At 30.7% G+C, this 72,089-nt stretch overlaps 1 protein-coding gene across 2 annotated transcripts; it reads left to right on the plus strand.

The window, feature by feature from the left end:
- The first annotated feature begins 26,498 nt into the window (after positions 1 to 26,498).
- On the plus strand, positions 26,499 to 29,073 carry LOC124173450 (putative nuclease HARBI1). Of its 2 annotated transcripts, XM_046552917.1 has the most exons (6): positions 26,499 to 26,858; positions 26,942 to 26,998; positions 27,102 to 27,321; positions 27,498 to 27,706; positions 27,807 to 28,098; positions 28,476 to 29,073. In XM_046552917.1, the coding sequence occupies exons 4-6, from the start codon at positions 27,516 to 27,518 to the stop codon at positions 28,494 to 28,496; spliced, it is 504 nt and encodes a 167-aa protein (XP_046408873.1). In that variant the 5' UTR covers positions 26,499 to 26,858; positions 26,942 to 26,998; positions 27,102 to 27,321; positions 27,498 to 27,515; the 3' UTR covers positions 28,497 to 29,073. The 2 variants fall into 2 exon arrangements, with proteins under 2 accessions (XP_046408873.1, XP_046408872.1); XM_046552916.1 differs by lacking the exons at positions 26,499 to 26,858; positions 28,476 to 29,073 and having other exon boundaries at positions 26,876 to 26,998; positions 27,807 to 28,191.
- Positions 29,074 to 72,089: the final 43,016 nt, after the last annotated feature.

The following is a 72,089-nucleotide window of genomic DNA, read 5'->3' on the forward strand; positions in this document are numbered from 1 at the left end:
TTTAATACAAATTCACACAATGCTTATAAGTATTAGTAAAATATATTCACAACATTCAAAATTACAGCAGATATATTTCCATTCATTCGCCTTTTTTTATTTTTTAAAGCCAAACCACTGCTCGTAAAAACCACAATTTCGGTCGGATTTAAAATAAATAAGTCTAAAATTATTTTAACCACAAATTCACACAAGGCCTATAAGTATCAGTATAATATATTCACAACTTCCAAAATTACAGCTGAAATAATTCCATTCATTCATATTGTTTTATCTTTGAATAACATAGCCACTGCTCGTAAAAACCATAATTGTGGTCCGATTTTAAACATATAACTCCTTAAATATTTTAAACACAAATTCGAACAAACCCTATAAGTTTCAGTAAAATATTTTCACAACTTTCAAAAATACAGTAGAAATAATTCCATTCATTTGTATTGCTTTATTGTTGAATAAACCCAGCCACTGTTCATAAAAACCATAATTATGGTTGGGTTTTAACCAGATAACTCTTAAAATATTTTATACACATATAATTCCAATAAGTATCAGTAAAATATTTTCACAACTTTCAAAAATACACTAGAAAAAATTCCATGCATTCGTATTGCTTTATTTTTGGATATCACAGCCACTGCTCGTAAAAACCATAATTATGGTGGGTTTTTATTAACTAAGTCTTAAAATATTTTAAATACAAATTCACACAATGCTTATATGTATCAGTAAAATATATTCAAAACTTAAAAAAAAACAGCAGCAGCTTTCCATTCATTTCCATTCATTCGTCTTTTTTTATTTTTAAGTTGCCTAGCCACTTCTCGTAAAAACCTTAATTATGGTCCGATTTTAACCGAATAACTCTTAAAATACATTAATCACAAATTCACACAATGCTTATACGTATCCAAAAATATTTTCAAAACTTTCAAAAATACACTAGAAATAATTCCATTCATATTTATTGTTTTATATTTGAATAACCCAGCCACTGCTCGTAAAAACCATAATTGTGATGCGATTTTAAACAAATAAATCTTAAAATATTTTGAACACAATTTCGAACAAACCCTATAGGTTTCAGTAAAATATTTTCACAACTTTCAAAAATAAAGCAGAAATAATTCCATTCATTCATATTGTTTTTTTTAATAACCCAGCCACTGCTAGTAAAAACCGTAATTTTTATCCGATTTTAACCAGATAACTCTTAAAATATTTTAAACATTAATTCACACATTGCCTATACTTAACATTAAATATTTTCACAACTTTCAAATATACACTAGAAATAATTACATTCATTTGTATTGCTTTATATTTGAATTACCCAGCCACTGCTCGTAAAAACCATAATTATGGTCCGATTTTAAACAAATAACTCTTAAAATATTTTAACACAAATTCAAACAAACCCTATAAGTTCCAGTATAATATTTTCACAACTTTCAAAAATGCAGCAGAAATGATTCCATTCATTCATATTGTTTTTCTTTTGAATAACCCAGCCACTGCTTGTAAAAACCATAATAATTTTCGATTTTAACCAGATAACTCTTAAAATATTTTATACACAAATTCACACAATGCCTATTCGTATCAGTAAAATATATTCACAACTTTCAAAACACAGCAGAAATATTTCAATTCATTCGTCTTGTTTTATTTTTGAATAACTCAGCCACTGCTCGTAAAAACCATAATTATGGTCGGCTTTTAACAAGATATCTCTTAAAATATTTTAAAGAAAATTCACACAATGTTTATAAGTATTAGTAAAATATTTTCACAACTTTCAAAAATACACTATGCTACTCGAAACGCTCAAGTCGAGTACTAACTACTCGACTCTATTCGATCTTTCGAGTACTCGCAAATCCCTAGAAGATAATGTGTTTTGTTGTTACGATAACGCGGCGCGAAAATTCAAATGGCTGTTGGAAACGCGGTCATATTTAAATTGGTGGTTTGAAGTACTTCTGTTTTCGGAATCGATTTTTCACATTGGCAAGTACTCATTTTCGACTCCGATTCTTGGTCGAGAATCAAGGAATCGAAGAATCGAGGAATCGAACCCACCCATCACAAGAAAATATTTTTCAGAAATTTAAAGTGTTTGTTCGAATTTGTGTTAAAAATGTTTTAAACGTTATCTGTTTAAAATTGGACCATAATTATGGTTTTTACGAGCAGTTGCTTGGCTATTAAAAAATAAAATAGACGAATGAATGGAAATATTTCTGCTGTAGTTTTGAAAGTTGTGAAAATATTTTACTGACACATGTAGGCAATGTGTGAATATGTGTTTAAAATATTTTATAAGTTATCTTGTAAAAATCCGACTATAATTATGGGTTTTACGAGTAGTTGCTTGGTTATTCAAAAAAAGAACTATACGAATGAATGGAACTATTTCTAGTGTATATTTGAAAGTTCTTAAAAAACTTCATGTTAATTATAGGATATGTGTGAGTTTCCGTTTAAAATATTTTAAGTGTTATCTGGCTAAAATCCGAATATGAAAATCCGAATAATCCGATAAGAAGACGAATATATGGAAATACTTCTGGTGTATTTTTGTAAGTTGTGAATATATTTTCTGATACTTATAAGCATTGTGTGAATTTATATTTAAAATATTTTAAGAGACTGCCGATTAAAACCCGACCATAATTATGCTTTTTACGAGCAGTGTCTTGATTATTCAAAAATAAAGCAATACGAATGAATGGAATTATTTCAAGTGTATTTTTGAAAGTTGTGAAAATATTTTACTGAAACTTATTGGCATTGTGTGAATATGTGTTTAAAATATTTTAAGAGTTGTGTGGTTAAAATCCGATAATAATTACGGTTTTTACTAGCAGTGGCTGGGTTATTAAAAAAAAACAATATGAATGAATGGAATTATTTCTGCTGTATTTTTGAAAGTTGTGAAATATTTTACTGAAACTTATAGGGTTTAATTGAATTTGTGTTTAAAATATTTTAAGAGTTATTTGTTTAAAATCGGACAATAATAATGTTTTTTACGAGAAGTGGCTTGGTTATTCAAAAATGAAACAAGACGAATATATGGAAATATTTCTGCTTTTTTTTTGAAAGTTGTTAATATATTCTACTGATACTTATAGGCCCTGTGTGAATTGTGCTTTAAATATTTTTTGAGTTATCTGGTTAAAATCCGACCATAATTATGGTTTTTACGAGTAGTGGCTGTGTTATTCGAAATAAAAACAAGACGAATAAATGGATATATTTCTGCTGTTTTTTTGAAAGTTGTGAAAATGTTTTACAGACACTTATAGGCATTATTTGAATATGTGTTTAAAATATTTTAAGAGGTATCTGTTAAATATCGGACCATAGTTATGTTTTTTTCGAGCAGTGGCTTGGTTATTCAAAAATATAACAATACAAATGAATGGAACTATTTCTAGTGTATTTTTGAAACTTTTGAAAATATTTTACTGACACTTATAGTTATTGTGTGAATATGTGTTTAAAATATTTTAAGAGTTGTGTGGTTAAAATCCCATAATAATTACGGTTTTTACTAGCAGTGGCTAAGCTATTAAAAAAATAACAATGAATGGAATTATTTCTGCTGTATTTTTGAAAGTTTTAAAAATATTTTACTGAAACTTATAGGGTTTGTTCCAATTTGTGTTTAAAATATTTTAAGAGTTATCTGTTCAAAATCGGACCATATTTATGGTATTTACTAGCAGTGGCTTTGTTATTCAAATATGAAACAATACGAATGAATGGAATTATTTCTGCTCTATTTTTGAAAGCTGTGAAAAAATATTACTGATACTTATAGGCCTTGTGTAAATTTGTGTTTAAAATATTTTAAGAGTTATCTGGTTAAGATCCGACCATAATGATGGTTTTTACGAGTAGTGGCCGGGGTATTCGAAAATAAAACAAGACGAATGAATGGATATATTTCTGCTATACTTTTGAAAGGTGTGAATATATTTTACTGATACCTATAGTTATTGTGTAAATTTGTGTTTAAAATATTTTAAGATTAATCTGGTTAAAATCCGACTGTAATTATGGTTTTTACGAGCAGTGGCTGGGTTATACAAAAAAAAAAAAACAATATGAATGAATGGAATTATTTCTGCTGTATTTTTGAAAGATGTGAAAGTATTTTACTGAAACTTAAAGGGTTTGTTCGAATTCGTTTTTAAAATATTTTAAGAGTTATCTGTTTAAAATAGGACCATTATTATAGATTATACTAGCAGTGGATGAGTATTCAAAGATAAAACTACACGATTGAATGGAAATATTTCTGCTGTATTTTTGAAAGTTGGGAAAAAATATTACTGATACTTATAGGCCGTGTGTGAATTTGTGTTTTAAATATTTTAAGAGTTATCTGGTTAAGATCCGACCATATTTATGGTTTTTACGAGTAGTGGCTGGGTTATTCGAAAATAAAACAAGACGAATGAATGGATATATTTCTGCTATATTTTTGAAAGGTGTGAATATATTTTACTGATACCTATAGTTATTGTGTGAATTTGTGTTTAAAATATTTTAAGATTAATCTGGTTAAATACCGACCATAACTATGGTTTTTACGAGTAGAGGGTGTGTTATTCGAAATAAAAACAAGACGAATGAATGGATATATTTCTGCTGTTTTTTTGAAAGTTGTGAAAATGTTTTACTGACACTTATAGGCATTATTTGAATATGTGTTTAAAATATTTTAAGAGTTATCTGGTTAAAATCCGATATTAATTACGGTATATATTAGCAGTGGCTGGCTTTGTAAAAAAAAACAATATGAATGAATGCGATTATTTCTGCTGTATTTTTGAAAGTTATGAAAATATTTTACTGATACTTATAACCATTGTATGAATTAGTGTTTAACTATTTTAAGAGATATCTGTTTAATATCGGACCATAATTATGGTTTTTACTAGCAGTGGCTGGGTTATTCGAAATAAAACAATACGAATGAATGGAATTCTTTCTGCTGTATTTTTGAAAGTTTAGAATATATTTTACTAATAATTATAAGCATTGTGTGTCTTTGTGTTTTAAATATTTTTAGAGTTATCTGGTTAAGATCCGACGATAATTATGGTTTTTACGAGAGGTTGCGGGGTTATTCAAAAATAAAGCAATACGAATAAATGGAACTGCTGAGGTAAGAAAAATAGGAAATCACATCTAGAATTTAAAATGCTAAAATAATTCGTAGAGTTACCGCTGAGGTAAGAAAAATACGAAATGACACCTACAATTCAAAATTCTAAACAAAATTCGTAGATTTACTGCTGAGGTAAGAAAAATACGAAATGACACCTAGAATTTAAAATTGTAGAAGAATTCGTAGTTTCATTACTGAGGTAAGAAAAATACGAAATGACATCTAGCATTCAAAATACTAAAAGAATTCATAGTTTCACTGCTGTGGTATGAAAAATACGAAATGACACCATAAATTCAAAATTCTAAAAGAATTCGTAGTATCACAGCTGAGGTAAGAAAAATAAGGAAAGACCTAAAGACCTAAAGGAAAGAAAGAAAAAGAAGGAAAGACCTAAATTAAGAAAAATACTAAAAACATTAGAATTTATAATGCTAAAATAATTCGTAGAGTTACTGCTGAGGTAAGAAAAATATGAAATGATATCTACGATTTCAAATTCTGAAAGATTTCGTACAGTTACTGCTGAGGTAGGAATAATACGAAATGACATCTAGAATTCCAAATTCTAATAGAATTCTAAGAGTTACTACCGAGGTAAGAAAAAAACGAAATGACATCTAGAATTTATAGTCCTCAAATAATTCGTAGAAGTACTGCTGAGGTTAGAAAAATACTAAATGACACCTAAAAATCAAAATTCTAAAAGAATTTTTAGAATTACTGCTGAGGTAAGAAAAACACGAAATGACATTTAGAATTTAAAGTGCTAAATTAATTCGTTGATTTACTGCTGAGATTAGAAAAATACGAAATAACACCTAAAATTAAAAATTCTAAAAAAATTCGGGGAGTTACTGCTGAGGTAAGAAAAATATGAAATGACATCTAGGATTTCAAATTCTGAAAGATTTCGTACAGTTACTGCTGAGGTAGGAAAAATACGAAATGACACCTAAAATTAAAAATTCTAAAAGATTTCGTAGATTTACTGCTGAGGTAAGAAAAATACGAAATGACATCTAGAATTTCAAATTCTAAAAGAATTCGTAGAGTTGCTGCTGTGGTATGAAAAATACGAAATGACACCTAAATTTCAAAATTCTAAAAGAATTCGTAGAGTTACTGCTGAGGTAAGAAAAATACGAAATGACATCTAGAATTTCAAATTCTAAAAGAATGCGGATAGTTACTGCTGAGGTAAGAAAAATACGAAATCACATCTAGAATTTATAATGCTAATATAATTCGTAGTGTTACTGCTGAGGTAAGAACAAAACGAATTGAAATCTAGAATTCAAAATTCTAAAAGAATTCGTAATTTCACTGTTGAGGTAAGAAATATACGAAATGACACCATAAATTCAAAATTCTAAAAGAATTCGTAGAGTTACCTCTGAGATAAAAAAAAACGAAATGACATCTAGAATTTCAAATTCTAAAAGAATTCGTAGAGTTACTGCTGATGTATGAAAAATACGAAATGACATGTAGAATTCAAAATTCTAAAAGAATTCGTAGTTTCACTGCTGAGGTAAGAAAAATTCGAAATGACACCAAAATACAGAATACTAAAAGAATTCGTAGAGTTATACTGAGGTAAGATAAATACGAAATGACATGTAGAATTCAAAATTCTGAAAGAATTCGTAGAGTTACTGCTGAGGTAAGAAAAATACGAAATGACATCAAGAAGTTAAATTCTTGAAGAATTCGGTGAGTTATATCTGAGGTAAGAAAAATACGAAATGACATCAAGAATTCAAAATTCTAAATGAATTCGTAGATTTACTGCTGAGGTAAGAAATATACGAAATGACATCTAGAATTTAAAATTCTAAAAGTATTCGAACAGTTACTACTGAGGTAAGAAAAATACGAAATGACACCTAGATATTAAAATTCTAAAAGAATTCGTAGAATTTACTGAGGTACGAAAAATACGAAATGACATCTAGAATTCAAATTTCTAAAAGAATTCGTAGAGTTACTTCTGAGGTAAGAAAAATACGAAATTACATCTAGAATATAAAATGCTAAAATAATTCGTAGAGTTACCGCTGAGTTAAGAAAAATACGAATTGACACCTAGAATTCAAAATTCTAAAAGAATTCGTAGTTTCACTGCTGATGTATAGTCCAGGAAATGATGCTCATAAAAGTGAAAAACCTTGCAATTATTTCAAACTTAATCGATTTGCACCAAAATTTGGGATTGGACTAATTATATCCCCTACTTGTAAATCTACATTACGCCGTAGGGCGCTTTTTATTTTTTAGGGGTGAAAACAACCCCCAAATGCTGGAACATAAAAAAATATTTTTAAAGCTAAATACTAGTAAAATTTAGTTTAAATGATTTGTATAATTATTTTTTTATCTTTGGAAAATAATTTTATGGTGTTTTAACCCATAATAATCAACACTTATTTGGGTTTAATGTAAAAAAGAATTTTCAAACTGAATCGATTTGCATAAAAATTTGTGTTTATATTAATCATACCTCCTTTAAAAATTTTTTCAAACCGAATCGTTTTGCATAAATATTTGGGATTAGACTAATCATAATTCTTCAAAATCTCTACGATGCCGGAGGGCGCCTATTATTTTTAGGGGTGAAAACTACCCCTAAAAGCTGAAACTTAAAAAATTATTTTTTAAAGCTAAATATGGGTAAAATTTAATTTAATTTATTTGTATAATATTTTTTTGTTTCGAAAATAATTTTAAGGTGTTTCCACACATAATAATCAGCCCTTGTTGGGGGTTAATGTAATAAAATTATTTACCCTAAAAATAAAAATTATTTATCACATTGTATCTTCTTAAACACTTTCTTACTCCTTTTATTATGTATTCACTTTTTTCTCTCATGATTTTAATCATAGCACAGAAAAGATATAACAATAGGATAAACAGAACAAACTTCGTCATGGTAACATAAAGAAATAAATGTACATTTATGTAGACATTACATGAAACACAATCAAACGGAGACTGTATGGCTTCCAGTCTTCCCACCACATGCATGATTACAGGTCACTGTGAGCGAGAGCACACATACTCACATATGTGTATGTATATATACATCTTATGGGCATGTGTTTTTATTTTGTAGCAAATTTGAGTGTATCGTTAGATTCCAACGTGAAGTACACAATGTTTATGCTGATTATGAGGAATATTATGCTCTGAATTGTGGATTTCGAATTTTTCGAAAATAAATTTGATTGCTATTTCAAACATAATTCCTTTATTTTTAATGATAGAAAGTTCATTTAATTTGTATTTTGTAGGGTTTTTATTGACCTCAAGGTCATGTGCATTAAGTTTTTTTGGAGTCATTAATTTTGAAAGGGGAGGGATTTAAGTGTCTAAATAAGGTGGAGTACCCTTGGAAATAGAGGTTTTAATTATCAATATCTCACCAAATATTATTTAAATAGAAAATAAAAACACACCAAAATATTTGAAAATAAAAAAGCTACAATTTATTACACTTGCATTTTTTTCATATCTCCAGTTTTTTTGGAGTTATTTTGAAAAAAAGAGCATTTTTAACAAAATTGTAGAAAATGACTTTTCACTTATTTTCCAATTTTTTCAAAATTTAGAGTTGTAAATTAAAAAAACTTCTAGGATCAATTAAAAATACTTAAATAAAGAGAAATACAGAAGGGAATTGATCAATTTTGTCAATTATGGTAATAAGGAGTTGATTTTTTCGTACAAAAAAGTAGGGACTGATCTTATTTTTAATCATAACTCGCTCAAATTTCATGATAAAAAATATTTTTTCTCATTATTACAAAGTTATTTAAAAACCCTTTTAAACAGATTACATAATTTATCCTCGAAAATTACATTTTTCCCGCTATTTGGTAATGAATCTTTCAAAATTACATATGACAAACAATAGATAAACATCAACAAGAGTTAGCTGGGTCCGAATTGGTAATAAAGGAAATAAGATTTTTAATTACTTTTTTACAAGCTACAGTTTTATTACTCACATTTTCCTAATAAAATTAATACTTTACATGTTATTTGCCTATAAGCGATTAAAATCGTTGATTTTTTTGTCAAAAAACTGTTACTTTCATCGTGAATAACTCGAAAAATATTAATTTTACGGAAATAATGAAATGTACATTTCATTCTTAGAATTTATTTTTCTATCGATTTATGTGGTCAAAATACAATTAAAATTTTCCAGCCCCGAGATGGGGTGGAAACCACCCCCAGAGTAAAAGCGCCCGTCGGAATGATATAGATTTTGATTCTTGGTATATTCCCTACTTATTATGAAAATTTCAAGAAAATCGATTCAGTTTGAAAAAATTGCAAGCCAAAATGCTTCATTTCCTGGACTAGTAAAAAAAATACGAAATGACACACATAATTCAAAATTCTAAAAGAATTCGTAAAGTTACTTCTGAGGTAAGAAAAAAACAAAATGAAACCTAAAATTCAGAATTCTAAAAGAATTCGTAGAGTTACTGCTGACATATGGGTAAAGCGAAACTCCATCTAGAAATTTAAATGCTAAAATAATTCGTAGTGTCACTGCTGTGGTAAGAAAAATACGAAAAAATTACACCTAAAATTCAAAATTCTAAAAGACAGCCCCGAGATGGGGTGGAAACCACCCCCAGAGTAAAAGCGCCCGTCGGAATGATATAGATTTTGATTCTTGGTATATTCCCTACTTATTATGAAAATTTCAAGAAAATCGATTCAGTTTGAAAAAATTGCAAGCCAAAATGCTTCATTTCCTGGACTAGTAAAAAAAATACGAAATGACACACATAATTCAAAATTCTAAAAGAATTCGTAAAGTTACTTCTGAGGTAAGAAAAAAACAAAATGAAACCTAAAATTCAGAATTCTAAAAGAATTCGTAGAGTTACTGCTGACATATGGGTAAAGCGAAACTCCATCTAGAAATTTAAATGCTAAAATAATTCGTAGTGTCACTGCTGTGGTAAGAAAAATACGAAAAAATTACACCTAAAATTCAAAATTCTAAAAGAATTCCAAAAGTTACTGCTGAGGTAACAAAAGTAATAAATGACATCTAGAATTAAAATTCCCAAAAGAATTCGTAGTTTCACTGCTGAGGTAAGAAAAATACGAAATCACTCCTAAAATTCAAAATTCTAAAAGAATTCGTAGAGTTACTTCTGAGGTAAGAAAAATACGAGATGACATCTAGAATTTAAAATGCTAAAATAATTCGTAGACTTACTGCTGAGGTATGTAAAATACGAAATGACACCGAAAATTCAAAATCTAAAAGAAATCGTAGAGTTACTGCTGAGATATGAGTAAAACAAAATTACATATAGTATTATAATTGCTAAAATAATTCATACTTTCACTGCTATGGTAAGAAAAATACGAAATGACACCTAAAATTCAAAATTCAAAAAGAATTCAAAAATTTCCTGCTGAGGTAAGAAACATACGAAATGACATCTAAAATTGAAAATTCTAATAGAATTCGGAAAGTTATTGCTGAGGTAAGAAAAATACGAAATGACATTTAAATTAAAAATTCTAAAAAAATTCGTAGTTTCACTGCTGAGGTAAGAAAAATACGAAATGACACCTAAATTTCAAAATTCTAAAAGAATTCGTAGAGTTACTGCTGAGGTAAGAAAAAAACGAAATGATATCTAGAATTTGAAATTTAAAAAGAATTCGTAGAGTTACAGATGAGGTAAAAATTGACGATATGACATTTAGAATTCAAATTTCTAAATGAATTCGGAGAGTTACTGCTGAGGTATGAAAAATACAAGAGGACATCTAGAATTCAAAATTCTAAAATATTTCGTAGAGTTACTGCTGAGGTATGAAAAATACGAAATGATACCTAAAATTAAAAATTTTAAATGATTTCGTAGAGTTACTGCTGAGATAAGAAAAAAACAAAATGACGTCTAGAATTTTAAATGGGAAAATAATTCGTAGAGTAACTGCTGAGGTATGTTAAATACGAAATGAAACCTAAAATTCAAAATTCATAAAGAATTCGTACTTATACTGCTGAGTTAAGAAAAATACGAAATGACACCTAAAATTTAAAATTCTAAAAGAATTCGTAAAATTATTTCTGAGGTAAGAAAAAAACGAAATGACATCTGGATTTTCATGTTCTAAAAGAATTCGTTGAATTATTGCTGAGGTATGAGAAATACGAAATGACAGCATAAATTTAAAATTCTAAAAGAATTTGTAGTTTCACTGCTGAGGTAAGAAAAATGCGATGTGATATCTATAATTTAAAATGCTAAAATAATTCGTATAGCTTTGAGGTAGAAAGAATTGGTATAGTTAAAGCTGAGGAAACAAAGTTACGAAATTACATCTAGGATTCAAAATTCCCAAAAAATTCGTAGTTTCACTGCTGAGATTAATAAAAATACGTAATGATATCTAGAATTCAAAATTCTAAAATAATTCGTAGTTTTACTGCTGAGGTAAGAAAAATACGAAATGATTCCTAAAATACAAAATTCTAAAAGAATTCGTAGAGTTACTGCTGAGGAAAGAAAAATACGAAATGACACCTAAAGTTAAAAATTTTAAAGAATTGGTAGAGTTACTGCTGAGGTAATAAAAAAAACGAAATGCCATCTAGAATTTAAAATGCTAAAATAATTCGTAGAGTTACTGCTGAGGTATGTAAAATACGAAATGACACCTAAAATTCAAAATACCCAAAAGAATTCGTAGCTTGACTGCTTAGATAAGAAAAATACGAAATCATATCTAGAATACAAATTTCTAAAACAATTCGTAGTTTCACTGCTGAGGTAAGAAAAATACGAAATGACACTTAAAATTTAAAATTCTAAATAAATTCGTAGAGTTACTGCTGAGGTAAGAAAAATACTAAAAGACATCTGAATTTAAAATTCTAAAAGAATTCGTAGAGTTACTGTTGAGGTAAGAAAAAAACGAAATGACATCTAAAATTCAAAATTCTAAAAGAATTCGTATAATTAAAGCTGAGGTATCAAAAATACGAAATGACACCTATAACTAAAAATTCCAAAAGAATTCCTAGATTTACTGCTGTGGAAAGAACAAAACGAAATGAAATCTAGAATTTAAAATTCTAAAAGAATTAGTAGTTTCACTGCTGAGGTAAGAAAATAACGAAATGACATTTAGAATTTAAAGTGCTAAAATAACTCGTATAGTTAAAGCTGAGGTAACAAAAGGACGAAAGGCATCTAAAATTAAAATTCCCAAAAGAATTCGTATTTTCACTGCTGAGATAAGAAAAATACGAAATGAAATCTAGAATTCAAAATTCTAAAAGAATTCGTAGTTTCACTTCTGAGGTAAGAAAAATACGAAATCACTCCTAAAATTCAAAATTCTAAAAGAATTCGTAGAGTTACTGCTGAAGTATGAAAAATACGTAATGACACCTAAAATTCAAAATTTTAAAAGAATTCGTAGAGTTACTGCTGAGGTAACAAAAAAACGAAATGACATCTCGAATTTAAAATGCAAAAATAATTCGTAGAGTAACTGCTGAGGTATGTAAAATACGAAATAACACCTAAAATTCAAAATTCTAAAAGAATTCGTAGAGTTACTTCTGAGGTAAGATAAAAAGGACATAAATATAGAATTTGAAATGCTAAAATAATTCGTTGTTTCACTGCTGTGGTGAGAAAAATAAGAAATGACACCTAAAATCCAAATTCTAAAAGAAATCGTAGAGTTACTACTGAGAAATGAGTAAAACGAAATTACATCTAGAATTTTAAATGCTAAAATAAATCTTAGTATCTCTGCTGTGGTAAGAAAAAGACGAATGACACCTAAAATTGAAAATTCTAAAAGAATTACAAAAGTTACTGCTGAGTAGGCCGGCCCTTATTTTTCAGAATTGAGAAAAGTTATGTTTTCCTAGTCTCAAAATGATCCAAATGAGGTTCATATTCGCGTGTTAAAATTTGGTTACTTTAAAATAACGGCAACCCGTGCCCCAAGGGCCCTAAGTACTAAGGACCCTCAATTGAGCGACCGATTTTTTGTTTGTTTTGACCTATCTCTAAGCGTTTACGAGATATTGTCCGTCGTAATGCAATCCACCCCCAAGGGCGCTACCCCGCACCGCGGCGCCGCTGAGGTACGGCCCGCACCACTTACTAGAGACATCCCCTCCACCCCCTCCCCTCCCTCGGCACAGACTTTGCTCCTGCTGGCAATATTTGCATGCTAGTGGTACAGAATTGAAAAGTTCCTCTTGTGTCATGATTTATGTTTTTAAAGCATACAATGTCAATCTTAACCCTTCAACGCCGTCATATGTACTGTGCACCGACCCCTTAAACCTTAGTTTGTTGCCACCATACGACCGCGCACAGTTACCGCATGCTTTGTTCAAAAGTGCTCTTTATGTACAAAATTTTATAAGTATTTGATACAATTGTGTTTGTGAATGATAAAGGAATGAAGGAAATGAGCAGTGCTTCCAGGGCCATAACAGTTGATAGAAATATTCTATGAAGAAGAAACGAGGCAGTCAGTTCACATTTGTAGATCAACGTGGAGAGATAGTTAGTTCTTAGTTATAGTGCGCAAAGGATAGAATGTGCTAAGTTTTTTTTAGGATATACGGAGAAAAGTGGTAAAAAAACTAGTTTATCATGAACACACGTGGCGTTCATTTTAAGAATAGGCCAACAAGAAAAAGTATGAAATTAAGACTAAATTCGCACATTGAAGTGGTTGAAAAAGAAAGTGAAGAAATACTTGGCTCAAAGTTACTTACAGTGAGAGAAATACTGTGTGTTTCTATATAACCTGATAGGTTTGAAATGTATCAGACTTAGTGCGAGAAAAACAGAAAGAAATGCGTTTCATCCATGGATCAAAATGAGAATTCCTGTTATTACAGAAAATAAGGTTACTGAAACATTACACAATGAATGGATGAAGGTGCGACGACATAAAGAGAGAGTGGGAGCTACCGTGGAGATTTAGAGAAGAGAATCTTTCGTAACAAAAGTTGATGATTTGTTTGATATTGCAAGGGGCGGTGCCATTGAATTTTTGACGCTCGCAGTTAATCTCTCAGATAAATGTGCGTAGGACGAAGAAGTAAAATTCTTATGCAGTAAAATAGGAGCACGAAATGCAGTTATTGGTGGAATAGATTTCAATATGCTCAAGAAAAAAGAAAAAGTTGTGGTTTCCCGCTCCTAGTGCTGCATCTGCTCCCAACAGTGACTTTCAGATCCTAAAATTACGAAAGTGTTAACCTGGACATAGCGAACGGAGTACAAAAGAGGTTTTCAAACCACTTGTGGTACCTGAATGAGGAGTTCATAGGCCTGTCATTCTTTGACGGATCCTTTTCTGGGTGTGAAAAGGAAAATGTGATACGCCATATGAGGACACGTAAGGGAAAATATGATCCACCAAAGATGGCATTCTATAAACATAAAGACCTGAAAACGGTATCTATATCAAATGTTGTCACTCCTAATTCGAGAAGGCTATTTGATGCATTGGAAATATGAACTGCATTCCTTGATGTGCCCACGCAAGAATGGTATGAACATCCTGATCACAAGAACGATTTGCAAATTATTCGGGGCCTTCAAGAGGTAGATGATTGTGCAGAGAGAGAAGTGAAACTAATTCAAGATTTTAAGTCAGTCACGTAGAAGAAAGAGAGCTTTCAAAATAAATTACTAACAATAAATGTGAATTTTCATCGTGGCACAGCCCCTAACGTGCGCAAATACACTTTAAATGCCAAATACGGGGTGTCAGTGAAAGATTAGAAATACGAAAATGTATTTTGTTTTGGTTAATATATACTGAAATTCATGGACAAGTGAAAATACGAGTAAATTGATCAATTTGATTGGAAGCATTGTCAAGGCAATTAAATTCTTTTTAACGCAAGCACATTTCTTCAAAGACTAGATCTTGCCATCAGGAGCAAATTCTGTGCCTAGGGAGGAAAGGGGGTGGAGGGGAAGTCTCTAGTAAGTGGTGCGGGCCGTACCTCAGCGGCGCCGCGGTGCGGGGTAGCGCCCTTGGGGGTGGATTGCATTACGACGGACAATATCTCGTAAACGCTTAGAGATAGGTCAAAACAAACAAAAAATCGGTCCTACAGGGATTTACTTTCACGTTTTACATAGAATTAGCCCTTTTTCGGCCTCAAAAATCTCAATTGAGGGTCCTTAGTACTTAGGGCCCTTGGGGCACGGGTTGCCGTTATTTTAAAGTAACCAAATTTTAACACGTGAATATGAACCTCATTTGGATCATTTTGAGACTAGGAAAACATAACTTTTCTCAATTCTGTAAAAATAAGGGCCGGCCTACTGCTGAGGAAAGAAAAATAAGAAATGACATCTAGAATTGAAAATTCTAATAGACTTCGGAGATTTACTACTGAGGTAAGAAAAATACGAAATGACATCTAGAATTCAAAATTCTAAAACAATTCGTAGTTTCACTGCTGAGGTAGGAAAAATACTTAATGACACCATAAATTCAAAATTCTATAAGAATTCGTAGTTTCACTGCTGAGTAAAGAAAAATAGTATAAGACACCTAAAATGCAAAATTCTAAAAGAATTCTTAAGGTAACTGCTGAGTTAAGAAAAATACGAAAAGACACTCAGAATTTAAAATTCTAAAATAATTCGTAGTTTCACTGCCGAGGTAAGAAAAATACGAAATGACTCCTAAAATTAAAATTCTAAAAGAATTCGTAGAGTTACTGCTGAGGTAAGAAAAATACGAGATAACATCTAGAATTTAAAATGCTAAAAAAATTCGTTGAGTTACTTCTGAGATATGAAAAATACGAAATGACACCTAAACTTCAAAATTCTAAAAGAATTCAGAGATTTACTGCAAAGGTAAAAAATAACTAAATGACATCTAGAATTTAAAATTCTAAAAGTATTCGTAGAGTTACCGCGGAAGTATGTAAAATACGAAATAACGCCCAAAATTCAAAAATCTAAAAGAATTCAGAGAGTTACTGCTAAGGTTAAAAATTAACGAAATGACACCTAAAATTCAAAATTCTAAAAGAATTCGTAGAGTTACTGCTGAGGTAAGAAAAATACGAAATGACATCTAAAATTCAAATTCTAAAAGAAATCGTAGAGTTACTTCTGAGGTAAGAAAAAACGAAATGACATCTAGAATTTAAAATTCTAAAAGAATTCGTAGAGTTAATACTGAAATAAGAAAAATACGAAATGAAACCTAAACTTTAAAATCTAAAAGGATTTGGAGAGTTACTGCTGAGGTAAGAAAAATACGATATGACATTTAAAATTCAAAATTCTAAAGGAATTCGGAAAGTACTGCAGAGGTAAGAAAAATACGAAATGACATCTAGAATTTAAAATGCTAAAATAATTCGTAGAGTTACTACTGTTGTATGAAAAATAGGAAATGACACCTAAAAATCAAAATTCTTAAAGAATTCGTAGATTTACTGCTGAGGTAAGAACAAAACGAAATGACATCTAGAATTAAAAATTCTAAAAGAATTCGTAGTTTCACGGCTGAGGTAGGACAAATACGAAATGACATCTAGAATTTCAAATTCTAAAAGAATTCGTAGAGTTTCTGCTGAGGTATGAAAAATAGAAATGACACCTAAAATTCAAAATTCTAAAAGAATTCGTATAGTTACTTTTGAGGCAAGAAAAAAACGAAATGACATCTAGAATTCAAAATTCCAAAAGAATTCGTATAGTTAAAGCTAAGGTAACAAAAATACGAAATGACATCTAGAATTCAAAATTACCAAAAGAATTCGTAGTTTCACTTATGTGGTAAGAAAAATACGAAATGACACCTAAAATTCAAAATTCTAAAAGAATTCCAAGATTTACTGCTGAGGTAAGAAAAATACGAAATGACACCATAAATTAAAAATTCTAAAAGAATTCGTAGAGTTAATGCTGAAGTAAGAAAAAAACGAAATGACATCTAGAATTTCAAATTCTAAAAGAATTCGTTGATATAATGCTGAGGTATGAAAAATACGAAATGACACCTAAAATTCAAAATTCTAAAAGAATTCGTAGAGTTAATGCTGAAGTAAGAAAAAAACGAAATGACATCTAGAATTTCAAATTCTAAAAGAATTCGTTGAGATAATGCTGAGGTATGAAAAATACGATATGAATCCTAAAATTCAAAATTCTAAAAGAATTAGTAGAGATACTGCTGAGGTAAGAAATATACGATATGACATTTAAAATTCAAAATTCTAAAGGAATTCGGAAAGTAATGCAGTGGTAAGAAAAATACGAAATCACATTTAGAATTTAAAATTCTAAAAGAATTCCAAGAGTTAGTTCTGAGGTAAGAAAAAACGTAATGACATCAAGTATTTAAAATTCTAAAAGTATTCGTAAAGTTACTACTGAGATAAGAAAAATACGATATGAAACCTAAAATTCAATATTCTAAAAGAATTCGTAGTTTCACTGCTGAGGTAAGAAAAATACGTAATGACACTATAAATTCAAAATTCTAAAAGTATTCGTAGAGTTACTTCTGAGATAAGAAAAATAGGAAATGACATCTAGAATTAAAAATTCTAAAAGAATTCATAGAGTTACTGCTGAGGTAAGAAAAATACGAAATGACATATAGAATTCATAATTCTAAAAGAATTCGGAGAGTTACTGCTGAGGTATAAAAAATACGAAATGACATCTAGAATTCAAAATTCTAAAAGAATTCGGAGAGTTACTGCTAAGGTAACAAAAATACGAAATGACATCTAGAATTCAAAATTCTAAAAGAATTCGTAGAGTTACTGCTGAGGTAAGAAAAATACGTAATGACACCCAAAATATAAATTTCAAAAAGAATTCGGAGAGTTACTGCTAAGGTAAGAAAAATGCGAAATGACACCATAAATTAAAAATTCTAAAAGAATTCCAAGAGTTACTTCTGAGGTAAGAAAAAAACATATAGCATCAAGAATTAAAAATTCTAAAAGAATTCGGAGAGTTACTGCTGAGGTAAGAAAAATACGAAATGACACCTAAAATTCAAAATTCTAAAAGAATGCGTAGAAATACTTTTGAGGCAAGAAAAAAACGAAATGACATCTAGAATTCAAAATTCTAAAAGAATTCGGAGAATTACTGCTGAGGTATGAATAATACGCAATGACACCTAAAATTCAAAATTCTAAAAGAATTCCAAGAGTTACTGCTGAGGTAAGGAAAATACGAAATGACATCTAGAATTCAAAATTCAAAATGAATTCGGAGAGTTATTACTGAGGTAAGAAAAATACAAAATGACATCTTGTATTCCAAATTCTAAAGGAATTCGTTGTTTCACTGCTGAGGTAAGTAAAAAACGAAATGACACAATAAATTTAAAATTCTAAAAGAATTCGTAGATTTACTGCTGAGGTAAGAAAAATACGAAATGACACCTAAAATTCGATATTCTAAAAGAATTCGTAGTGTAACGTAAGACTATTAATTTTCAGAACCCTTTTTATTTCCTTCTATTATCTCCACAATCCTTCACAAAACCTCTCCTTTTTACATCTCACACAACAATCCCCTCTCCCAAAAAAACCCCTCACAACCAAAATAACAACTCCGATCAAACAAAACATCAGACGTTACAGTCTTTCCTCCACCGTTTTAAGAATTTTGTCCATAAATGTTTTAATGCTTCAATCACTGGACAAAATTTTATTGCGATGCCGTTGGAGTACCCCTTGCCAGATGGTGCCACACTCGAATACTTACCGACTTCCAATCTATTTGATGTCGCCCATCGCCCTGCTTAGCGCATCCGCGTTCTTGTGAGCTGACCCCGGCCGATGCACGATCTCAAAATCGTATTGTTGAAGCATCAATGACCATCTCAACAGCCTTGGATTACTTCCTGACGTTCTATCTAGCCATCGTAAAGGATTGTGATCTGACACTACCTTAAAAGGTCTGTGGCCATCTAGATAAACGTGGAGTTTTTTTTACCCCCCAAACTATTGCCGCACATTCTTTTTCGATGGTGCTAAACTTACGTTCGGTTTCATTGAACTTCTTACTCAAGTATACAATTGGGTGTTCATGTCCTTGATTATCTGCTTGACTAATTGTAAGAACTACGCCAATTCCCAAATCCGAAGCATCCATTTGCAACACAAACTCTTTGGAAAAATCTGGTGCACTAAGCACCGGTTCCGCCACCAGCATCTTCTTCAACTTATTGAATGCATGATTGCATTCCTCAGTCCATTCTATCTTGCCTTTCTTGGATTTTCCTTTTAATGCATCTGTTAAAGGTGCTGCTATACGAGAAAAATCAGGAACGTATCTTCGATAATATCCTGCCAATCCCAAGAAACTTCTTACCTCTGTTTTGGACTTCGGTGTCGGGTACTGTCTCACAGCCTGAATCTTCGTGCCTACCGGAGACAGTTTACCTTGTCCTACCATGTGACCAAGATACTTCACTGAATGCTGAGCGAGTCTACATTTTCCTGGTTTTGTTGTTAAATTTGCAGCTTTGATTCTAATCATTACTGCTTCAAGATGTTTCAAATGTTCATCCCAAGTTTCTGAAAATACAGCTACATCATCATTATATGGCACAGCAAATTTCTCTAATCCTCTAAGTACTTCAGTCATTAAACGGCAAAAGTCATGTGGAGCATTTTTCAATCCAAAGGTCATTCGTAATGGTCTAAAAGTTCCAAAACTGGTTATAAATGCAGCGTAAATACTTGCTCGCTCAGTCATGGGAAACTGCCAGTAACCCTTAGTTAAATCAAACAAGGTTATGTACTTAGCTCGAGCTACTCGCTCCACGCATTCCTCTACGTTAGGTACCGGAAAATACTGTGTTTTAATTTTTTTGTTCAATTTTCGATAATCCACACATGGTCTTGGGTCTTTCCCCGGCACTTCCATCAAAATCATTGGAGATGTGTATTCGGAAGGGCTCTCTGTGACTATTCCCATATCCACCATCTTTTTCACCTCCTTCTCCAAAATCTCCGTTTGCCGTGGTGACAAACGATATGGCTTGATTTGCACCTTCTCTGAATCGACTAACTCGATGTCATGCTGTATTATATCTGTAATACCGGGTTTATCCGTAAATATTTCTGCATACATCTTCAACAATTCCCTAAGACTACTAATTTGAGAAAAATTTAAACGATCAGGTAATGAGCTTGCTTTGATCCATTCTAGATCTTTGGGGTTGTTGTCCTGAACAATCCTCGTTTCACTGTCAGGGACTTGTGATAAAAAATTTACTATCACCTCCATCGTTTCTCTTTTATGGTATTTTTTTATCATATTCACGTGGAATACTTGAGATTTTGCCCGTCGCCCAGGCAAACTGATCACGTAGTTTGTGTCGGAGAGCTTCTTCTCGATAACACCAGGACCCATCCATTGTACAGATAATTTGTTCTTCCTTCCCGGCATTAATACCAGAACTGAATCCCCCGTTTCAAAACTTCTGTGAGTTGCATGACGGTCGTAATATATTTTCCTTTTAAGCTTCTCCTCCTCCATTTTCTCCACTGCCAGTTCACGTGTAACTCTGACTTTATTCAACAAATTAAACACATACTCCACCACTGATTGTTCCTCCGGATTCTCTTCCAACCATTTTTCTTGTATCAACGTTAATGGGGTACGTAAGTTTTTTCCGTATACCAATTCGGCTGGTGCAAATCCAAGACTTTCATGTGTAGTGGTCCTCAATGCAAATAAGGCAGCCGGTAGATATTTGTCCCATTCGTTTCCGAAATCTACACTCATAGCTCTTAAAACCTTTTTGAGTGCTCGGTGCATTCTTTCAACCGGATTAGACTCAGGATGTTGAATAGATGAATATACAGTACTAATACCACACTTGTTAAAGAAACTTGTAGTCAGCTCACTGGTAAAAGACGTTCCACGGTCCGACTGAACTTCATGTGGGAAGCCTATTCGACAAAATAAGTCAATTAATACCTTCACAATCGTTGGTGAAGAAATATCCTCAATCGCTATTGCTTCGGGAAATCTCGAAGACACGCATATCGCCGACAAAATATACCTCTTCCCTGAACTAGTTTCTGGTAGTGGTCCACAAGTATCGATGTTAATTCGATAGAAAACTTCTGACATAGATGGAATAATGGTTAAGGGAGCTTTCTTTCTGTCACCTCCCTTCCCAGCCTTTTGACATGCATCGCACGTTCGTATGTAATTTTCCAGGTCAACATACCACTTTGGCCAATAAAAATATCGCGCTAGTTGACTTTTTGATTTTGTAACACCTAAATGGGCTAGCGTTGTCTCATGGCATAGTTGTAAAATCTGAAACCTATACTGCGTTGGTATTACAACTAAATTCTTCATTTCGTTTAACTTATCCTTTCTTCGCAGAACAAGCACTTTGTTTCTAAGAAAAAATCCTTCTTCATTCTTGCTCTCTGCCCCTGCGGGTTTTAATTCCCGAAAACATTCCTGTAGCGATGAGTCATTTTTCTGTGCTTCAATTAATTCATCTTGTCTTATTGAGATCACGCTATTCGCCTCTTTCGGCGTTCTGCCGACTTCAAACCGGCATCCTCCTTCTTGATTTGAGTCTCTATCGCCTATTTCCTCTGAAGATTCCTTATTTTTCCCTTCTTCCATATGTTTTATTCGTTCCGCTTCTAATTCACCTCTTCTCTTTGCCGCTCGAGTCTGCACCGTATTTATCCAATGTTTTTCTGGTTGCTCTAATTGACATTTTTCAATTAGTTCTGCGGTGGTATTTCCCAAAATATATACACCGCGATCCAAATCATTCTGTACTACCACAGCCTTCCCAAATACTCGACCGAACTCTCCAATTACTTCTACTTCTGCTATAGGAAGAAAACGATCGCGTACTTCTAAAGCTTGCTGTATCCAAACAGTTTCTCCTGTATACATGTGTGGGGCAACATATTTCTGAGCCACTACATCGATTGTTGCACCTGTATCTCGTAATATCTTCATTGAATACCCATTTACCATTCCCTCTGTCAAGTATTTGCCAAACATATTTTTATTATTTTCAATTTTTAAAGAACCAACGAATTCTTTTTCTTCGTTATCCTTCGTTTTTTTCTTTGGGCAATTTGCGAGAAAATGTTGAGTGGAACCACACCCGTAGCACTTGGGTTGAAACCTCTTTTCGAAATTAAGTCCCGAAGACGATGATTTAGGCATCTTTTCCATAGCCAAGTCACGCCTTTCTTCATCAGAATTTACAGAAACAGTCTTCGGCTTTGTAAACGGGATCCTTTTATTTTGTTGATCCTTAATGTAATGATCCGTGGTTTTCCGTCCCATGCTTTCTCTAATAATAGCATCAAAACTATCCAACTTCTCAGCCAATACATTCGGATCCTTAAAATTTGGCCATTCGTCTATCAGGAGATCTCGCACCTCTATGGGTACTTTTCTTTTCATCTGATCAGTCACCATCACTCCTTTTAACTCCTCAAAAGAAATTATATCCATCCTTGGAAATAATTAGTCATTTTATATACTACATCACTCCACGCCATACCATTTGATTTGGACTGCTTGTAAAATAACTGTCTAAACATTTCTGAGCTCAATTTGTATTTCTTAAGCAGTAAATTTTTCACAAATTCATAACTATCAGCTTTTTCCCTAGGTTCTCGAGAAATTATATCATTAATCTCGTTTGATAGTAATCCCGTCAAGTAAAATACTAATTGGTGTTCCGGAATACCGGCCCTATCTGCCTTCCTTTCAAAACGTTCAAGATATAAACTAATGTTTTCCCCGTGAGGATCAAATTTATCCATATGCCGAGTTATATCTATTTTCGGCAGTGTCCTCTGAGCGGTCTCCGTCTCCAATCCATCACACTCGCGGTTTAAATTGGTTTGTGAAAATTTTAGTTTCTCCATTTCTAACTGAAAACTTCTCTGTCTTTCAGCGTCTTCCCGTTCCAATCTTCTCTCTTCTGCCTCTCGTTCCCGTTCCAATCTTCTCTCTTCTGCCTCTCGTTCCCGTTCCAATCTTCTCTCTTCCGCTTCCCGTTCTAATCTTCTCTCTTCTGCCTCTCGTTCCCGTTCCAATCTTCTCTCTTCTGCCTCTCGTTCCAATCTTTTCTCTTCAGTCAAAAACTTCAGCATCTCTTTAACAAATTCCTCATCATAATCTTTACTTTTTAGTATCGCTTGTTTGTACTCTACGACTCTAGCTTCCCTCCCCACGTCAGCTCCTACTTCATATGCGATTTTGCACAAAACATCTTTAGGAACTCTAGCCAAATACGACATTGTTTAAGTTTTTCCGCAAATCTATCACCTAAACAACTCACTAAAATGAGGAAGTCAGAAACAGCACCCAGTATGCTCAAACCATCCGGCAAAAAGGGTACTCACCTTTCCCGAAGCTAAAACGCCACACCAGCGAATTAAACTTCCACTTCTTCCGAAAAACACCAAGTCGTCTTTTCTTGCAGCTACAACTTCTCAATGTGCGTCCTTCCTTGAAGCAAATACCATCTCCAGTCCGCTTCCTCGAACCAGCAACCGTTCCAACGCTCAAACCGGCCGCTGCGTCTTCTCAATTTCACTTAGGCTAATTTTTCCAAACCTGTGTCAAGCATCCCATCCTCGTCGCCAGAAAAACGTGGGCTCACACTTACGTCTGTAACGTAAGACTATTAATTTTCAGAACCCTTTTTATTTCCTTCTATTATCTCCACAATCCTTCACAAAACCTCTCCTTTTTACATCTCACACAACAATCCCCTCTCCCCAAACAAACCCCTCACAACCAAAATAACAACTCCGATCAAACAAAACATCAGACGTTACAGTAGAGTTACTGTTGAGGTAAGAAAAAAAACGAAATGAAATCTAGAATTCAAAATTCTAAAAGAATTCGTAGTTTCAATGCTGAGGTAAGAAAAAAAAGAAATGACACCATAAATTCAAAATTCTAAAAGAATTCGTAGAGTTACTTCAGAGGTAAGAAAAAAACGAAATGACATCTAGAATTTCAAATTCTAAAAGAATATGTTGAGATAATGCTGAGGTATAAAAAATACGAAATGACACCTAAATGTCAAAATTCTAAAAGAATTAGTAGAGATACTGCTGAGGTGTGAAAGATACGAAATGACACCTAAAATTCAAAATTCTAAAAGAATTGGTAGAGTTACTGCTGAGGTAAGAAATATACTATATGACATTTAAAATTCAAAATTCTAAAGGAATTCGGAAAGTAATGCAGAGGTAAGAAAAATACGAAATGACATTTAGAAATTAAAATTCTAAAAGAATTCCAAGAGTTACTTCTGAGGTAAGAAAAAACGTAATGACATCTAGTATTTAAAATTCTAAAAGTATTCGTAAAGTTACTACTGAGATAAGAAAAATACGATATGAAACCTAAAATTCAATATTCTAAAAGAATTCGTAAAGTTACTGTTGAGGTAAGAAAAAAACGAAATAAAATCTAGAATTCTAAATTCTAAAAGAATTCGTAGATTTACTTCTGAGATAAGAAAAATAGGAAATGACATCTAGAATTAAAAATTCTAAAAGAATTCATAGAGTTACTGCTGAGGTAAGAAAAATACGAAATGACATATAGAATTCATAATTCTAAAAGAATTCGGAGAGTTACTGCTAAGGTATAAAAAATACGAAATGACATCTAGAATTCAAAATTCTAAAAGGATTCGTAGTTTCACCGCTGAGGTAAGAAAAATACGAATTGACATCATAAACTCAAAATTCTAAAAGAATGTGTAGTTTCACTGCTGAGGTATGAAAAATACGAAAAGACGCATAAAATTCAAAATTCAAAAAGAATTCTTAGAGTTGCTGCTGAAGAAAGAAAAATACGAAATGACATCTAGAATTAAAATGCTAAAATAATTCGTAGAGTTACTGCTGAGGTAAGAAAAATACGATATGACGTTTAGAATTCAAAATTCTAAATGAATTCGGAGAGTTACTGCTGAGGTAAGAAAAATACGAAATGACACCCAAAATTAAAATTTCAAAAAGAATTCGGAGAGTTACTGCTAAGGTAAGAAAAATGCGAAATGACACCATAAATTAAAAATTCTAAAAGAATTCCAAGAGTTACTTCTGAGGTAAGAAAAAAACATATAGCATCAAGAATTAAAAATTCTAAAAGAATTCGTAGTGTTACTGCTGAGGTAAGAAAACTACGAAATGACACCTAAAATTCAAAATTCTAAAAGAATGCGTAGAAATACTTTTGAGGCAAGAAAAAAACGAAATGACATCTAGAATTCAAAATTCTAAAAGAATTCGGAGAATTACTGCTGAGGTATGAATAATACGCAATGACACCTAAAATTCAAAATTTTAAAAGAATTCGTAGAGTTACTGCTGAGGTAAGAAAAATACGAAATGACACCTAAAATTCGATATTCTAAAAGAATTCGTAGAGTTACTGTTGAGGTAAGAAAAAAAACGAAATGAAATCTAGAATTCAAAATTCTAAAAGAATTCGTAGTTTCACTGCTGAGGTAAGAAAAAAAAGAAATGACACCATAAATTCAAAATTCTAAAAGAATTCGTAGAGTTACTTCAGAGGTAAGAAAAAAACGAAATGACATCTAGAATTTCAAATTCTAAAAGAATTTGTTGAGATAATGCTGAGGTATGAATAATACGAAATGACACCTAAAAGTCAAAATTCTAAAAGAATTCGTAGAAATACTGCTGAGGTGTGAAAGATACGAAATGACATCTAGAATTCAAAATTCTAAAAGAATTCATAGTTTCACTGCTGAGGTAAGAAAAATACGAAATGACACCATAAATTTAAAATTCTAAAAGAATTCCAAGAGTTACTTCTGAGGTAAAAAAAACGAAATGACATCTAGGGCCGTATTTTAAGACGTTCCTAGAGGAACATCTCTTCCTGTATGACGCGTTACTAGGGGGAAATCAACCTCCAAGCGTTTTTTAAACGTACCTCCTTCTTTGTGGGATCAACTCCATCTACAAGCATACCGATTCTCTCCCTACTATTTTGAGCATGGATTAGACCACCCTACTAAATTGTAGGAACTGTTTCAAGGCCTGATATGGCGGAATGCGTCGTTAACCTCCGGACTTTGGCATTTTTTTCCAGACACATTTTGCAGTATACGATCAAAATTTCATGAAAATTACGCTTTTTTAACCTGACGATGTTTATTTATTTCATCGTATATGCCTGTTATAAGGAAACGTATAGAACGAAAGAAAGAAGTTAAGTCCATATTATGGTATTATATAATAATATTTTAATAATATTAATGTGGTAAATAGCAATGAAGTAAACAACTTACAACAATTGCATGAAAATGGACGCTGAATTTGCCAGGTACGCGATGGAAGAGCCGTATATTTATGTTGGAAGAATGCACCTAAGGGATAGGCAGAATCCCATTGAGTTTTATTCAGAAGCGAAATTCCTCCAGAGGTATCGCTTCTCGAAGAGAAGTATCAGAAGAAGTATCAGACGTTTTATTACCTTATGTGAGGAGTGAGCGTTTAAGCAACCGTGGTTTGCCGATTCCGGATATTTTGAAGCTGCTAATTGCCTTGAGGTTTTACGCCACCGGGTCATTCCAGGTATGTGGTATCTTTTACGTAATATTTATAAATGTGTTTTTGTCGCGTTGATCATGTAATACATATTCAAATCCCTTTTGCAGTTAGTTTGCGGCGATCTGGCCGGGGTTACTCAGGGGACGGTGTCCAAAATTATTAAGGTATGCTTTCTCCTTAGTTTGGTACTTGTATGAGCGTAAACTTTCCATTTGTAGGGGGAGAGTTATAAGGTGTTTCATGACAAATATTTGGTAATCATTACAGAGCATCAGTAATGACCTGGTGGCAGTATTACCTCGGTACATGAAGTTGCCAAGCTCAGATGAAGATACTGCTCGATGCAAGAGATCTTTTTACGAAAAAGGTCAATTTCCTGGAGTGGTGGGTTGTATCGACTGCACCCATGTTCCGATTGTGAGTCCGGGGGGGGGAGTTTGGCGAGTTGTACAGAAACCGGAAGGGGTGGTTTTCCCTAAATGTGCAGGTATGTATATTTTATTTACCAATTTATCGTCATCATGTTGCACCAAGTTGTTAGATTTCTCGATGTTACACTACTATTTATTCAAGTTTCTTCTGCACTACTATTTAGAATGCAATTTCATTGTTTTTATGTCAACAAGTGCTAAAGTAGAATCTTATAATTTCATTTTAACTTAGGTCGTTGCCGGTCCAAATATGGAAATAATGGATATAGTTTGCAGATGGCAAGGTTCAGCTCATGATGCTAGAATTTTCCACAATAGTCGCCTTAAGCTGAAATTTGAGACCAATGAGGTGAAGGGCATCCTTCTTGGAGATAGTGGGTATCCTCTATTGCCATATCTTTTCACACCAGTTTTAAGACCAGAGTCTGCTTCTGAGAGGAGGTAAATAAAGAGAGAATTTGTGATTCACGTTGTAATTTTGACAAAAGTTATAGCACCTCAATGCCTTAAGTATGGTGTTTTATGAAAACTAACCTTTCAGGTACAACATCTCCCACATTAGGACAAGGTGCACCGTGGAGCATACATTTGGGGTGTGGAAACGTAGATTTCCATGCCTCAGTATGAAGCTCCGCGTGAAGTTATTTACTGCACAGAAGGTCATTTTGGCTTGTGCAGTTCTTCACAATGTGGCTATGCAGAATCATGATCCTATGCCTGATCGTATGCCAGCTATGCCCAGGTTGGAAGTCCCTGTACAAAGACTCCAACCTGTTCACGGTCGCCCAAATGCCATCCCGGCGGCATTCATAGAGAGGCATTTTGGTGATGAGGTAATTATATTTGAAAAAATTAATATGATATGGAAATAAACAGTTCCACTAGTATTTGTAGGTATTTGGCTTAGTTTATGTGATACCAACGAAGGAAATAATATTCAAAACTGAGAATGTGTATAAAACTGGTTATAAAGATTTTAATTTTAAGTTTCAAAAATTTTTATTTACTATGAAAGAGATAGAATAAGATTCCATTTGATTTTTTATTATATTCAGAGTTCTGAATTCTTGTAAATACACCAATTTAATCTTCACATTTAACAGCAATGTTCCATTTACTTAGATTATTAAATATGTGGAGCCCTTAAAATTGTAAGGTATGCATGATATGCACCAATGAAGTCATACAATGTCATTTTCCTTTTAAATAGGTCAATGTTCTAGAACATTAGAGCGTGGCATAGGATATGATTCTACATAAACACAATGGGAAGAACTTCATGACCCATGAATTCTTGTGGCATGTAAATAACTTCATGTGGTGTGGCACCTTGTCCAAGGAAGCAGACCAAAGGTATAGAGGATACTAACTAACTCCGAGGATGTCATTTGTCTCATTGGGGTTCGTAAGTCATTTACTTTTGAAAATTTGGCATCATGAGCTTTAATCTGCCATTTGTAAATATATTCATTATTTCTGTTATTTGTTAAAACATCTATGAACAATTCGCCTACTGAGGAGCATGGTTGCAGTACAATCCACAACTCCAGGACTGCTTGCATTGCGCAGTATCTTATGCTGAACTTGACAACTTCATCTCAAGGCAATTTTTGGTTTGAAAATATCCGGATGAGGCAAACTGCGGTTGCTGAGGAATTCTGCTTCTGAATAAATGGGATTCTACCTATCCCTTAAATGTATTCTTCCAACACAAATGTAAGGCTCTTCCATAACGTACCTTCATTGTATTCTTGAATTGAAATGGATGTTTATGTTATTAATAAAATTGTTATTCTGATATAAAACTATGTAGGTTGTTCCTTCATTTCTCTCTCTGCTTAAGAATACCCTCTAACTTTGCAATGGATAAATACAGATAGGAAAATACAGCGAGTGACAACAGCTAGAATTATCTCTTTTCATGGATATAATCCTGATTTCAGACCTTTATCTGTTTGACAATTATTTTTTTATCATAATTTATTATACTGAAATTGATCTCACAGGCAAAACCAAGGACCATGTTATGCCCTTTAACATTTTCCATTTCATATATGCAAGGAAATACATTCAATGGAATGGAAAAATAGTCATGAATTACACAAGTGATCAGATTAATTATGAAAAAAATGGTATTGACAATTTAATTTCAGGAAGTTAATTAAATCCAATAGTTATGTCTTAAATTTAGCATCATTTAAAACAACCTTAGCAAAATTACTTTTCGTTAAAAATTGGAATGGTTGTCAGTCCCATTATGAATGTCTGATGTGTGACTGATCGAAGGGAAGATCTACAGAGAAAGGTGATGGAAGGTTTTCCAACTTTCCATAATTACATATTCTATGTAGGCAAACATGTTTTATAACATGGAGCAGGTAATCAATAATGTATATCAGGAACTGATGTCAGCAATAGAGCACTAGAACATTGGAGAATAGTCATGAGTTACATCAACCTTCATACTGATTGATTGATTTGATTGATTTATTAAGTCACCGTAAGCATTTGCATTATGCATGGCTTTGTCAAGGATGTTACATGTATTACACAATATGAATGGAAAAACAATGCTCAAATAACAAAACAATATAAAAAACATAAATACATACAGTTTACATTTTTTTTTAACACATTTCAATTACAGACTTAAATTTTTTACATTAAAAAGTCATCCACACTATAGAATAATTCCCTTAAAAGCAGTTTTTTCACGGCACACTTAAATTTAAAGGAACTTTTGATATTTTTTACATAGCTTGGCAATTTATTATACACAAGTATTCCCTGATGGTCTATGCCTTTAATTGTTTTATTTACTCGGTGCTGACTTACATGGATTTCATTTTGGCTTCTTGTATTATGACTATGAATGTCACAATTTTTAATAAACATGTCTTGGTTTTTTTTTAATAAGTGAGACTGTTTCAAGAATATATATACAAGGGAGTGGTAAGATTTCCAGTTTTTCAAAAATAGGTTTGCTGGGAGCTCTATTATTGGAATTAGTTATTATGCGAATAATCTTTTTTTGCATTTTAAATAATTTTGGTAGGAAGATAGAGGAGCCCCAAAATGGAATACCATAATTAAGAAGTGACTGCACATAGCCAAAATATATCGTTCTCAATACCTGAATACAAGTGATTTCCTTGAGTACACGGAATGCATAACAGATTTGTGCCATTTTTTGAGTTAATTTATTGATGTGTTCTTCCCATGAAAGATTAGAGTCAATCCAGATACCTAAAAACTTTGTTACCCTAAGTTCTTTTATAGGGTAACTGTTAATTATTGGATTAAAATTTATTATCTTCTTCTTAAGATTGAAATTTAAGGCTGCTATTCTGGATAAGCGTTGCAAAAAATAGCATATGCTATTCTGCTGGTCATTATTGCAACGACCCCGTATTCTGAATGACGTGTAGTAATAATTTTGTTCGGAATAGCATCATGCTATTCCTTGCGCGTGCTATTTGGAAGCTCCGCCCCTTCCCGTATGAAAAACTTTCTGAACAGTTTGCGCAACCAATGGGGGAGAAGATATTTTATATATTTTTCTGTATTTTATGGAATATTGACTTGCAATTACAAATAATTGCTTCATTTGCATTTAAAAATTATATTAAACCGTGGATTTATATAATACGCTTTGAAAATCTCGTTTAGGAAATCAGCTGATTGTTGTTGTTTTGATAATATCACAATGGCTTCAGACAGGTGGGTTAGGTCATAATTTTACTGTTATAATGATGATTTATCGGGCATAAATATTGAATCATTTACCTATATCCGATCGGTCCTTTATCGTGAGATATATGTTATGCGAAATAATCATTGAAACCTAAATATGTTTGATTTTCTTCGTAATTGTCTTAGGCTTCGAAGTCTGTCTGTTCGTTGCATGTCAAAATAAATATGTACCAACTTTTATTGCTTTGATCGTGACGATATAGCTTTACTGTATGAACCAGAAGCTTTCGTTTCTAATACTAGCTTTATATTATATGACTCCCTAATTTCAGTATTCATTCTCTGTTTAGGAAATGAAGTAGGTGGCAAAGTCACCGCTGTGCTTTCATGTAATATGATGGAATAGTATCAATATTTCAGCTGCAGATTTGGAAAAAGCAGAGGGATGTGATGGTGAATTTGAGGATGGATGGAACAACTGTGAAAAAGTGAATCGTGTGGAAAGTGCTGTTGTGTCACTTATTATTGTTTTCGTATCAGCTGATTTTAATATGCTCACTGAAATTTTTGATAGACCCTGAACTGTGCCGATATACTGAAACTTAATTGTGTGAATAACTTACTTGCCTATAGAGGAAACAATTTGTATTGAATTCCACATGATATATATTGCATTAATGATGTACATGGATATTCCATTAAACGTTTGTGGCGAATCATATTTGTTCGGAAACTTTATTGGTGTTCGGAGAAATCCTTTGTTTTCAAGCAAGTAATTCAAGTCGACTGCCCGTGTTATAAGTTAGTAAATTTTAAGTTTTAATTGTAGAAGGTAGAGAATAGTGGGGAAAATAATTTCGACTCGTTGCATGTTTTTGTATATACTGTCCAATTGAGGAAATGAACGGCTGATCAAAGTATATGGTAATATATGGTTTTCATTGAAAGCTATAACTGTTATTATATTTGGCGAGTTAGTGTGTTCACACAAGCTTGAAAATTTTCAAGAATCGACCTGATAGCCTACATTGAGGATATTTTTAGTAGCAAGTCAAGTGATGAAATAAAATTATGAGTTGTAAATATGAATAAAACGCGGAAAATTTGGGCTAATCGTGGTAATTCTTTGCATTAATTGTTATTGTTTTCGTACTGTCGATGAAGCAAGCTTGAGCTTCATATATTAAGCTCGAATGTTAATTTCTAACCAATTCACTTAACTAGTGAAATATTCATCACTTATGCTACTATTATTTAATTAAAATAAAGCTGATAACATTTTATTTTTGGCTATTATTCCATTTTTCAACGCTTGATTATGTTACTTTAACCTCAGAAAAACAATTCGACATCGCAATGCGCACGTTTTCAGGGTTGCAATCGGTTGCAATACCGAATAGCTCGGCCTCGAAGACTGCGTAATATTATAGCAAGCCTACCGGTTGCAATTCGCCGTTCAGAATAGTGAATTGCTACGGGCCTATGCTATTCTGAGAATTACGTCTTCCGGTGTAGTAAAAACACGAATTGCAACCGTTCTGAATACCAAATAGCATAGGCGTTGCAATACGCTATATTATAGCAACATCGGTTGCAATATCGGAGAATAGCATAATGCTATTCCATCCAGAATAGCAGCCTAAATAATGGGTTTTACTAACATTTAAAGATAGCTTATTATCGGTGAGCCAGTTCATCAAATTGTGTGTAGTTTCTGTTACCTCGTTCATTAGCTGAATGGGATTATGGTTTTAAAAAATTAAGTTAGTATCATCAGCGAATAGTATTGTATTGGAGAGTGGTACATTAGCAGGTAGATCATTTATGAAGACTAAAAATAGTAGTGGTCCAAGAATGGAGCCCTGCGGAACTCCACAGTTAACAGAAGTTGTACTTGATACAGATGAATTCATTTCCATATATTGTGACCTATTTGTTAAATATGATATGAACCATTCCTTTGCATTGCCTCTTATGCCATATGTTTCTAATTTTTTTAAAAGAATCCCATGATTAACTGTATCAAACGCTTTTTTTAAATCAATGAAAAGACCTGCAACATGAATATTACTATCTAAGGCATTCCATATATTCCTTGTAAATGAAAAAATGGCATCATTTATGGACTTATTCCTTCTGAAGCCAAATTGATGATTGTCAATGACAGAGGATTTATCAAAAAAAGAAATCAATCTCAGATACATGACCTTCTCCAAAATTTTGGAGAAACCTGAAAGCAATGAAATTGGTCTATAATTCTCGATGTTATCCTTCTCTCCTTTTTTAAACAGAGCTTTAATTTTGCAACTTTAAATTTAGAGGGGAATTGACCAGCACTTAGCGAAAGATTACAAATCTCAGTCAGTGGTTTAGCAATTAAGGTGGCACAACTTTTTATAACAGCATCTGAAACTACGTTGAATATTAAATGAAGTCTTTGAAAACTTTGATTCTACAACGATAGCAATGCCTTGATTAAGGATTGAAATTACTTAAAGTGGAGTTGTGTAAACATAGTATTTAATTTTTATTTTTTTGCAAACTTTTTCCCAAACAATAGTTTGTGTTACCTTCAGTACCATGTTAAAATTATCCAAAAGAAATTGCTTCATATTGAACTGCATACTACACCTTTGATGATGACCACTCATGGTATAAAAGGAATGCATAAAATTATGAATAATTTTTACATTACACCTTGCCCTTACCCATGCCTCCAAATTACCTGAACAGATAGAAAAAAAGAGCAATTAAAGGAATGGGAAATGCAGTTAAATAACATTAGCCATGTTCAATTGAATTGTTTTATTGCAAGATAATTTATAGTAATAAATTACAAAGGAAGGACGAAGTTGTTGGTTGACACACAAAACATATTTCTGAGAGCAAGAAGACGATGCAAAATCTCATGCAAAGAAGGCAAAATTGCTGGTTGGATGTGCAGAATTACATGAGGAAGAGTTGGGATATGGCTAATGAAAGGCAGGAGTCAAGCAGGATGGGAAATAGCCGTGCAGGTGCAGAGGATCTCTTTCCAGTTACAAAAAGGGCACCATTACCAGAGGAAATGGTCCATGAGAAGGTATGGAAGCAGACAGGAGACATGGCATCTTTAATGAGACAGAGGTATCCAGCAGTCCAGGAGAGAGAAGCAGGAGGAGGAGCAAACCAATGCCAAGGTGGAGGAGGAATTCATAGAGGCGTATCTGAAAGCTTACAAAGAAATTGGCATATAAGCATATGATACATATAAACTCCAAAAAACAATACAGACATAATTAGGCCCCTCAAATCATGCATTAGACCTTCATATCAAAATGCAAATGCAAGGTCATTCACATGCTTTTAATTATTTATAATTATTAATTTAAGGTAGCATTGCATGGATTAAATTTAGGCATACTGGGTTAAATAACAGCAAGACTTCATATACTAAACAGTTAGCTAGTGCTAGCATTTGAAAGTTTGAGATCCCATCACTAATTTGCCAACTCTGCAGATGTTCACACTGAAACGACCATGAAACTTAAAATACATGAATTTTGTTATCATTATTCTTAAAATTTGCTAATTTTAATGAATGTACCCACACAGCACATCGTTGCCAGAGGACGTCCGCTGTGCGTCCGTCGCGTCCTCTCAGTGTCCGCGGATTTTCAGGACAGCCAGAGGACATCCGCCGGCTGTCCTGGCCACCCGTCCGCACACTGTCCTATCTCGGATGTCCAGCGGACGTCCAGCTAGTGTCCCATTATGCAGGGTTTGGGAGTTTTGGTTTCCTCTTAAAACACTCACCTCCTCAAGGAGAAACTCCGAGAGAAAGTCTCGAGATCCTCCTCCGAGTAGGGAGTATAGGAGAAGGGAGAAAGAAAAAAAACTCTCTCTCGTTTGTGAAGCCAGAATACTTCCTCCCGATCGAGGAAGAGTAAATTTTTCGTGGAGGAAGAGATATTTTGAGGATTGTTTTAGGTAACCAAATGTAATCCTCTTGTTGGAGTGTGGACTCTGGGAGGAAATTATAAACTATTTAACGAAAAAAAATTTGACATTTTTACCGCTTCTATAGTTTAAGAACGACAAATGTACGCTATTTTTAAGTTTTATATGGTTTATAACAATTAATTAAGTTTAAACAAAGTTAGCAACAATTTAAGTAACATTTACGAGCGTTAAAAATTTCTACATGCCTTACGGGTTAAACAACAACAATTGAACGAACTTTTGACTCTCTACATTATTTATAACAAATTTTAAAGTTTAAACAAAGTTTTTAGCAACAATTTTACAACAATTTAACAACAATTTTAGCAACTTTCAAAAAATTAAAAATTTCCGCATGTTGTACGGTTGAGAAGCGTTGGATGAACAATAAACCCGTACTCTTTCATGATTATAAAAATTACTTAAATTTAAACAAATTTAGCAACTTTTACAAAAATTAATAACAGGAATAATGGAATTTATCGATTTTTACTGAAATTTTATATTATGTACCAATGTCATTCCATTCCTACAGGTTAAATGAACTCTTTCAACTTATTGATTAATTAATATTTACTCTCTATGGATTAAAAAATCTCAGAGGCGATTGATTGGAAAGTATTTTAATGAAACATAACGCTTTAAATTTATTTTAATTTTTAATGGTAAGAATTCTCCTAAAATTATCACGGCATCGATGGCCTCATTCCCAGATTAGACATTGTAATTGTCCAATTTAAGGATAGGCAATAGAAGGTAAGTACTGCCGTACCTTTGCTTTATATTGAAATTTTAGTTTTTTTGGTGGCGAACGAATTTTGAATCTACCGCTACTCCGCGATACAGGAAGGTGTTCTCCCATGCATCTCCACATTCCTCCGTTCTAACCCAACAGAGGAACCGGAACGGAACACCGGAGACAGGGGAGACAGCATGGTGGTTTGGCGGTTACAAAGCTGTATTCCAAGTAAGTTTGATGTGACATCTAAATAATTTTTTCTTGGCGTTCACTGGCGGCAGTATAGTGTTTCCGCATGCTCCTTATATTTCTTATAACTCAGCCTGTAACATCTCGAGGAAAAATATGGCTCTGCTTGGAACAACATGACCGTCTTGGTAAAACCGTTACTTGGCAACTAGAGGTAGCGTCTTTTTCCGTTGTTCATGGTGAAATTTTCGCTTTTGTTCCTTGTTTACATGATATAATTTAAAGTGGAAGTTCTTGTACTATAGTCTCTGTACGCGAGAACGTATAGGAAATAATGTAAGTGCTAGCGTATAAAATAGAACCTGTTGTTTTGATAACGTAGGCTACGGCTGAATTTGTTGAAACGGTCCGTTTGGTTCCGTTCCTAAATCAAATCAAGTAGGGTTCTTGGCAATAAATATAACTAGGAATTGTACTTACGTGTAACCGGGGGATTTTGCAACACGCATGTATGATTAATAGGTTTCACGTAAATTATTAATTCTTTGAAATCGGACTACACCGTGTGATTTCTTTCGATATGTATATTCACGCACGCATCGAAAAAGAACATTAATGTTATGATAGGATAACCACCAATGTTTAGCCCTTTTACAAAAAGTTTTTTTCTTTATCTGTTTGATGGAACTAGGTTAATAATTAAAAATTTTAGGTTCTAAATAAATAAATGATCTATTATGTCAGTAAAGATAAGGCTTAGGGATTAAAAAATTACAATGCCGACGTAACTTTATAGCGTTTAATATATTTTTTCTGCCAAACTTTGCTAACCTACAAAACTATAAACTAATTTAACTACAAACTAAGTAACTGTGCTGTAACTAAGTAACAAACTGAGTAAATGGACATTCTTTACGGTAAAGTGAGACTTTAGCTAAAGTTCGATGCAGAGTCGTTTCAAGGATCTCACTTTATAAAGTGGCACTTTAGCTCCTAAAGTCTCGATCATGCATTGAAATTTTGAGTGTTGGCAATGAACGCTGCGAAAAAGTGAAGAAAAAGATGACACACGATTTTAAATGCGTACTTGTTTACAATTGTTTCTAGCGACTGGGTTTTCGTGTTGTAATTTGCTAACTGTAAGATTTTATTAAGCTGCATTTTCTCGTTTTCTCATATTATGTGCGAATGTAAATTAATACTGATCATTGAAAGCTTTTCCCCACTACCTTTTTTGTACGTTAATGACTGAGTTAGCTGAATAAAAGCTCACTTTTAATTAGCTTCGTGCATTGCCCTTCGATGTTTCCAGCGATGTAAATATTAAAATGATGATATTTTCACGACATTTTCTATGATTAACTGCAAACGGTTGTTAGGACTACATGCTAGGCGAGGTTTGATGGTGTACTTTCATTGAAGGTGGGTGAAATAGTGAAATTCTCTCGCGTTAACTTGAAACTGTACCAATTATTTGAAGATATACCGATCAGTGGTTGTCTCAGTTGGACGCATATTTTGAATGAGGTATGGGTGTTTGCTGAATTCTTTTCTGCTTACCAATATTTTAATTCTTAGAATGTTGAGCTAAGGCGTTATATATTATACTAGAGAAATGGACATTCAAGAATACCCACATCATCAAAACCAATGAATGAATGGCCACACAATGAAACATTTTGAATGTGAGAATGGATTTATATCAATAAGTATCTCTTTGTCTGCTTCAAATGATGCCTCGACATATGTGAATACCTAACCCGAGTATCCATTCACGAATTTTGTAGTAAAAAATGTCAATGAAGTCTGTGATGCTGTGTAAATGAAATTTCATAACAATCCTACATCCTCGAGAAAACATTGCTTTGTTGCAGATAATATGATTATGAAGGAAAGTATGTTTTAATTTTTTTGCTGCCTTTCATGACGAGATCTTATATCATCATTATAAACATTCAAATGCATAGTCGAAAAAGGAAACAGAAACTCGACTCAATATAGTTTCAAAATCACAGAAACATGTTAAACGTGATATGGAGGCATACGGCAAGAGTACATTAAGCTAAATTTGAATAAAAACGCTTAAAATGCAATGCACGGTATAGAAGCTAGCATTTGGCTGACCAAACGACATGAAAATCAAGTCTTCGCGTACGAAGGCTATTGACGCCAATGTAAACAGAATTTTGCTATCATATTCAAGTATCTTAGGAAAATCATGGAACATAAACGCATAAATAACAGAAGTACTTAACAATTAGCTTGTGTGCAAATGCAACATAAATTATGCCAATATGTCCAACCACTTACTGTGTTGTAATTATCACACGACCGATAGAGTTTAACTTCAAAACATAAGTATTGGGTCATCTCCATCAATACCGACAAGATATATTTTCAGGGAAAAGACATATATTACGTGTCTGGTTATTTCTTGAAACACGCCACTCTGCTGCTGTATTCTCACCAAAAAATTAGTTCCTATTCATTTCCGTAACCCAAATATCTTCATATTTCAACTTCAATAACAGCCGGTGCCGCCATATTTATTTATCCGTAAAGGACACTTTAGCCCTAAAGTGAGCTCCGGTTGGGCACTTTACGGTAAAGTGACGATTCGGCCATTATTCTTCTAAAGTGGCGTTTATGAAACGGAAAAAGCAGACTTTAGCCCGGCTAAAGTATACTTTAGCCTAAAGTGTCGTCTATGAATCGCACCCTAAATCATGGAATGGCCTTAACTACAGCAAGTTTTTGCTAGTTTTTCATATTTCAAGTTTCTATTTTTTTAAGTTGCATCTCGGCCAATGCAGCTTAGTGGTTTGTGTGCCGAATCAGTGTGGCTGTTTTCACACTAATCCCAAGATATCTAGTCCACTTAAACTTCCTCCTTTAAATTTTCTAGTTTCTTTTACTCCTATACCATATTCAGCTCTTCTGCATTAGTCTCCCTTAGCTCCAGCTTATGTAACACTTTTCTTTACCTCCACAATTCACTCTAGTGTAGTCATAATCTTCAAACAGAGACCAATTGTTCAGAAATATTATCCTCCATTTGAATGCTTTTTCCAATATCTTTTTCGAGACCTCTACTTAGCTGTCTGGCAAGGATGGATCAAAGATTATTTTCTAGATGGTGCACCAGGGTCTAACAGGCAAACAGTCTTCTCATTTTTGGGATTAAAATCTAGTGCAACAATTGCTCTATGAAAAATGTTCTTAATCATAATATATACATTACTAACATATTAATATTTTTACTAAAAATCTTTTCTTATTTAAGAACAAGAAAAAGTCAAAGAAAAGTTTGTAAAATGTATTCAGCCTGTAATGGACAGGTTTCCTAATTTTGAAACCTTAAGAATGTAAAACACGTGACTAATAAGACTGTAGCGTCCCGTCTTATGTAATCTGCTTGTTACGTACAAGATACAATTTCTTGCTATAATGAAATGTTTATATACTTCATTATTACAGGAGCAGTGCAGGAGAGCATGACCGCTGAAAAAGATGTGGAGGTTGCCATCCAAAACTGGCTAAGGCACGCCAAGGAGCGCTTGCAGGGGAAGAAGAAAATTAAAAAATATGTATGTAGTTTCTTGCATTGTATTATTTTAAGAAGCCAAATAAATATTGTGCATGGAATTGATGCCTTATTTATTTAAATTCTTGTCTGGACCTATTATTTATTTGTATCGAACAAAATGAAATCCTAACCTAAACGTGTCCTGAAGGTGCCCGGAGCGGACACTTTCAGGACGTCCGTAGGCCACCTTTTTTACTGACATGCGGACTTGCAGCGGACATCATTTGGCATGAATTTGCACGTCCGTAGAACGTCCATAGGCCACTTGGCGGACAATCACCGGATGTCCGAAAGGTGTCCGTGTGCTGTGTGGGTATTAGCCTGAACAACCTTTAGAATAGAAACATAGGCAAATAACTTAAAGATAACTTCAAGATAAGGGAGAATTTTAACATGAAATGCATTGGCAACACCATTCACTAGGTAAAAGAACAAACATTTTAGGGATAATGAATAACTAAGCACTCTAGTAAGAAATAACATTTCCTTTTCCAGTAGTTGAATGATATTGAAGAAAAAAGAACTGTCAGTCCACAACAAAAACCTTTTTAGAGAAAATATAGAAATAAAAAAATGAAAGAAAGGATGTGACCTTGACATGCATTTTGTAAGAACCAATGAGAATGTACATTTAGCTTCATTGTCAATTCCTGTGAATACTTACTTCAGTGAACTTTTAAATAACACCAAAATAGAGGAAGTACTCCATGCCTTAATGAATTTAATATTTTAATGTGGGATGATATAACAAGTTCAATAACTGGCAAAGGGAATGAGAGGAAACAGAAATGTGTTCATGAAGAACTGGATGCATAGCATTCCCTCCGACAGCCGTCCATCACTGGTAAAGATATTACTTCATGCTGTAAACGTTACATTATTCATTATTGCAGGCATATCATCAAACAAACAAACAAAAAGATAAGGAAGAACGGATAGTCCTCAGAGGTGAAGGGAATGCTTTTCTTATTGAAAGTTAGTGTGAAACATTTTGAACTCACGATATGAATGATTATTACCTCATTAGCTCATTTCAGATTCTACTCATGTATTCGGCTGTTACTAAACTAGTTTTATTATTATTTTAGTACTAAAAATTCTAAAAGTATTCGTAGAGTTACTGCTGAGGTGAGAAAAATACGAAATGAAACCTAAAATTCAATATTCTAAAAGAATGCGTACAGTTACTGCAGAGATAAGAAGTAAACGAAATGACATCTAGAATTCAAAATTCTAAAAGAATTCGTATAGTTAAAGCTGTGATAACAAAAATACGAAATGACATCTATAATTCCAAATTCCCAAAATAATTCGTACTATCACTGCTGAGGTAAGAAAAATACGAAATGATCCCTAAAATTCAAAATTTTAAAAGAATTCGTAGAGTTACTGCTGAGGTAAGAAAAAATAGGATATGACATTTAGAATTCAAAATTCTAAATGAATTCGGAGAGTTACAGCTGAGGTAAGAAAAATACGAAATGACATCTACAATTCAAAATTCTAAAAGAATTCGGAGAAATACTGCTGAGGTAAGAAAAATACGAAATAACACCTAAAATTCAAAATTCTAGAAGAATTCGGAGAGTTCACAATAACAATAACATAAGGTAACAAACATGAGTAAGGTAACAAAAATACGAAATGACATCTAGAATTCAAAATTCTAAAAGAATTCGTAGAGTTACTGCTGAGGAAACAAAAATACGCAATGACACTTAAAATTCAAAATTCTAAAAGAATTCGGAGAGTTACTGCTGAGGTAAGAAAAATACGAAATAACACCTAAAATTCAAAATTCTAAAAGAATTCGTAGAGTAGGTAACTTTTGAGGCAAGAAAAAAACGAAATGACATCTAGAATTAAAAATTCTAAAAGAATTCGTATAGTTAAAGCTGAGGTAACAAAAATACGAAATGACATCTAGAATTCAAAATTGCCAAAAGAATATCGTAGTTTCACTTCTGTGGTAAGAAAAATACGAAATGACACCTAAAATTCAAATTTCTAAAAGAATTCCAAGAGTTATTGCTGAGGTAAGAAAAAAACGAAATGACATCTAGAATTTAAAATTCTAAAAGAATTCGTTGAGATAATGCTGAGGTATGAAAAATACGAAATGACACCTAAAATTCAAAATTTTAAAAGAATTCGTAGAGTTACTGCTGAGGTAAGAAAAATACGATATGACATTTAGAATTCTAAATTCTAAATGAATTCGGAGAGTTACTGCTGAGGTAAGAAAAATACGAAATGACATCTAGAAGTTAAATTCTAAAAGAATTCGTAGTTCCACTGCTGAGGGAAGAAAAATTCGAAATAACACCTAAAATTCAAAATTCTAGAAGAATTCGGAGAGTTCTCAATAACAATAACATAAGGTAACAAACATGAGTAAGGTAACAAAAATACGAAATGACATCTAGAATTCAAAATTCTAAAAGAATTCGTAGAGGAAACAAAAATACGAAATGACACTTAAAATTCAAAATTCTAAAAGAATTCGGAGAGTTAATGCTGAGGTAAGAAAAATACGAAATGACACCTAAAATTCAAAATTCTAAAAGAATTCGTAGAGTAGGTAACTTTTGAGGCAAGAAAAAAACGAAATGACATCTAGAATTCAAAATTCTAATAGAATTCGTATAGTTAAAGCTGAGGTAACTAAAATACGAAATGACATCTAGAAATCAAAATTGCCAAAAGAATATCGTAGTTTCACTTCTGTGGTAAGAAAAATACGAAATGACACCTAAAATTCAAATTTCTAAAAGAATTCCAAGAGTTATTGCTCAGGTAAGAAAAAAACGAAATGTCATCTAGAATTTAAAATTCTAAAAGAATTCGTTGAGATAATGCTGAGGTATGAAAAATACGAAATGACACCTAAAATTCAAAATTCTAAAAGAATTCGTAGAGTTAATGCTGAAGTAAGAATAAAACGAAATGACATCTAGAATTTCAAATTCTAAAAGAATTCGTTGAGATAATGCTGAGGTATGAAAAATACGAAATGACACCTAAAATTCAAAATTCTAAAAGAATTTGTAGAGTTAATGCTGAAGTAAGAATAAAACGAAATGACATCTAGAATTTCAAATTCTAAAAGAATTCGTTGAGATAATGCTAAGGTATGAAAAATACGAAATGACACCTAAAATTCAAAATTCTAAAAGAATTCGTAGAGTTACTGCTGAGGTAAGAAATATACGATATGACATTTAAAATTCAAAATTAAAAAGGAATTCGGAAAGTACTGCAGAGGTAAGAAAAATACAAAATGACATCTAGAATTTAAAATTCTAAAAGAATTCTAAAAGTTACTTCTGAGGTAAGAAAAAACGAAATAACATCTAGCATTTAAAATTCTAAAAGTATTCGTAGAGTTACTGCTGAGATAAGAAAAATACGATAAGAAACCTAAAATTCAATATTTTAAAAGAATTCGTAAAGTTGAGGTAAGGAAAAAACAAAATAAGATCTAGAATTCAAATTTCTAAAAGAATTCTTAGTTTCTCTGCTGAGGTAAGAAAAATACGTAATGACACCTTAAATTCAAAATTCTAAAAGTATTCGTAGAGTTACTTCTGAGATAAGAAAAATAGGAAATGACATCTAGAATTAAAAATTCTAAACGAATTCATAGAGTTACTGCTGAGGTAAGAAAAATACGAAAAGACACCTAAAATTCAATATATTGTATAAGAATTCGGAGTTTCACTGCTGAGGTCAGAAAAATACGAAATGACATCTAGAATTCATAATTCTAAAAGAATTCGGAGAGCTACTGCTGAGGTATGAAAAATACGAAATGACACCTAAAATTCAAAATTCTAAAAGGATTCGTAGTTTCACCGCTGAGGTAAGAAAAATACGAATTGACACCATAAACTCAAAATTCTAATAGAATTTGTAGTTTCAGTGCTGAGGTAAGAAAAATACAAAAAGACCCATAAAATTCAAAATTCTAAATGATTCATACTTTCACTGCTGAGGTAAGAAATATACGAAAAGACACCTAAAATTCAAAATTCTAAAAGAATTCGTACTTTCAATGCTGAGGTAAGAAAAATACTAAATTACATCAGGAAATTCAGTCTAAAAGAATTCGTACTTCAAAATTGCCAACAGAATTCGTAGTTTCACTTCTGTGGTAAGAAAAATACGAAATTTCACCTAAAATTCAAAACTCTAAAAGAATTCCAAGAGTTATTGTTGAGGTAAGAAAAAAAACGAAATTACATCTATTATTTAAAATTCTAAAGTATTCGTTGAGTTACTGCTGAGTTAAGAAAAATACGATAAGAAACATAAAATTCAATATTTAAAAAGAATTCGTAAAGTTACTGTTGAGGTAAGGAAAAAACGAAATAAGATCTATAATTCCAAATTCTAAAAGAACTCGTTGTTTCACTGCTGAGGTAAGAAAAATACGAAATGACATCATAAATTTAAAATTCTAAAAGAATTTGCAGTTTCACTGCAGAGGTAAGAAGAATACGAAAAGACACCTAAAATTCAAAATTCTGAAAAAATTCTTAGAGTTACTGCTGAAGTAAGAAAAATACAATATGACATCTATAATTTAAAATGCTACAATAATTCGTATAGTTTTGAGGTATGATAAATACGAAATGACACCTATAATTGAAAATTCTAAAAGAATTCCTAGAGTAACTGCTGAGGTAAGAAAAATACGAAATGACATCTAGAATTAAAAATTCTAAAAGTATTCGTATAGTTAAAGCTAAGGAAAAAGAAATACGAAATGACATCTTGAATTTAAAATGCTAAAATAATTCGTAGAGTTACTACTGAGGTATGAAAAATACGAAATGACACCTAAAATTAAAAATTCTAAAAGAATTTGTAGTGTTACTTTTGAGGTAAGAAAAAAACCAAATGACATCTAGAATTCAAAATTCTAAAAGAATTCGTATAGTTTAAGCTTAGGTAACAAAAATACGAAATGACATAAAGAATTCAAAATTGCCAAAAGAATTCGTAGTTTCACATCTGTGGTAAGAAAAATAAAAAATGACACCTGAAATTCAAAATTCTAAAAGAATTCCTTGAGTTACTGCTGAGGCAAGAAAAAACAAAATGACATCTAGAATTCAAAATTATAAAAGAATTCGGAGAGCTATTGCTGTGGTAAGAAAAATAAAAATTTGACATCTTGAATTCCAAATTCTAAAAGAATTCCTTGTTTCACTGCTAAGGTAAGAAAAATACGAAAAGACTCCATAAATTCAAAATTCAAAAAGTATTCGTAGTTTCATTGCTAAGGTAAGAAAAATACAATATGACAACTAGAATTACAAATTCTAAAAGAAATCGTTGTTTCACTGCTGAAGTAAGAAAAATACGAAATGACAACATAAATTTAAAATTCTAAAAGAATTTGTAGTTTCAATGCCAAGGTAAGAAGAATACGAAAAGACACCAAAAATTCAAAATTCTGAAAGAATTCTTAGAGTTACTGCTGAAGTGAGAAAATTACGATATGACATCTATAATTTAAAATGTTAAAATAATTCGTATAGTTTTGAGGTATGATAAATACGAAATGACACCTAAAATTGAAAATTCTAAAAGAATTCGTAGAGTTACTGCAAATGTAAGAAAAAAAGAAATGACATCTAGAAATTAAAATTCTAAAAGAATTCGTAGAGTTACTGCTGAGGTAAGAAAAAAACGAAATGACATCTAGAATTCAAAATTGCCAACAGAATTCGTAGTTTCACTTCTGTGGTAAGAAAAATACTAAATGTCACCTAAAATTCAAAATTCTAAAAGAAGTCCAAGAATTACTTCTGAGGTAAGAAAAATACAATATGACATCTAGAATTTCAAATTCTAAAAGAATTCGTTGAGATAATGCTAAGGTATGAAAAATACGAAATGACACCTAAAATTCAAAATTCTAAAAGAATTCGTAGAGTTACTGCTGAGGTAAGAAATATACGATATGACATTTAAAATTCAAAATTAAAAAGGAATTCGGAAAGTACTGCAGAGGTAAGAAAAATACAAAATGACATCTAGAATTTAAAATTCTAAAAGAATTCCAAGAGTTACTTCTGAGGTAAGAAAAAACGAAATAACATCTAGTATTTAAAATTCTAAAAGTATTCGTAGAGTTACTGCTGAAATAAGAAAAATACGATAAGAAACCTAAAATTCAATATTATAAAAGAATTCGTAATGTTACTGTTGAGGTAAGGAAAAAACAAAATAAGATCTAGAATTCAAATGTCTAAAAGAATTCTTAGTTTCGATGCTGAGGTAAGAACAATACGTAATGACACCTTAAATTCAAAATTCTAAAAGTATTCGTAGAGTTACTTCTGAGATAAGAAAAATACGAAATGACATCTAGGATTAAAAATTCTAAACGAATTCATAGAGTTACTGCTGAGGTAAGAAAAATACGAAAAGACACCTAAAATTCAATATATTGTATAAGAATTCGGAGTTTCACTGCTGAGGTAAGAAAAATACGAAATGACATCTAATATTCAATATTCTAAAAGAATTCGTAGAGTTTCTGCTGAGGTAAGAAAAATACGAAATGACATCTAGAATTCATAATTCTAAAAGAATTCGTAGTTTCACCGCTGAGGTAAAAAAAATACGTATTGACACCATAAACTCAAAATTCTAATAGAATTTGTAGTTTCACTGCTGAGGTAAGAAAAATACAAAAAGACCCATAAAATTCAAAATTCTAAACGCTTCATACTTTCACTGCTGAGGTAAGAAATATACGAAAAGACACCTAAAATTCAAAATTCTAAAAGAATTCGTATTTTCAATGCTGATGTAAGAAAAATACTAAATTACATCTAGAAATTCAAAGTCTAAAAGAATTCGTAGTTCAAAATTGCCAAAAGAATTCGTAGTTTCACTTCTGTGGTAAGAAAAATACGAAATGTCACCTAAAATTCAAAATTCTAAAAGAATTCCAAGAGTTACTGCTGAGGTAAGAAAATAACGAAATAACATCTAGTATTTAAACTTCTAAAAATATTCGTAGAGTTACTGCTTAGTTAAGAAAATACGATAAAAAACCTAAAATTCAATATTTTAATAGAATTTGTAAAATTACTGTTGAGGTAAGGAAAAAACGAAATAAGATCTAGAATTCCAAATTCTAAAAGAATTCGTTGTTTCACTGCTGAGGTAAGAAAAATACGAAATGACACCATAAATTTAAAATCATAAGAGATTTGTAGGTTCACTGCTGAGGTAAGAAGAATACGAAAAGACACCTAAAATTCAAAATTCTGAAAGAATTCTTAAAGTTACTGCTGAAGTAAGAAAAATACGATATGAAATCTATAATTTAAAGTGCTAAAATAATTCGTAGAGTTACTGCTGAGGTATGATAAATACGAAATAACACATAAAATTCAAAATACTAAAAGAATTCCTAGAGTTACTGCTGAGGCAATAAAAAACGAAATGACATCTAGAATTCAAAATTCTAAAAGAATTCGGAGAGTTATTGCTGAGGTAAGAAAAAAACAATATTACATCTAGAATTACATATTCTAAAAGAATTTGTAGTTTCACTGCTGAGGTAAGAAGAATACGAAAAGACACCTAAAATTCAAAATTCTGAAAAAATTCTTAGAGTTACTGCTGAAGTGAGAAAATTACGATATGACATCTATAATTTAAAATGTTAAAATAATTCGTATAGTTTTGAGGTATGATAAATACGAAATGACACCTAAAATTGATAATTCTAAAAGAATTCGTAGAGTTACTGCAAATGTAAGAAACAAAGAAATGACATCTAGAATTTAAAATTCTAAAAGAATTCGTAGAGTTACTGCTCAGATAAGAAAAATACGAAATGAAAAATAAAATTCAAAATTTTAAAAGAATTCGTAGAGTTAATGCTGAGGTAAGAAAAAAACGAAATGACATCTAGAATTTGAAATGCTAAAATAATTCGGAGAGTTGCTGCTGAGGTAAAGAAAATACGAAATGACACCTAAAATGCAAAATTCTAAAAGAATTCGTAGAGTTACTGCTAAGGTAAGAAAAAACGAAATGACATCTAAAATTTAAAATTCTAAATGATTTCGTAGAGTTCCTTCTGAGATAAGAAAAATACGAAATGAAACCTAAACTTTAAGATTTTAAAAGAATTCGGAGAATTACTGCTGAGATAAGAAAAATACGTATTGACACCCAAAATTCAAATTTCTAAAAGAATTCGGAGTGTTAATGATGAGGTTAGAAAAATACGAAATGACATCTAGAATCTAAAATGCTAAAATAATTCGTATAGTTACTGCTGAGGTATATAAAAATCGAAATGACACCTTAAATTCAAAATTCTAATAGAATACGGATAGTTACTGCTAAGAAAATAAATAACGAAATGTCACCTAACATTCAAAATTCTAAATGAATTCGTAGAGTTACTGCTGATGTAAGGAAATACGAAATGAAACCTAAATTTTAAAATCCTAATAGAATTAGAAGAATTACTGCTGAGGTAAGGAAAGTACAAAATGACATCTAGAATCAAAAATTCAAAAAGAATTCGGAGAGTTACTGCTGAAGTAAGAAAAATACGAAATGACATTTAGAATTCCATTTTCCCAAAAAAATTCGTAGTTTCACTGCTGAGATAAGAAAAATACGAAATGACATCTAGATTTAATAATTATAAAAAAAAATCGTAGTTTCACTGCAGAGGTAAGAAAAATACGAAATGATACCTTAAATTCAACATTGTAAAAGAATTCGTAGAGTTATTGCTGAAGTAAGAATAAAACGAAATGACATCTAGAATTTATAATTCTAAAAGAATTCATAGAATTACTGCTAAGGTAAGAAAAATACGCTATGTCATTTAGAATTCAAAATTCTAAATGAATTCGGAGAGTTACTGCTGAGGTAAAAAAAATACGAAATGACATCTAGAATTTAAATTCTAAAAGCATTCGGAGAGTTACTTTTGAGGTAAGAAAAATACGAAATGACAACTATAATTCAAAATTCAAAAAGAATTCTGAGAGTCGCTACTGAGGTAAGAAAACAAAGAAATGATATCTAGAATTTAAAATGCTAAAATTATTCGTAGAGTAAGGTATGTAGAGTAGTGCTAAGGTATGAAAAATACGAAATGACACCTAAAATTCAAAATTCTAAAAGAATTCGTAGATTTACTGCTGAGGTAAAAACAAAACGAAATGACATATAGAATTCTAAATTCTAAAAGAATTCGTAGTTACACTGCTGAGGTAAGGAAAATACGAAATGACATCTAGATTTTTAAATTCTAAAAGAATTCCTAGAGTTACTGCTGAGGTATGAAAAATACGATATTACACATAAAATTCAAAATTATGAAAGAATTTGTAGAGTTACTGCTGAGGTAAGAAAAATACGAAATGACACCATAAATTTAAAATTCTAAAAGGATTCCAAGAGTTACTTCTGAGGTAAGAAATAAACGAAATGACATCTAGAATTAAAAATTCTAAAAGCATTCGTAGAGTTACTGCTGAGGTGAGAAAAATACGAAATGACACCTAAAGTTCAATATTCTAAAAGAATACGTAGTTTCACTGCTGAGGTATGAAAAATACGAAATGACATCTAAAATTCAAAATTCGAAAAGAATTCGTAGTTTCACTGCTGAGGTAAAAAAAATACGAACTGACATCTTGAATTTAAAATGCTAAAATATTTCGTAGAATTACTGCTGAGGTATGATAAATACGAAATAAAACCTAAAATTTAATATTCTAAAAGAATTCGTAGAGTAACGTTTGAGGTAAGAAAAAAACGAAATGACATCTAAAATTAAAATTCCAAAAGAATTCGTAGAGTACTGCTTAGGTATGTAAAATACGAAATGACATCTACAATTCAACATTCCAAAATAATTCGTAGAGTTACTTCTGAGGTAAGATAAATACGAAATGACACCTAAAATTCAAAATTCTAAAAGATTTCGTAGTTTCATTGTTGTGGTAAGAAAAACACGAAATGCCACCTAAAATTCAAAATTCTAAAAAAATTCATCGAGGTATTGCCGAAGTAAGATAAATACGAAATGACATCTAGAATTAAAAATTCTAAAAGAATTCGTAGAGTTGAAACTAAGGTAACAAAAAAACGAAATAACACCTAAAATTAAAAATTCTTAATGAATTCGTAGATTTACTGCTGAGGTATGAAAAATAGGAAATGACATCTAGAATTTCAAATTCTAAAAGAATTTTTCGAGTTAATAATGAGGTATGAAAAATACGGAATGACACCTAAAATTCAATGTTCTAAAAGAATTCGTGCAGTTACTGTTATGGTAAGAAAAAAACGAAATAAAATCTAGAATTCAAAATTCTAAAAGTATTCGTAGTTTCACTGCTGAGGTAAGAAAAATACGAAATGACATTTAGAATTCGAAATTCCCAAAAAAAATCGTAGTTTCACTGCTGAGGTAAGAAAAATACGAAATGACTTCTAAAATTTCTAAATTCAAAAAGAATTCGTAGAGTTACTGCTTAGATAAGAAAAAAACGTGATGTAATCTAGAATAAAAAATGCTAAAATACTTCGTAGTTTCACTGCTGTGGTAAGAAAAATACGAAATGAAACTAAAATTCATATTTCTAAAAGAATTCCAAGATTTACTGCTGAGGTAAGAAAAATACGAAATGACATCTAGAATTAGAAATTATAAAAGAATTCGGAGAATTACTGCTGAGGTATGAAAAATACGAAATGACATATAGAATTCAAAATTCTAAAAGAATTCTTAGAGGTACTGCCGAAGTAAGAAAAATACGAAACTACATGTAGAATTAAAAATGCTAAAATAATTCGTAGAGTTACTGCTGAGATATGAGTAAAACGATGATACATCTAGAATTTAATATCATAAAATAATTCGTAGTTTCACTGCTGTGGTAAGAAAAATACCAAATGACACCTAAAATTCATATTTCTAAAAGAATTCCAAGATTTACTGCTGAGGTAAGAAAAATACGAAATGACATCTAGAATTAGAAATTATAAAAGAATTCGGAGAATTACTGCTGAGGTATGAAAAATACGAAATGACATATAGAATTCAAAATTCTAAAAGAATTCTTAGAGGTACTGCCGAAGTAAGAAAAATACGAAACTACATGTAGAATTAAAAATGCTAAAATAATTCGTAGAGTTACTGCTGATGTATAAAAAATACGAAATGACACCTAAAAATAAAATTCTAAAAGAATTCGTAGAGTTACTGCTAGTGCAAGAAAAAAACGAAATGACACGTAAAATTCAAAATTCAAAAAGAAATCGTAGAATTACTTTTTAGGTAAGAAAAAAACGAAATGACATCTAGAATTTCAAATTCTAAAATAATCCGTAGAGTTACTGCTGAGGTATGTAAAATACGAAATGACACCTAAAATTATAAATTCCAAAAGAATTGCGAGATTTACTGCTAAGGTAAAAAAACTAAATGACACCTAAAATTCAAAATTCTAAAAGAATTCGTAGTTACTGCTGAGATTAGAAAAATACGAAATGAAAAATAAAATTCAAAATTTTAAAAAATTCGTAGAGGTAATGCTGAGGTAAGAAAAAAAACTGAAATGACATCTAGAATTTTAAATGCTAAAACAATTCGTAGTTTCACTGCTGAGGTAAGAAAAATACGAAATGACACCTAAAATGCAAAATTCTATAAGAATTCGTAGAGTTACTGCTGAGGTAAGAAAAAACAAAATGACATCTAACATTTAAAATTCTAAAAGATTTCGTAGAGTTCCTGCTGAGATAAGAAAAATACGAAATGAAACCTAAACTTTAAAATTCTAAAAGATTTCGCAGAATTACTGCTGAGGTCAGAAAAATACGAAATAACACCTAAAATTCAAAATTCTAAAAGAATTCGTAGAGTAGGTAACTTTTGAGGCAAGAATAAAAAGGAATGACATCTAGAATTCAAAATTCTAAAAGAATTCGTATAATTAAAGCTGAGGTAACAAAAATACGAATTGACATCTAGAATTCAAAATTGCCAAAAGAATATCGTAGTTTCACTTCTGTGGTAAGAAAAATACGAAATGACACCTAAAATTCAAATTTCTAAAAGAATTCCAAGAGTTATTGCTGAGGTAAGAAAAAAACGAAATGACATCTAGAATTTAAAATTCTAAAAGAATTCGTTGAGATAATGCTGAGGTATGAAAAATACGAAATGACACCTAAAATTCAAAATTCTAAAAGAATTCGTAGAGTTAATGCTGAAGTAAGAATAAAACGAAATGACATCTAGAATTTCAAATTCTAAAAGAATTCGTTGAGATAATGCTGAGGTATGAAAAATACGAAATGACACCTAAAATTCAAAATTTTAAAAGAATTCGTAGAGTTACTGCTGAGGTAAGAAAAATACGATATGACATTTAGAATTCTAAATTCTAAATGAATTTGGAGAGTTACTGCTGAGGTAAGAAAAATACGAAATGACATCTAGAAGTTAAATTCTAAAAGAATTCGTAGTTCCACTGCTGAGGGAAGAAAAATTCGAAATAACACCTAAAATTCAAAATTCTAGAAGAATTCGGAGAGTTCTCAATAACAATAACATATGGTAAAAAACATGAGTAAGGTAACAAAAATACGAGATGACATCTAGAATTCAAAATTCTAAAAGAATTCGTAGAGTTACTGCTGAGGAATCAAAAATACGAAATGACACTTAAAATTCAAAATTCTAAAAGAATTCGGAGAGTTACTGCTGAGGTAAGAAAAATACGATATGACATCTAGAATTCAAAATTCTAAAAGAATTCGTAGAGTTACTGCTGAGGTAAGAAAAATACGAAATGACACCTAAAATTCAAAATTCTAAAAGAATTCGTAGAGTAGGTAACTTTTGAGGCAAGAAAAAAACGAAATGACATCTAGAATTCAAAATTCTAAAAGAATTCGTATAGTTAAAGCTGAGGTAACTAAAATACGAAATGACATCTAGAATTCAAAATTGCCAAAAGAATATCGTATTTTCACTTCTGTGGTAAGAAAAATACGAAATGACACCTAAAATTCAAATTTCTAAAAGAATTCCAAGAGTTATTGCTGAGGTAAGAAAAAAACGAAATGACATCTAGAATTTAAAATTCTAAAAGAATTCGTTGAGATAATGCTGAGGTATGAAAAATACGAAATGACACCTAAAATTCAAAATTCTAAAAGAATTCGTAGAGTTAATGCTGAAGTAAGAATAAAACGAAATGACATCTAGAATTTCAAATTCTAAAAGAATTCGTTGAGATAATGCTGAGGTATGAAAAATACGAAATGACACCTAAAATTCAAAATTCTAAATGAATTCGTAGAGTTAATGCTGAAGTAAGAATAAAACGAAATGACATCTAGAATTTCAAATTCTAAAAGAATTCGTTGAGATAATGCTAAGGTATGAAAAATACGAAATGACACCTAAAATTCAAAATTCTAAAAGAATTCGTAGTGTTACTGCTGAGGTAAGAAATATACGATATGACATTTAAAATTCAAAATTAAAAAGGAATTCGGAATGTACTGCAGAGGTAAGAAAAATACAAAATGACATCTAGAATTTAAAATTCTAAAAGAATTCCAAGAGTTACTTCTGAGGTAAGAAAAAACGAAATAACATCTAGTATTTAAAATTCTAAAAGTATTCGTAGAGTTACTGCTGAGATAAGAAAAATACGATAAGAAACCTAAAATTCAATATTTTAAAAGAATTCGTAAAGTTACTGTTGAGGTAAGGAAAAAACAAAATAAGATCTAGAATTCAAATTTCTAAAAGAATTCTTAGTTTCACTGCTGAGGTAAGAAAAATACGTAATGACACCTTAAATTCAAAATTCTAAATGTATTCGTAGAGTTACTTCTGAGATAAGAAAAATAGGAAATGACATCTAGAATTAAAAATTCTAAACGAATTCATAGAGTTACTGCTGAGGTAAGAAAAATACGAAAAGACACCTAAAATTCAATATATTGTATAAGAATTCGGAGTTTCACTTCTGTGGTAAGAAAATTCGAAATGACACCTAAAATTCAAATTTCTAAAAGAATTCGTAGTTTCACTGCTGAGGTAAAAAAAATACGAACTGACATCTTGAATTTAAAATGCTAAAGTATTTCGTAGAATTACTGCTGAGGTATGATAAATACGAAATAAAACCTAAAATTTAATATTCTAAAAGAATTCGTAGAGTAACGTTTGAGGTAAGAAAAAAACGAAATGACATCTAAAATTAAAATTCCAAAAGAATTCGTAGAGTACTGCTTAGGTATGTAAAATACGAAATGACATCTACAATTCAACATGCCAAAATAATTCGTAGAGTTACTTCTGAGGTAAGATAAATACGAAATGACACCTAAAATTCAAAATTCTAAAAGAATTCGTAGTTTCATTGTTGTGGTAAGAAAAACACGAAATGCCACCTAAAATTCAAAATTCTAAAAAAATTCATCGAGGTATTGCCGAAGTAAGATAAATACGAAATGACATCTAGAATTAAAAATTCTAAAAGAATTCGTAGAGTTGAAACTAAGGTAACAAAAAAACGAAATAACACCTAAAATTAAAAATTCTTAATGAATTCGTAGATTTACTGCTGAGGTATGAAAAATAGGAAATGACATCTAGAATTTCAAATTCTAAAAGAATTTTTCGAGTTAATAATGAGGTATGAAAAATACGGAATGACACCTAAAATTCAATGTTCTAAAAGAATTCGTGCAGTTACTGTTATGGTAAGAAAAAAACGAAATAAAATCTAGAATTCAAAATTCTAAAAGTATTCGTATTTCACTGCTGAGGTAAGAAAAATACGAAATGACATTTAGAATTCGAAATTCCCAAAAAAAAATCGTAGTTTCACTGCTGAGGTAAGAAAAATACGAAATGACTTCTAAAATTTCTAAATTCAAAAAGAATTCGTAGAGTTACTGCTTAGATAAGAAAAAAACGTGATGTAATCTAGAATGAAAAATGCTAAAATCCTTCGTAGTTTCACTGCTGTGGTAAGAAAAATACGAAATGAAACTAAAATTCAACATTCTAAAAGAATTCGTAGAGTTACTGCTGAGATATGAGTAAAACGATGATACATCTAGAATTTAATATCATAAAATAATTCGTAGTTTCACTGCTGTGGTAAGAAAAATACCAAATGACACCTAAAATTCATATTTCTAAAAGAATTCCAAGATTTACTGCTGAGGTAAGAAAAATACGAAATGACATCTAGAATTCGAAATTATAAAAGAATTCGGAGAATTACTGCTGAGGTATGAAAAATACGAAATGACATCTAGAATTCAAAATTCTAAAAGAATTCTTAGAGGTACTGCCGAAGTAAGAAAAATACGAAACGACATGTAGAATTAAAAATGCTAAAATAATTCGTAGAGTTACTGCTGATGTATAAAAAATACGAAATGTCACCTAAAAATAAAATTCTAAAAGAATTCGTAGAGTTACTGCTAGTGCAAGAAAAAAACGAAATGACACGTAAAATTCAAAATTCAAAAAGAAATCGTAGAATTACTTTTTAGGTAAGAAAAAAACAAAATGACATCTAGAATTTCGAATTCTAAAATAATCCGTAGAGTTACTGCTGAGGTATGTAAAATACGAAATGACACCTAAAATTATAAATTCCAAAAGAATTGCGAGATTTACTGCTAAGGTAAAAAAACTAAATGACACCTAAAATTCAAAATTCTAAAAGAATTCGTAGTTACTGCTGAGATTAGAAAAATACGAAATGAAAAATAAAATTCAAAATTTTAAAAAAATTCGTAGAGGTAATGATGAGGTAAGAAAAAAAACTGAAATGACATCTAGAATTTTAAATGCTAAAACAATTCGTAGTTTCACTGCTGAGGTAAGAAAAATACGAAATAACACCTAAAATTCTAAATTCTAAAAGAATTCGTAGAGTAGGTAACTTTTGAGGCAAGAAAAAAACGAAATGACATCTAGAATTCAAAATTCTAAAAGAATTCGTATAGTTAAAGCTGAGGTAACAAAAATACGAAATGACATCTAGAATTCAAAATTGCCAAAAGAATATCGTAGTTTCACTTCTGTGGTAAGAAAAATACGAAATGACACCTAAAATTCAAATTTCTAAAAGAATTCCAAGAGTTATTGCTGAGGTAAGAAAAAAACGAAATGACATCTAGAATTTAAAATTCTAAAAGAATTCGTTGAGATAATGCTGAGGTATGAAAAATACGAAATGACACCTAATATTCAAAATTCTAAAAGAATTCGTAGAGTTAATGCTGAAGTAAGAATAAAACGAAATGACATCTAGAATTTCAAATTCTAAAAGAATTCGTTGAGATAATGCTGAGGTATGAAAAATACGAAATGACACCTAAAATTCAAAATTTTAAAAGAATTCGTAGAGTTACTGCTGAGGTAAGAAAAATACGAAATGACATCTAGAAGTTAAATTCTAAAAGAATTCGTAGTTCCACTGCTGAGGGAAGAAAAATTCGAAATAACACCTAAAATTCAAAATTCTAGAAGAATTCGGAGAGTTCTCAATAACAATAACATAAGGTAACAAACATGAGTAAGGTAACAAAAATACGAAATGACATCTAGAATTCAAAATTCTAAAAGAATTCGTAGAGTTACTGCTGAGGAAACAAAAATACGAAATGACACTTAAAATTCAAAATTCTAAAAGAATTCGGAGAGTTACTGCTGAGGTAAGAAAAATACGATATGACATCTAGAATTCAAAATTCTAAAAGAATTCGTAGAGTTACTGCTGAGGTAAGAAAAATACGAAATGACACCTAAAATTCAAAATTCTAAAAGAAATCGTAGAGTAGGTAACTTTTGAGGCAAGAAAAAAACGAAATGACATCTAGAATTCAAAATTCTAAAAGAATTCGTATAGTTAAAGCTGAGGTAACTAAAATACGAAATGACATCTAGAATTCAAAATTGCCAAAAGAATATCGTAGTTTCACTTCTGTGGTATGAAAAATACGAAATGACACCTAAAATTCAAATTTCTAAAAGAATTCCAAGAGTTATTGCTGAGGTAAGAAAAAAACGAAATGACATCTAGAATTTAAAATTCTAAATGAATTCGTTGAGATAATGCTGAGGTATGAAAAGTACGAAATGACACCTAAAATTCAAAATTCTAAAAGAATTCGTAGAGTTAATGCTGAAGTAAGAATAAAACGAAATGACATCTAGAATTTCAAATTCTAAAAGAATTCGTTGAGATAATGCTGAGGTATGAAAAATACGAAATGACACCTAAAATTCAAAATTCTAAATGAATTCGTAGAGTTAATGCTGAAGTATGAATAAAACGAAATGACATCTAGAATTTCAAATTCTAAAAGAATTCGTTGAGATAATGCTAAGGTATGAAAAATACGAAATGACACCTAAAATTCAAAATTCTAAAAGAATTCGTAGAGTTACTGCTGAGGTAAGAAATATACGATATGACATTTAAAATTCAAAATTAAAAAGGAATTCGGAATGTACTGCAGAGGTAAGAAAAATACAAAATGACATCTAGAATTTAAAATTCTAAAAGAATTCCAAGAGTTACTTCTGAGGTAAGAAAAAACGAAATAACATCTAGTATTTAAAATTCTAAAAGTATTCGTAGAGTTACTGCTGAGATAAGAAAAATACGATAAGAAACCTAAAATTCAATATTTTAAAAGAATTCGTAAAGTAACTGTTGAGGTAAGGAAAAAACAAAATAAGATCTAGAATTCAAATTTCTAAAAGAATTCTTAGTTTCACTGCTGAGGTAAGAAAAATACGTAATGACACCTTAAATTCAAAATTCTAAAAGTATTCGTAGAGTTACTTCTGAGATAAGAAAAATAGGAAATGACATCTAGAATTAAAAATTCTAAACGAATTCATAGAGTTACTGCTGAGGTAAGAAAAATACGAAAAGACACCTAAAATTCAATATATTGTATAAGAATTCGGAGTTTCACTTCTGTGGTAAGAAAAATACGAAATGACACCTAAAATTCAAATTTCTAAAAGAATTCCAAGAGTTATTGCTGAGGTAAGAAAAAAACGAAATGACATCTAGAATTTAAAATTCTAAAAGAATTCGTTGAGATAATGCTGAGGTATGAAAAACACGAAATGACATCTACAATTCAACATTCCAAAATAATTCGTAGAGTTACTTCTGAGGTAAGATAAATACGAAATGACACCTAAAATTCAAAATTCTAAAAGAATTCGTAGTTTCATTGTTGTGGTAAGAAAAACACGAAATGCCACCTAAAATTCAAAATTCTAAAAAAATTCATCGAGGTATTGCCGAAGTAAGATAAATACGAAATGACATCTAGAATTAAAAATTCTAAAAGAATTCGTAGAGTTGAAACTAAGGTAACAAAAAAACGAAATAACACCTAAAATTAAAAATTCTTAATGAATTCGTAGATTTACTGCTGAGGTATGAAAAATAGGAAATGACATCTAGAATTTCAAATTCTAAAAGAATTTTTCGAGTTAATGCTGAGGTATGAAAAATACGGAATGACACCTAAAATTAAAAATTCTAAAAGAATTCGTAGAGTTAATGCTGAAGTAAGAATAAAACGAAATGACATCTAGAATTTCAAATTCTAAAAGAATTCGTTGAGATAATGCTGAGGTATGAAAAATACGAAATGACACCTAAAATTCAAAATTCTAAATGAATTCGTAGAGTTAATGCTGAAGTAAGAATAAAACGAAATGACATCTAGAATTTCAAATTCTAAAAGAATTCGTTGAGATAATGCTAAGGTATGAAAAATACGAAATGACACCTAAAATTCAAAATTCTAAAAGAATTCGTAGAGTTACTGCTGAGGTAAGAAATATACGATATGACATTTAAAATTCAAAATTAAAAAGGAATTCGGAATGTACTGCAGAGGTAAGAAAAATACAAAATGACATCTAGAATTTAAAATTCTAAAAGAATTCCAAGAGTTACTTCTGAGGTAAGAAAAAACGAAATAACATCTAGTATTTAAAATTCTAAAAGTATTCGTAGAGTTACTGCTGAGATAAGAAAAATACGATAAGAAACCTAAAATTCAATATTTTAAAAGAATTCGTAAAGTTACTGTTGAGGTAAAGAAAAAACAAAATCAGATCTAGAATTCAAATTTCTAAAAGAATTCTTAGTTTCACTGCTGACGTAAGAAAAATACGTAATGACACCTTAAATTCAAAATTCTAAAAGTATTCGTAGAGTTACTTCTGAGATAAGAAAAATAGGAAATGACATCTAGAATTAAAAATTCTAAACGAATTCATAGAGTTACTGCTGAGGTAAGAAAAATACGAAAAGACACCTAAAATTCAATATATTGTATAAGAATTCGGAGTTTCACTTCTGTGGTAAGAAAAATACGAAATGACACCTAAAATTCAAATTTCTAAAAGAATTCCAAGAGTTATTGCTGAGGTAAGAAAAAAACGAAATGACATCTAGAATTTAAAGTTCTAAAAGAATTCGTTGAGATAATGCTGAGGTATGAAAAATACGAAATGACATCTACAATTCAACATTCCAAAATAATTCGTAGAGTCACTTCTGAGGTAAGATAAATACGAAATGACACCTAAAATTCAAAATTCTAAAAGAATTCGTAGTTTCATTGTTGTGGTAAGAAAAACACGAAATGCCACCTAAAATTCAAAATTCTAAAAAAATTCATCGAGGTATTGCCGAAGTAAGATAAATACGAAATGACATCTAGAATTAAAAATTCTAAAAGAATTCGTAGAGTTGAAACTAAGGTAACAAAAAAACGAAATAACACCTAAAATTAAAAATTCTTAATGAATTCGTAGATTTACTGCTGAGGTATGAAAAATAGGAAATGACATCTAGAATTTCAAATTCTAAAAGAATTTTTCGAGTTAATGCTGAGGTATGAAAAATACGGAATGACACCTAAAATTCAATGTTCTAAAAGAATTCGTGCAGTTACTGTTATGGTAAGAAAAAAACGAAATAAAATCTAGAATTCAAAATTCTAAAAGTATTCGTAGTTTCACTGCTGAGGTAAGAAAAATACGAAATGACATTTAGAATTCAAAATTCCCAAAAAAAATCGTAGTTTCACTGCTGAGGTAAGAAAAATACGAAATGACTTCTAAAATTTCTAAATTCAAAAAGAATTCGTAGAGTTACTGCTTAGATAAGAAAAAAACGTGATGTAATCTAGAATAAAAAATGCTAAAATCCTTCGTAGTTTCACTGCTGTGGTAAGAAAAATACGAAATGAAACTAAAATTTAACATTCTAAAAGAATTCGTAGAGTTACTGCTGAGATATGAGTAAAACGATGATACATCTAGAATTTAATATCATAAAATAATTCGTAGTTTCACTGCTGTGGTAAGAAAAATACCAAATGACACCTAAAATTCATATTTCTAAAAGAATTCCAAGATTTACTGCTGAGGTAAGAAAAATACGAAATGACATCTAGAATTCCAAATTATAAAAGAATTCGGAGAATTACTGCTGAGGTATGAAAAATACGAAATGACATCTAGAATTCAAAATTCTAAAAGAATTCTTATAGGTACTGCCGAAGTAAGAAAAATACGAAACGACATGTAGAATTAAAAATGCTAAAATAATTCGTAGAGTTACTGCTGATGTATAAAAAATACGAAATGACACCTAAAAATAAAATTCTAAAAGAATTCGTAGAGTTACTGCTAGTGCAAGAAAAAAACGAAATGACACGTAAAATTCAAAATTCAAAAAGAAATCGTAGAATTACTTTTTAGGTAAGAAAAAAACGAAATGACATCTAGAATTTCAAATTCTAAAATAATCCGTAGAGTTACTGCTGAGGTATGTGAAATACGAAATGACACCTAAAATTATAAATTCCAAAAGAATTGCGAGATTTACTGCTAAGGTAAAAAAACTAAATGACACCTAAAATTCAAAATTCTAAAAGAATTCGTAGTTACTGCTGAGATTAGAAAAATACGAAATGAAAAATAAAATTCAAAATTTTAAAAAAATTCGTAGAGGTAATGCTGAGGTAAGAAAAAAAACTGAAATGACATCTAGAATTTTAAATGCTAAAACAATTCGTAGTTTCACTGCTGAGGTAAGAAAAATACGAAATGACACCTAAAATGCAAAATTCTATAAGAATTCGTAGAGTTACTGCTGAGGTAAGAAAAAACAAAATGACATCTAACATTTAAAATTCTAAAAGATTTCGTAGAGTTCCTGCTGAGATAAGAAAAATACGAAATGAAACCTAAACTTTAAAATTCTAAAAGATTTCGCAGAATTACTGCTGAGGTCAGAAAAATACGAAATAACACCTAAAATTCTAAATTCTAAAAGAATTCGTAGAGTAGGTAACTTTTGAGGCAAGAAAAAAACGAAATGACATCTAGAATTCAAAATTCTAAAAGAATTCGTATAGTTAAAGCTGAGGTAACAAAAATACGAAATGACATCTAGAATTCAAAATTGCCAAAAGAATATCGTAGTTTCACTTCTGTGGTAAGAAAAATACGAAATGACACCTAAAATTCAAATTTCTAAAAGAATTCCAAGAGTTATTGCTGAGGTAAGAAAAAAACGAAATGACATCTAGAATTTAAAATTCTAAAAGAATTCGTTGAGATAATGCTGAGGTATGAAAAATACGAAATGACACCTAAAATTCAAAATTCTAAAAGAATTCGTAGAGTTAATGCTGAAGTAAGAATAAAACGAAATGACATCTAGAATTTCAAATTCTAAAAGAATTCGTTGAGATAATGCTGAGGTATGAAAAATACGAAATGACACCTAAAATTCAAAATTTTAAAAGAATTCGTAGAGTTACTGCTGAGGTAAGAAAAATACGATATGACATTTAGAATTCTAAATTCTAAATGAATTCGGAGAGTTACTGCTGAGGTAAGAAAAATACGAAACGACTTCTAGAAGTTAAATTCTAAAAGAATTCGTAGTTCCACTGCTGAGGGAAGAAAAATTCGAAATAACACCTAAAATTCAAAATTCTAGAAGAATTCGGAGAGTTCTCAATAACAATAACATAAGGTAACAAACATGAGTAAGGTAACAAAAATACGAAATGACATCTAGAATTCAAAATTCTAAAAGAATTCGTAGAGTTACTGCTGAGGAAACAAAAATACGAAATGACACTTAAAATTCAAAATTCTAAAAGAATTCGGAGAGTTACTGCTAAGGTAAGAAAAATACGATATGACATCTAGAATTCAAAACTCTAAAAGAATTCGTAGAGTTACTGCTGAGGTAAGAAAAATACGAAATGACACCTAAAATTCAAAATTCTAAAAGAATTCGTAGAGTAGGTAACTTTTGAGGCAAGAAAAAAACGAAATGACATCTAGAATTCAAAATTCTAAAAGAATTCGTATAGTTAAAGCTGAGGTAACTAAAATACGAAATGACATCTAGAATTCAAAATTGCCAAAAGAATATCGTAGTTTCACTTCTGTGGTAAGAAAAATACGAAATGACACCTAAAATTCAAATTTCTAAAAGAATTCCAAGAGTTATTGCTGAGGTAAGAAAAAAACGAAATGACATCTAGAATTTAAAATTCTAAAAGAATTCGTTGAGATAATGCTGAGGTTTGAAAAATACGAAATGACACCTAAAATTCAAAATTCTAAAAGAATTCGTAGAGTTAATGCTGAAGTAAGAATAAAACGAAATGACATCTAGAATTTCAAATTCTAAAAGAATTCGTTGAGATAATGCTGAGGTATGAAAAATACGAAATGACACCTAAAATTCAAAATTCTAAAAGAATTCGTAGAGTTAATGCTGAAGTAAGAATAAAACGAAATGACATCTAGAATTTCAAATTCTAAAAGAATTCGTTGAGATAATGCTAAGGTATGAAAAATACGAAATGACACCTAAAATTCAAAATTCTAAAAGAATTCGTAGAGTTACTGCTGAGGTAAGAAATATACGATATGACATTTAAAATTCAAAATTAAAAAGGAATTCGGAATGTACTGCAGAGGTAAGAAAAATACAAAATGACATCTAGAATTTAAAATTCTAAAAGAATTCCAAGAGTTACTTCTGAGGTAAGAAAAAACGAAATAACATCTAGTATTTAAAATTCTAAAAGTATTCGTAGATTTACTGCTGAGATAAGAAAAATACGATAAGAAACCTAAAATTCAATATTTTAAAAGAATTCGTAAAGTTACTGTTGAGGTAAGGAAAAAACAAAATAAGATCTAGAATTCAAATTTCTAAAAGAATTCTTAGTTTCACTGCTGAGGTAAGAAAAATACGAAATGACAACTATAATTCAAAATTCAAAAAGAATTCTGAGAGTCACTACTGAGGTAAGAAAACAAAGAAATGATATCTAGAATTTAAAATGCTAAAATTATTCGTAGAGTTACTGCTAAGGTATGAAAAATACGAAATGACACCTAAAATTCAAAATTCTAAAAGAATTCGTAGATTTACTGCTGAGGTAAAAACAAAACGAAATGACATATAGAATTCTAAATTCTAAAAGAATCCGTAGTTACACTGCTGAGGTAAGGAAAATACGAAATGACATCTAGATTTTTAAATTCTAAAAGAATTCCTAGAGTTATTGCTGAGGTATGAAAAATACGATATTACACGTAAAATTCAAAATTATGAAAGAATTTTTAGAGTTACTGCTGAGGTAAGAAAAATACGAAATGACACCATAAATTTAAAATTCTAAAAGGATTCCAAGAGTTACTTCTGAGGTAAGAAATAAACGAAATGACATCTAGAATTAAAAATTCTAAAAGCATTCGTAGAGTTACTGCTGAGGTGAGAAAAATACGAAATGACACCTAAAGTTCAATATTCTAAAAGAATACGTAGTTTCACTGCTGAGGTATGAAAAATACGAAATGACATCTAAAATTCAAAATTCGAAAAGAATTCGTAGTTTCACTGCTGAGGTAAAAAAAATACGAACTGACATCTTGAATTTAAAATGCTAAAATATTTCGTAGAATTACTGCTGAGGTATGATAAATACGAAATAAAACCTAAAATTTAATATTCTAAAAGAATTCGTAGAGTAACGTTTGAGGTAAGAAAAAAAACGAAATGACATCTAAAATTAAAATTCCAAAAGAATTCGTAGAGTACTGCTTAGGTATGTAAAATACGAAATGACATCTACAATTCAACATTCCAAAATAATTCGTAGAGTTACTTCTGAGGTAAGATAAAGACGAAATGACACCTAAAATTCAAAATTCTAAAAGAATTCGTAGTTTCATTGTTGTGGTAAGAAAAACACGAAATGCCACCTAAAATTCAAAATTCTAAAAAAATTCATCGAGGTATTGCCGAAGTAAGATAAATACGAAATGACATCTAGAATTAAAAATTCTAAAAGAATTCGTAGAGTTGAAACTAAGGTAACAAAAGAACGAAATAACACCTAAAATTAAAAATTCTTAATGAATTCGTAGATTTACTGCTGAGGTATGAAAAATAGGAAATGACATCTAGAATTTCAAATTCTAAAAGAATTTTTCGAGTTATTGCTGAGGTATGAAAAATACGGAATGACACCTAAAATTCAATGTTCTAAAAGAATTCGTGCAGTTACTGTTATGGTAAGAAAAAAACGAAATAAAATCTAGAATTCAAAATTCTAAAAGTATTCGTAGTTTCACTGCTGAGGTAAGAAAAATACGAAATGACATTTAGAATTCGAAATTCCCAAAAAAAAATCGTAGTTTCACTGCTGAGGTAAGAAAAATACGAAATGACTTCTAAAATTTCTAAATTCAAAAAGAATTCGTAGAGTTACTGCTTAGATAAGAAAAAAACGTGATGTAATCTAGAATAAAAAATGCTAAAATACTTCGTAGTTTCACTGCTGTGGTAAGAAAAATACGAAATGAAACTAAAATTCAACATTCTAAAAGAATTCGTAGAGTTACTGCTGAGATATGAGTAAAACGATGATACATCTAGAATTTAATATCATAAAATAATTCGTAGTTTCACTGCTGTGGTAAGAAAAATACCAAATGACACCTAAAATTCATATTTCTAAAAGAATTCCAAGATTTACTGCTGAGGTAAGAAAAATACGAAATGACATCTAGAATTTGAAATTATAAAAGAATTCGGAGAATTACTGCTGAGGTATGAAAAATACGAAATGACATCTAGAATTCAAAATTCTAAAAGAATTCTTAGAGGTACTGCCGAAGTAAGGAAAATACGATACGACATGTAGAATTAAAAATGCTAAAATAATTCGTAGAGTTACTGCTGATGTATAAAAAATACGAAATGACACCTAAAAATAAAATTCTAAAAGAATTCGTAGAGTTACTGCTAGTGCAAGAAAAAAACGAAATGACACGTAAAATTCAAAATTCAAAAAGAAATCGTAGAATTACTTTTTAGGTAAGAAAAAAACGAAATGACATCTAGAATTTCAAATTCTAAAATAAATCGTAGAGTTACTGCTGAGGTATGTAAAATACGAAATGACACCTAAAATTATAAATTCCAAAAGAATTGCGAGATTTACTGCTAAGGTAAAAAAACTAAATGACACCTAAAATTCAAAATTCTAAAAGAATTCGTAGTTACTGCTGAGATTAGAAAAATACGAAATGAAAAATAAAATTCAAAATTTTAAAAAAATTCGTAGAGGTAATGCTGAGGTAAGAAAAAAAACTGAAATGACATCTAGAATTTTAAATGCTAAAACAATTCGTAGTTTCACTGCTGAGGTAAGAAAAATACGAAATGACACCTAAAATGCAAAATTCTATAAGAATTCGTAGAGTTACTGCTGGGGTAAGAAAAAACAAAATGACATCTAAAATTTAAAATTCTAAAAGATTTCGTAGAGTTCCTGCTGAGATAAGAAAAATACGAAATGAAACCTAAACTTTAAAATTCTAAAAGATTTCGCAGAATTACTGCTGAGGTCAGAAAAATACGAAATAACACCTAAAATTCAAAATTCTAAAAGAATTCATAGAGAAGGTAACTTTTGAGGCAAGAAAAAAACGAAATGACATCTAGATTTCAAAATTCTAAAAGAATTCGTATAGTTAAAGCTGAGGTAACAAAAATACGAAATGACATCTAGAATTCAAAATTGCCAAAAGAATATCGTAGTTTCACTTCTGTGGTAAGAAAAATACGAAATGACACCTAAAATTCAAATTTCTAAAAGAATTCCAAGAGTTATTGCTGAGGTAAGAAAAAAACGAAATGACATCTAGAATTTAAAATTCTAAAAGAATTCGTTGAGATAATGCTGAGGTATGAAAAATACGAAATGACACCTAAAATTCAAAATTCTAAAAGAATTCGTAGAGTTAATGCTGAAGTAAGAATAAAACGAAATGACATCTAGAATTTCAAATTCTAAAACAATTCGTTGAGAAAATGCTGAGGTATGAAAAATACGAAATGACACCTAAAATTCAAAATTCTAAATGAATTCGTAGAGTTAATGCTGAAGTAAGAATAAAACGAAATGACATCTAGAATTTCAAATTCTAAAAGAATTAGTTGAGATAATGCTAAGGTATGAAAAATACGAAATGACACCTAAAATTCAAAATTCTAAAAGAATTCGTAGAGTTACTGCTGAGGTAAGAAATATACGATATGACATTTAAAATTCAAAATGAAAAAGGAATTCGGAATGTACTGCAGAGGTAAGAAAAATACAAAATGACATCTAGAATTTAAAATTCTAAAAGAATTCCAAGAGTTACTTCTGAGGTAAGAAAAAACGAAATAACATCTAGTATTTAAAATTCTAAAAGTATTCGTAGAGTTACTGCTGAGATAAGAAAAATACGATAAGAAACCTAAAATTCAATATTTTAAAAGAATTCGTAAAGTTACTGTTGAGGTAAGGAAAAAACAAAATAAGATCTAGAATTCAAATTTCTAAAAGATTTCTTAGTTTCACTGCTGAGGTAAGAAAAATACGTAATGACACCTTAAATTCAAAATTCTAAAAGTATTCGTAGAGTTACTTCTGAGATAAGAAAAATAGGAAATGACATCTAGAATTAAAAATTCTAAACGAATTCATAGAGTTACTGCTGAGGTAAGAAAAATACGAAAAGACACCTAAAATTCAATATATTGTATAAGAATTCGGAGTTTCACTTCTGTGGTAAGAAAAATACGAAATGTCACCTAAAATTCAAAATTCTAAAAGAATTCCAAGAGTTACTGCTGAGGTAAGAAAATAACGAAATAACATCTAGTATTTAAACTTCTAAAAATATTCGTAGAGTTACTGCTTAGTTAAGAAAAATACGATAAGAAACCTAAAATTCAATATTTTAATAGAATTCGTAAAATTACTGTTGAGGTAAGGAAAAAACGAAATAAGATCTAGAATTCCAAATTCTAAAAGAATTCGTTGTTTCACTGCTGAGGTAAGAAAAATACGAAATGACACGATAAATTTAAAATCATAAGAGATTTGTAGTTTCACTGCTGAGGTAAGAAGAATACGAAAAGACACCTAAAATTCAAAATTCTGAAAGAATTCTTAAAGTTACTGCTGAAGTAAGAAAAATACGATTTGACATCTATAATTTAAAGTGCTAAAATAATTCGTAGAGTTACTGCTGAGGTATGATAAATACGAAATAACACATAAAATTCAAAATACTAAAAGAATTCCTAGAGTTACTGCTGAGGCAATAAAAAACGAAATGACATCTAGAATTCAAAATTCTAAAAGAATTCGGAGAGTTATTGCTGAGGTAAGAAAAATACAATATGACATCTAGAATTACATATTCTAAAAGAATTTGTAGTTTCACTGCTGAGGTAAAAAGAATACGAAAAGACACCTAATATTCAAAATTCTGAAAAAATTCTTAGAGTTACTGCTGAAGTGAGAAAATTACGATATGACATCTATAATTTAAAATGTTAAAATAATTCGTATAGTTTTGAGGTATGATAAATACGAAATGACACCTAAAATTGATAATTCTAAAAGAATTCGTAGAGTTACTGCAAATGTAAGAAACAAAGAAATGACATCTAGAATTTAAAATTCTAAAAGAATTCGTAGAGTTACTGCTGAGATAAGAAAAATACGAAATGAAAAATAAAATTCAAAATTTTAAAAGAATTCGGAGAGTTAATGCTGAGGTAAGAAAAAAACGAAATGACATCTAGAATATGAAATGCTAAAATAATTCGGAGAGTTGCTGCTGAGGTAAAGAAAATACGAAATGACACCTAAAATGCAAAATTCTAAAAGAATTCGTAGAGTTACTGCTAAGGTAAGAAAAAACGAAATGACATCTAAAATTTAAAATTCTAAATGATATCGTAGAGTTCCTTCTGAGATAAGAAAAATACGAAATGAAACCTAAACTTTAAGATTTTAAAAGAATTCGGAGAATTACTGCTGAGATAAGAAAAATACGTATTGACACCCAAAATTCAAATTTCTAAAAGAATTCGGAGTGTTAATGATGAGGTAAGAAAAATACGAAATGACATCTAGAATCTAAAATGCTAAAATAATTCGTATAGTTACTGCTGAGGTATATAAAAATCGAAATGACACCTTAAATTCAAAATTCTAATAGAATACGGATAGTTACTGCTAAGAAAATAAATAACGAAATGTCACCTAACATTCAAAATTCTAAATGAATTCGTAGAGTTACTGCTGATGTAAGGAAATACGAAATGAAACTTAAATTTTAAAATCCTAATAGAATTAGAAGAATTACTGCTGAGGTGGAAAGTACAAAATGACATCTAGAATCAAAAATTCAAAAAGAATTCGGAGAGTTACTGCTGAAGTAAGAAAAATACGAAATGACATTTAGAATTCCATTTTCCCAAAAAAATTCGTAGTTTCACTGCTGAGATAAGAAAAATACGAAATGACATCTAGATTTAATAATTATAAAAAAAAATCGTAGTTTCACTGCAGAGGTAAGAAAAATTCGAAATGGTACCTTAAATTCAACATTGTAAAAGAATTCGTAGAGTTATTGCTGAAGTAAGAATAAAACGAAATGACATCTAGAATTTATAATTCTAAAAGAATTCGTAGAATTACTGCTAAGGTAAGAAAAATACGCTATGTCATTTAGAATTCAAAATTCTAAATGAATTCGGAGAGTTACTGCTGAGGTAAAAAAAATACGAAATGACATCTAGAATTTAAATTCTAAAAGCATTCGGAGAGTTACTTTTGAGGTAAGAAAAATACGAAATGACAACTATAATTCAAAATTCAAAAAGAATTCTGAGAGTTACTACTGAGGTAAGAAAACAACGAAATGACATCTAGAATTTAAAATTCTGAAAGAATTCGTAGAGTTACTGCTGAGGTAAGAAAAATACGAAATGATATCTAGAATTTAAAATGCTAAAGTTATTCGTAGAGTTACTGCTAAGGTATGAAAAATACGAAATGACACCTAAAATTGAAATTCTAAAAGAATTCGTAGATTTACTGCTGAGGTAAAAACAAAACGAAATGACATATAGAATTCAAAATTCTAAAAGAATTCGTAGTTACACTGCTGAGGTAAGGAAAATACGAAATGACATCTAGATTTTTAAATTCTAAAAGAATTCCTAGAGTTACTGCTAAGAAATGAAAAATACGATATTACACGTAAAATTCAAAATTATGAAAGAATTTGTAGAGTTACTGCTGAGGTAAGAAAAATACGAAATGACACCATAAATTTAAAATTCTAAAAGGATTTCACGAGTTACTTCTGAGGTAAGAATAAAACGAAATGACATCTAGAATTAAAAATTCTAAAAGCATTCGTAGAGTTACTGCTGAGGTGAGAAAAATACGAAATGACACCTAAAGTTCAATATTCTAAAAGAATACGTAGTTTCACTGCTGAGGTATGAAAAATACGAAATGACATCTAAAATTCAAAATTCGAAAAGAATTCGTAGTTTCACTGCTGAGGTAAAAAAAAATACGAACTGACATCTTGAATTTAAAATGCTAAAATATTTCGTAGAATTACTACTGAGGTATGATAAATACGAAATAAAACCTAAAATTTAATATTCTAAAAGAATTCGTAGAGTAACGTTTGAGGTAAGAAAAAAACGAAATGACATCTAAAATTAAAATTCCAAAAGAATTCGTAGAGTACTGCTTAGGTATGTAAAATACGACATGACATCTACAATTCAACATTCCAAAATAATTCGTAGAGTTACTTCTGAGGTAAGATAAATACGTAATGACACCTAAAATTCAAAATTCTAAAAGAATTCGTAGTTTCATTGTTGTGGTAAGAAAAACACGAAATGTCACCTAAAATTCAAAATTCTAAAAAAATTCATCGAGGTATTGCCGAAGTAAGATAAATACGAAATGACATCTAGAATTAAAAATTCTAAAAGAATTCGTAGAGTTGAAACTAAGGTAACAAAAAAACGAAATAACACCTAAAATTAAAAATTCTTAATGAATTCGTAGATTTACTGCTGAGGTATGAAAAATAGGAAATGACATCTAGAATTTCAAATTCTAAAAGAATTTTTCGAGTTAATGCTGAGGTATGAAAAATACGGAATGACACCTAAAATTCAATGTTCTAAAAGAATTCGTGCAGTTACTGTTATGGTAAAAAAAAAACGAAATAAAATCTAGAATTCAAAATTCTAAAAGTATTCGTAGTTTCACTGCTGAGGTAAGAAAAATACGAAATGACATTTAGAATTCGAAATTCCCAAAAAAATCGCAGTTTCACTGCTGAGGTAAGAAAAATACGAAATGACTTCTAAAATTTCTAAATTCAAAAAGAATTCGTAGAGTTACTGCTTAGATAAGAAAAAAAACGTGATGTAATCTAGAATAAAAAATGCTTAAATACTTCGTAGTTTCACTGCTGTGGTAAGAAAAATACGAAATGAAACTAAAATTCAACATTCTAAAAGAATTCGTAGAGTTACTGCTGAGATATGAGTAAAACGATGATACATCTAGATTTTAATATCATAAAATAATTCGTAGTTTCACTGCTGTGGTAAGAAAAATACCAATTACAACCTAAAATTCATATTTCTAAAAGAATTCCAAGATTTACTGCTGAGGTAAGAAAAATACGAAATGACACTTAAAATTCAAAATTCTAAAAGAATTCGGAGAGTTACTGCTGAGGTAAGTAAAATACGAAATGACATCTAGAATTCAAAATTCTAAAAGAATTCGTAGAGTTACTGCTGAGGTAAGAAAAATACGAAATGACACCTAAAATTCAAAATTCTAAAAGAATTCGTAGAGTAGGTAACTTTTGAGGCAAGAAAAAAACGAAATGACATCTAGAATTCAAAATTCTAAAAGAATTCGTATAGTTAAAGCTGAGGTAACTAAAATACGAAATGACATCTAGAATTCAAAATTGCCAAAAGAATATCGTAGTTTCACTTCTGTGGTAAGAAAAATACGAAATGACACCTAAAATTCAAATTTCTAAAAGAATTCCAAGAGTAATTGCTGAGGTAAGAAAAAAACGAAATGAAATCTAGAATTTAAAATTCTAAAAGAATTCGTTGAGATATGGCTGAGGTATGAAAAATACGAAATGACACCTAAAATTCAAAATTCTAAAAGAATTCGTAGAGTTAATGCTGAAGTAAGAATAAAACGAAATGACATCTAGAATTTCAAATTCTATAAGAATTCGTTGATATAATGCTGAGGTATGAAAAATACGAAATGACACCTAAAATTCAAAATTCTAAATGAATTCGTAGAGTTAATGCTGAAGTAAGAATAAAACGAAATGACATCTAGTATTTAAAATTCTAAAAGTATTCGTAGAGTTACTGCTGAGATAAGAAAAATACGATAAGAAACCTAAAATTCAATATTTTAAAAGTATTCGTAAAGTTACTGTTGAGGTAAGGAAAAAACAGAATAAGATCTAGAATTCAAAATTCTAAAAGAATTCTTAGTTTCACTGCTGAGGTAAGAAAAATACGTAATGACACCTTAAATTCAAAATTCTAAAAGTATTCGTAGAGTTACTTCTGAGATAAGAAAAATAGGAAATGATATCTAGAATTAAAAATTCTAAACGAATTCATAGAGTTACCGCTGAGGTAAGAAAAATACGAAAAGACACCTAAAATTCAATATATTGTATAAGAATTCGGAGTTTCACTGCTGAGGTAAGAAAAATACGAAATAACATCTAATATTCAATATTATAAAAGAAGTCGTAGAGTTTCTGCTGAGGTAAGAAAAATACAAAATGACATCTAGAATTCATAATTCTAAATGAATTCGTAGTTTCACCGCTGAGGTAAAAAAAATACGAATTGACACCATAAACTCAAAATTCTAATAGAATTTGTGGTTTCACTGCTGAGGTAAGAAAAATACAAAAAGACCCATAAAATTCAAAATTCTAAACGCTTCATACTTTCACTGCTGAGGTAAGAAATATACGAAAAGACACCTAAAATTCAAAATTCTAAAAGAATTCGTATTTTCAATGCTGATGTAAGAAAAATACTAAATTACAT

Source organism: Ischnura elegans, unplaced genomic scaffold, assembly GCF_921293095.1.
Source record: "Ischnura elegans unplaced genomic scaffold, ioIscEleg1.1, whole genome shotgun sequence".
Taxonomy (NCBI): domain Eukaryota; kingdom Metazoa; phylum Arthropoda; class Insecta; order Odonata; family Coenagrionidae; genus Ischnura; species Ischnura elegans.

Excerpts from the sequence above, each read along its gene's own strand:
- LOC124173450 (XM_046552916.1), top strand. The coding sequence starts at position 27,516 with ATGGAAATAATGGATATAGTTTGCAGATGGCAAGGTTCAGCTCATGAT. Across the intron at positions 27,707-27,806 it reads GAGTCTGCTTCTGAGAGGAG|GTACAACATCTCCCACATTA; the intron begins GTAAATAAAGAG and ends CTAACCTTTCAG.